We start from the raw sequence: 65,000 nt of genomic DNA on the forward strand, positions 1-65,000 counted from the left end.
GACTGTGTGAGTGGGTGAGTGACTGTGAGTGACTGGGTGAGTGGCTGTGACTGTGTGAGTGGCTGTATGAGTGGGTGAGTGACTGTGAGTGGGTGAGTGACTGTGTGAGTGGGTGAGTGACTGTGTGAGTGGGTGAGTAACTGTGTGAGTGGGTAAGTGACTGTGTGACTGGGTGAGTAGGTGAGTGGGTGAGTGACTGTGTGAGTGACTGGGTGAGTGACTGTGACTGGGTGAGTGGCTGTGACTGTGTGAGTGGCTGTATGAGTGGGTGAGTGACTGTGTGAGTGGGTGTGTGAGTGGGTGAGTGACTGTGTGAGTGGGTGAGTAGCCGTGTGTGTGGGTGAGTGACTGGGTGAGTGGGTGAGTGACTGTGTGAGTGGGTGAGTGACTGTGTGAGTGGGTGAGTGAGTGGGTGAGTGACTGTGTGAGTGACCGTGTGAGTGGGTGAGTAACTGTGTGAGTGGATGAGTGACTGGGTGAGTGGGTGAGTGACTGTGTGAGTGGGTGAGTGACTGTGTGAGTGGGTGAGTGGCTGTGTGAGTGGGTGAGTGGCTGTGTGAGTGGGTGAGTGACTGAGTGGCTGTGTGAGTGGGTGAGTGACTGTGTGAGTGGGTGAGTGACTGAGTGAGTGGGTGAGTGACTGTGTGAGTGGGTGAGTGACTGTGAGTGGGTGAGTGGGTGAGTGGGTGAGTGACTGTGAGTGGGTGAGTGACTGAGTAGGTAGGTGAGTGAGTGAGTGGGTGAGTGACTGTGTGACTGGGTGAGTGACTGTGAGTGGGTGAGTGACTGTGTGAGTGGGTGAGTGACTGTGTGAGTGGGTGAGTATCTGTGTGTGTGGGTGAGTGACTGTGTGAGTGGGTGAGTGACTGTGAGTGGGTGAGTAGCTGTGTGAGTGGGTGAGTGACTGTGAGTGGGTGAGTAGCTGTGTGAGTGGGTGAGTGACTGTGTGAGTGGGTGAGTTGGTGAGTGACTGTGTGAGTGGGTGAGTGAGTGAGTGACTGTGAGTGGGTGAGTGACTGAGTGGGTGGGTGAGTGGCTGGGTGAGTGGGTGAGTGACTGTGTGAGTGATTGCGTGAGTGGGTGAGTGACTATGTGAGTGGGTGAGTGACTGTGTGTGTGGGTGAGTGACTGACTGTGTGAGTGGGTGAGTGACTGACTGTGTGAGTGGGTGAGTGACTGACTGTGTGAGTGGGTGAGTGACTGACTGTGTGAGTGGGTGAGTGACTGACTGTGTGAGTGGGTGAGTGACTTGACTGTGTGAGTGGGTGAGTGACTGACTGTGTGAGTGGGTGAGTGACTGACTGTGTGAGTGGGTGAGTGACTGACTGTGTGAGTGGGTGAGTGACTGACTGTGTGAGTGGGTGAGTGACTGACTGTGTGAGTGGGTGAGTGACTGACTGTGTGAGTGGGTGAGTGACTGACTGTGTGAGTGGGTGAGTGACTGACTGACTGTGAGTGGGTGAGTGACTGACTGTGTGAGTGGGTGAGTGACTGACTGTGTGAGTGGGTGAGTGACTGACTGTGTGAGTGGGTGAGTGACCGGCAAGGATTATTCAACATCGCCTTGCCAGGCACGCTGAGGAGAGGCTTGCGGAGCCCCAATGCGGTTTCAGGAAAGGACGGTCCTGCACAGATGCCATATTTTCTGTCCGTCTGCTACAGCAGACCAATTCCCAATCGGTGATGGGGCAGTAGTGGAGAGAGTGGAGAGTTTCCCATACCTGGGCAGTGTGCTCAGGGGCCGTCCATAAATGACGTCACGCACCTAGGGGGGGAGGGGGGGGGTCAACGGCAGTGTGGTGCATTCCACAAATATGGCCGGCTGTGAGGGCGGGGCACAAGCCGGCGTGAGTAGGTGAAACGTTGAGTTTTATAAGGGCACCACGGGGTGACCAGCCCCTCCCCACCCAGCCCCACCCAGCCCCTCCCTCCCACCCCCCCACCCAGCCCCTCCCTAACCTCCCAGTCCCTCCCTCCCCACCCAGCCCCTCCCCACCCTGCCCCTCCCCACCCCCCCACCCAGCCCCCCCCACCCAGCCCCTCCCTCCCTCCACCCAGCCCCACCCTCACTACCCAGCCCCTCCCTCCCACCCCCCCACCCAGCCCCTCCCTACCCTCCCAGTCCCTCCCTCCCCACCCCTCCCACCCCCTCCCCACCCAGCCCCCTCCCCACCCAGCCCCTCCCACCCCCCACCCAGCCCCACCCTCCCCACCCAGCCCCTCCCTCCCACCCCCCCACCCAGCCCCACCCTCCCCACCCAGCCCCCTCCCCACCCCAGCCCCACCCTCCCCACACCCAGCCCCTCCCCATCCAACCCCTCCCCACCCTCCCCTCTCCACCCAGCCCTACCCATCACATTTTTGGATGCACGACGGACGGACGGACACAATAATCCGCTGTGGGCTGGTGTAACCAGGAGGTGGCTACCAGCAATCTCCATTCCACAGGATGAAGAGATCCATGGCTCTCCCTATTTATTTTAATGATTTTTATTAAACATTTTGATTCTAATGATTCTACCAGGGCTTTTCATTCTGTGGAATGAATATGTGATTGCAGTAGAACGAAGCAAAATGGAGAGTACAATTATAACAAAGTTTCAAGTATTTTTTTTATAGTTATAATTTTAATATTTGATCATTATAAGACAATTTCAATATAATATTCTGAACATCTGCAGTTTTAGTTAGACGATGAAAATTTTCAAGTAAATTTTATGCGAAATTTCAGCTTTCCAACGCCTCCTTTTTAAATTAATGTTTTCTCCTCCAACATCAGAGTGCAGCGCCACATTAAATACGCACTACAATCACAACAATAGTTTAAAGCGATTTGAAGCATTTTTTATTTTCAAAATAGAAATATGGTTTTGGGGGGGGGGGGGGGGCAGAGCTTTGTGACGTCATATTTGAGGGGGGTCTGACGGGGGGGGTCAAAAATCCTCCAAAATCGCGTGACGTCATGGACGGCCCCTTATGACCGGCTCCGGTTTGACAGCGGAGGTCTCACTCCGAATCAGTCGAGCGGCAATATCCTTTTCATCGGTTGCGTAACGCTGCTGTGTGGAAGCTACCTGGTCTGTCGCTCCGCACGAAGCTTCAGGTCTTCTCGGCCACGGTCATTCCCTCCCTTCTCTACGCTTGCGAGGCGTGGACCCCCCTAGTGGAGCATCTTCGCCGGTTGGAAACATTTAGGCTGGCCTGCCTACGATCCATCCTGGGTTTAACCTGCAGGCTGGATTGTGTGAGGAGCTCACAAGTCCTTGAAAGATCTGGGCAAAGTCCCATCGGTGAGCTCCTCCGGCAGGCAAGGCTGCGTTGGCTGGGTCATGTAGCCCGCATGCCCAGCCACCGCATGCCTAAACAGCTTTTGTTCGGCCGGATCGAGGGGGCTAAACGGGCGCGGCACGGGCTAGAGAAGAGATGGAGTGATGTGGTACAGGAGGACGTGGAGCTGAGTGGACTTGCCTATGACTGGTACCAGCGGTGTCAAGATCGGCCTCAGTGGAGGAGGCTCGTGAAGGACGCTACTGGGCAGTCGGAGGCAGTCGCCCTCCAACAACAACGGAGGGCGGAGGAGCGACGCTCACAACAACGAGCGGAGCGCCGGGTGGCTAAAGCACAGCAAGTTGGCACAGTAGGGGGCACAGGTGGTGCATCAGCCAGTCATCTCGGTCATCTCGGTCAGTCGACCCGTGGCACCTGCTGGGTCTGCCCCGTGACCTCCTGCCAGCGGGCGTTCGACACTTCACGTGGCCTCAAGGTGCACTTGGCCTGGCACAAGCGTCGTGGTGACGTCACCGCCACTTAGTGGCGAATGGCGGTTGTTGTGAGTGGGTGACTGAGTGTGTGAGTGGGTGACTATGTGAGTGAGTGTGTGTGACGTGAGTGGGTGACTACGTGAGTGGGTGAGTGTGTGAGAGTGTGAGTGGGTGACTGAGTGGGTGTGTGAGTGGGTGACTACGTGAGTGGGTGACTACGTGAGTGGGTGACGACGTGAGTGGGTGACTACGTGAGTGTGTGACTACGTGAATGTTTGAGTGGGTGACTGAGTGGGTGACTGAGTGGGTGACTGAGTGGGTGACTATGTGAGTGGGTGTGTGTGGGCGAGTGTGTGACTACATGAGTGGGTGTGTGAGTGGGTGACGTGAGTGAGTGGGTGACTGTGTGAGTGGGTGACTACGTGAGTGGGTGAGTGTGTGAGTGGGTGTGTGTGAGTGGGTGACTACGTGAGTGGATGACTACGTGTGTGAGTGGGTGACTAAGTAAGTGGGTGTGTGATGACGTGAGTGGGTGTGAGTGGGTGACTATGTAAGTGGGTGTGTGAGTGGGTGACTACGTGAGTGGGTGTGAGTGGGTGACTACGTGAGTGGGTGACTACGTGAGTGGGTGAGTGGGTGACTACGTGAGTGGGTGACTACGTGAGTGGGTGAGTGCGCACGTTGAACTTCTTTCGCGCCGTACGTAGCCAACCGGAGCTAATCGACGACAAAAACCGCGACCACTGCTTCTGCATTTTACATTTAATTTATTCAGAAACGACAGAGAGAAGTTGCCCCCCCCCACCACCACCCCCCCACCACCCCCCCACCACTCCCCAAGCCCCCCCCCCACTCCCCAAGCCCCCCCCCACCACCCCCCCAAGCCCCCACCAAGATCCCCACCCGATTGCGCAATCGGCGTGGCTGCGAGAGACGGGAGACCTCGGGGGAGCTGCTCCCATGACGGAAGTGGACACTGCAGAGCCACCGCAGAGCCCACGCGTCATCAGGCAAAGCCCACGCGTCATCAGGCAAAGCCCACGCGTCATCAGGCAAAGCCCACGCGTCATCAGGCAAAGCCCACGCGTCATCAGGCAGAGCCCACGCGTCATCAGGCAGAGCCCACGCGTCATCAGGCAGAGCCCACGCGTCATCAGGCAGAGACCACGCGTCATCAGGCCGTGCCCTGGGCCCACCTCGCACTGCCGGGAGGGGGGGGCACTTTCCATGCTGTGCGAGCCTGTGGGTCTGTGTGGGTCTCTGTTGGTCTCTGCGTGAGTCTGTGGGTGTCTGTGTGAGTCTTTGGGTCTCTGTGTGAGTCTGTGAGTCTCTGTGTGAGTCTGTGTGAGTCTGTGGGTGAGCCTGTGGGTCTCTGTGGGTCTATGTGGGTGTCTGTGTGAGTCTGTGGGTGAGCCTGTGGGTCTCTGTGGGTCTCTGTGGGTCTCTGTGTGAGTCTGTGGGTGAGCCTGTGGGTCTCTGTGGGTCTCTGTGGGTCTCTGTGTGAGCCTGTGGGTCTATGTGGGTCTCTGTGGTTCTATGTGTGTCTCTGTTGGTCTCTGTGGGTGCCTGTGTGAGTCTGTGGGTCTCTGTGTGAGTCTGTGGGTCTCTGTGGGTCTATGTGTGAGCCTGTGGGTCTATGTGGGTGTCTGTGGGTCTATGTGGGTCTCTGTGGGTGTCTGTGGGTCTCTGTGTGAGCCTGTGGGTCTATGTGGGTCTCTGTGGGTCTATGTGTGTCTCTGTTGGTCTCTGTGGGTGCCTGTGTGAGTCTGTGGGTCTCTGTGTGAGTCTGTGGGTCTCTGTGGGTCTATGTGTGAGCCTGTGGGTCTCTGTGGGTTTCTGTGGGTCTCTGTGTGAGCCTGTGGGTCTATGTGGGTGTCTGTGGGTCTCTGTGGGTCTCTGTGGGTCTCTGTGTGAGCCTGTGGGTGTCTGTGGGTCTCTGTGAGTCTCTGTGGGTGTCTGTGGGTGTCTGTGGGTGTCTGTGGGTCTCTGTGGGTCTCTGTGACCCTCTGGGTCTCTGTGAGTCTCTGTGGGTGTCTGTGGGTCTCTGTGACCCTCTGGGTCTCTCTGAGTCTCTGTGGGTCTCTGTGAGTCTCTGTGAGTCTCTGTGGGTATCAGTGGGTATCAGTGGGTCTCTGTGAGTCTGTGTGGGTCTCTCTGAGTCTCTGTGAGTCTATGTGGGTCTCTGCGAGTCTCTCTGAGTCTCTGTGGGTCTCTCTGAGTCTCTGTGGGTCTCTCTGAGTCTCTGTGGGTCTCTCTGAGTCTCTGCGGGTCTCTATGAGTCTCGGTGGGTCTCTCTGAGTCTCTGCGGGTCTCTATGAGTCTCTGTGGGTCTCTCTGAGTCTCTGTGGGTCTCTCTGAGTCTCTGTGGGTCTCTCTGAGTCTCTGTGGGTCTCTCTGAGTCTCTGTGGGTCTCTCTGAGTCTCTGCGGGTCTCTATGAGTCTCTGTGGGTCTCTCTGAGTCTCTGCGGGTCTCTATGAGTCTCTGTGGGTCTCTCTGAGTCTCTGTGGGTCTCTCTGAGTCTCTGCGGGTCTCTATGAGTCTCTGTGGGTCTCTATGAGTCTGTGGGTCTCTATGAGTCTGTGGGTCTCTACGAGTCTGTGGGTCTCTATGGGTCTGTGGGTCTCTATGAGTCTTTGGGTCTCTATGAGTCTGTGGGTCTCTATGGGTCTGTGGGTCTCTATGAGTCTGTGGGTCTCTATGGGTCTGTGGGTCTCTATGAGTCTTTGGGTCTCTATGAGTCTGTGGGTCTCTATGGGTCTGTGGGTCTCTGTGAGTCTGTGGGTCTCTATGAGTCTGTGGGTCTCTCGGAGTCTGTGGGTCTCTGTGGGTCTCTGTGGGTCTCTATGAGTCTGTGGGTCTCTGTGGTTCTGTGGGTCTCTATGAGTCTGTGGGTCTCTCTGAGTCTGTGGGTCTCTGTGGGTCTGTGGGTCTCTATGGGTCTGTGGGTCTCTATGAGTCTGTGGGTCTCTATGAGTCTGTGGGTCTCTATGGGTCTGTGGGTCTCTATGGGTCTGTGGGTCTCTATGAGTCTGTGGGTCTCTGTGGGTCTGTGGGTCTCTATGGGTCTTTGGGTCTCTATGAGTCTGTGGGTCTCTATGAGTCTGTGGGTCTCTATGGGTCTGTGGGTCTCTATGAGTCTTTGGGTCTCTATGAGTCTGTGGGTCTCTATGGGTCTGTGGGTCTCTATGAGTCTGTGGGTCTCTATGGGTCTGTGGGTCTCTATGAGTCTTTGGGTCTCTATGAGTCTGTGGGTCTCTATGGGTCTCTGTGAGTCTGTGGGTCTCTATGAGTCTGTGGGTCTCTCTGAGTCTGTGGGTCTCTGTGGGTCTCTGTGGGTCTCTATGAGTCTGTGGGTCTCTGTGGGTCTGTGGGTCTCTATGAGTCTGTGGGTCTCTCTGAGTCTGTGGGTCTCTGTGGGTCTCTGTGGGTCTCTATGAGTCTGTGGGTCTCTATGAGTCTGTGGGTCTCTATGAGTCTGTGGGTCTCTATGAGTCTGTGGGTCTCTATGGGTCTGTGGGTCTCTATGGGTCTGTGGGTCTCTATGGGTCTGTGGGTCTCTATGGGTCTGTGGGTCTGTGGGTCTCTATGGGTCTGTGGGTCTCTATGGGTCTGTGGGTCTCTATGAGTCTGTGGGTCTCTGTGGGTCTGTGGGTCTGTGGGTCTCTATGGGTCTGTGGGTCTGTGGGTCTGTGGGTCTGTGGGTCTCTATGGGTCTGTGGGTCTCTATGGGTCTGTGGGTCTCTATGAGTCTGTGGGTCTCTGTGGGTCTGTGGGTCTGTGGGTCTCTATGGGTCTGTGGGTCTGTGGGTCTGTGGGTCTCTATGGGTCTGTGGGTCTCTATGGGTCTGTGGGTCTCTATGAGTCTGTGGGTCTCTATGAGTCTGTGGGTCTCTGTGAGTCTCTGTGGGTCTCCGTGAGGTCGAGGGTCGGTCACTTCTTGCCGCTAACGTCCAACAAGTCTTTGGCTTCGTTGATTTTCGCAGCGAGGAACGGGGAGCCACCTGCGGGGAGCCACAGAGACAAAGGTCCCCCGTGTAGCCTCTATCAGACTGCAGGGGCAAGTGCTGTCAGCAGCGAGTGGCAGCAGCGCCTATGAAGGTAGACACAGACAAAGGTCCCCCGTGTAGCCTCTATCAGACTGCAGGGGCAAGTGCTGTCAGCAGCGAGTGGCAGCAGCGCCTATGAAGGTAGACACAGACAAAGGTCCCCCGTGTAGCCTCTCACAGACTGCAGGGGCAAGTGCTGTTAGCGAGCGCCTACGAAGGCTACCGGCACTGTGGCACACGAGGGGGGTGGGTGGCCAGCACCACGCCCGGCCGCCTTTGTCTCCCCAGTGGCGATGATTACTACACACACCGCACCTGGTACTCAGTTGAGGCTGAGTCGACCTAGGGGAGGCCCGGGACAGGTTCAGATAATCGTCACCGGCGGTGTTGGCCGTGAGCGGGAATCAAACCCGGGTCGCCGGGTTCGTAGCGCAGCGCGCTAACCGCTGCACCACCGCTCCCCACACACACCCCACCACACACACACCCCACCACACACACCCCACCACACACACCCCACCACACACACACACCCCACACACACCACCCCCACACCACCCCACACACACCCCACCACACACACACACACACCACACACCCCACACACACCCCACACACACACCCCACACACACCACCCCACACACACCACCCCACACACACACCCCCCACACACACCCCACACACACACCCCACACACACCCCACACACACACCCCACACACACCACCCCACACACACCACCCCACACACACACACACACCACACACCCCACACACACCCCCCACACACACCCCACACACACACCCCACACACACCACCCCACACACACCACCCCACACACACACCACCCCACACACACCCCACCACACACACACACACACCACACACCCCACACACACCCCACACACACACCCCACACACACCACCCCACACACACCACCCCACACACACCACACCCCACACACACCACCCCCACACCACCCCACACACACCCCACCACACACACACCACCCCACACACCCCACACACACCCCACACACACCCCACACACACACCCCACACACACCACCCCACACACACCACACACCACACACACCCACCCCACACACCACACACCCCACCTACACACACCACACACACACCCCACCTACACACCCCACACACACCACACCCCACACCCCACACACACCCCACACACACACACCACACACACCACCCCACACACACCACACACCACACACACCCCACACACACCCCACACACACACCCCACACACACCACCCCACACACACCACACACCACACACACCCACCCCACACACCACACACCCCACCTACACACACCACACACACACCCCACCTACACACCCCACACACACCACACCCCACACCCCACACACACCCCACACACACACACCACACACACCACCCCACACACACACACACCCCACACACACACACCACACACACACACCACACACACCACACCCCACACACCACACCCACACACACACACCACACACACCACCCCACACACACACCCCACACACACACACCACACACACACACCACACACACCACACCCCACACACCACACCCCACCACACACCCCACACACACACACCCCCCACACACACACCACCCCCACACCACCCCACACACACCCCACCACACACACACACACACCACCCCACACACCCCACACACACCCCACACACACCCCACCACACACCCCACACACACACCCCACACCCCAACCCCCCTGCCCACCTCTGTCGGGGTGGTTCAGCATCATGATCCGTCTGTGAGCCTCAGCAACCTTCACCTTGTTAGCAGTGGGGCTGGGGGGAGAGTGCCACGCACACACAGACTCACACACTCAGACTCGCACACACTCAGACTCACACACGCACAGAACCACAGACTCACACACACAGAGACCCACAGACTCACACAGAGACTCACAGACTCGCACAGAGACCCATAGACTCACACAGAGACACACAGAGATCCACAGAGACCCACAGACTCACACAGAGACCCACAGACTCACACAGAGACTCACACAGAGACCCACAGACTCACACAGAGACCCACAGACTCACACAGAGACTCACACAGAGACCCACAGACTCACACAGAGACCCACAGATTCGCACAGAGACTCACACAGAGACCCACAGACTCACACAGAGACCCACAGACTCACACAGAGACTCACACAGAGACCCACAGACTCACACAGAGACCCACAGACTCACACAGAGACTCACACAGAGACCCACAGACTCACACAGAGACCCACAGATTCGCACAGAGACTCACACAGAGACCCACAGACTCACACAGAGACCCACAGACTCACACAGAGACTCACACAGAGACCCACAGACTCACACAGAGACCCACAGACTCACACAGAGACTCACACAGAGACCCACAGACTCACACAGAGACCCACAGATTCGCACAGAGACTCACACAGAGACCCACAGACTCACACAGAGACCCACAGACTCACACAGAGACCCACAGACTCACACAGAGACCCACAGACTCACACAGAGACCCACAGATTCGCACAAAAATCTATACAGAGGATCTCTGTATAGATTGTTTTGTGTTGTAAGAGTGGTGTTTGGTAGGAGTGGTGGTAGTGGTGTTTGGTAGGAGTGGTGGTAGTGGTGTTTGGTAGGAGTGGTGGTAGTGGTGTTTGGTAGGAGTGGTGGTAGTGGTGTTTGGTAGGAGTGGTGGTAGTGGTGTTTGGTAGGAGTGGTGGCAGTGGTGTTTGGTAGGAGTGGTGGTAGTGGTGTTTGGTAGGAGTGGTGGTAGTGGTGTTTGGTAGGAGTGGTGGTAGTGGTGTTTGGTAGGAGTGGTGGTAGTGGTGTTTGGTAGGAGTGGTGGTAGTGGTGTTTGGTAGGAGTGGTGGTAGTGGTGTTTGGTAGGAGTGGTGGCAGTGGTGTTTGGTAGGAGTGGTGGTAGTGGTGTTTGGTAGGAGTGGTGGTAGTGGTGTTTGGTAGGAGTGGTGGCAGTGGTGTTTGGTAGGAGTGGTGGTAGTGGTGTTTGGTAGGAGTGGTGGTAGTGGTGTTTGGTAGGAGTGGTGGTAGTGGTGTTTGGTAGGAGTGGTGGTAGTGGTGTTTGGTAGGAGTGGTGGTAGTGGTGTTTGGTAGGAGTGGTGGCAGTGGTGTTTGGTAGGAGTGGTGGCAGTGGTGTTTGGTAGGAGTGGTGGTAGTGGTGTTTGGTAGGAGTGGTGGCAGTGGTGTTTGGTAGGAGTGGTGGTAGTGGTGTTTGGTAGGAGTGGTGGTAGTGGTGTTTGGTAGGAGTGGTGGTAGTGGTGTTTGGTAGGAGTGGTGGTAGTGGTGTTTGGTAGGAGTGGTGGTAGTGGTGTTTGGTAGGAGTGGTGGCAGTGGTGTTTGGTAGGAGTGGTGGTAGTGGTGTTTGGTAGGAGTGGTGGTAGTGGTGTTTGGTAGGAGTGGTGGTAGTGGTGTTTGGTAGGAGTGGTGGTAGTGGTGTTTGGTAGGAGTGGTGGTAGTGGTGTTTGGTAGGAGTGGTGGCAGTGGTGTTTGGTAGGAGTGGTGGTAGTGGTGTTTGGTAGGAGTGGTGGTAGTGGTGTTTGGTAGGAGTGGTGGTAGTGGGTGTGTTGGTGGTCCGGCAAAACAACCCCCTACCTCCTTGTGGTGCCGGACGGGCGTGGTGGTGGTGAGCGTGGTGGTGGTGGTGGTGGTGAGCGTGGTGGTGGTGAGTGTGATGGTGAGCGTGGTGGTGGTGGTGGTGAGCGTGGTGGTGGTGGTGAGCGTGATGGTGAGCGTGGTGGTGGTGAGCGTGGTGGTGAGCGTGGTGGTGGTGAGCGTGGTGGTGAGCGTGGTGGTGGTGAGCGTGGTGGTGAGTGTGGTGGTGGTGAGCGTGGTGGTGAGGGTGGTGTTGGTGAGCGTGGTGGTGGTGAGCGTGATGGTGAGTGTGGTGGTGGTGAGCGTGGTGGTGAGGGTGGTGGTGGTGAGCGTGGTGGTGAGGGTGGTGGTGGTGAGCGTGGTGGTGAGGGTGGTGGTGGTGAGCGTGGTGGTGGTGGTGAGGGTGGTGGTGGTGAGCGTGGTGGTGGTGAGCGTGATGGTGAGCGTGGTGGTGGTGGTGGTGAGCGTGGTGGTGAGGGTGGTGGTGGTGAGCGTGGTGGTGGTGGTGAGCGTGGTGGTGGTGAGCGTGATGGTGAGCGTGGTGGTGGTGGTGGTGAGCGTGGTGGTGAGGGTGGTGGTGGTGAGCGTGGTGGTGGTGGTGAGCGTGGTGGTGAGCGTGGTGGTGTTGGTGAGCGTGGTGAGCAGCGTCCCTCACCTCACTCCCAGGATGAGTGACGCCTCTCGCTTGGTCATCTTGGGCTCAAACCCTCCCCGATAATAACCACCAAACGCCTGTCCCACACACAGACACACACACAGACACACACACACACAGACACACACACATAGACACACACACACAGACACACACACACACAGACACACACACACACAGACACACACACACACAGACACACACACACACAGACACACACAGACACACACACACACACAGACACACACACACACAGACACACAGACACACACACACACACACACAGACACACACACAGACACACACACAGACACACACAGACACACACACACAGTGACACACACACACACACAGACACACACACACAGTGACACACACACACACACAGACACACACACACAGACACATACACACAGACACACACACACACAGACACACACACAGACACACACACACACAGACACACACACATAGACACACACACACACACACACACAGACACACACACACACAGACACACACACACACAGACACACACACACACAGACACACACACACACACAGACACACACACACACAGACACACAGACACACACACACACACACAGACACAGACACACACACAGACACACACAGACACACACACACAGTGACACACACACACACACAGACACACACACACAGTGACACACACACACACACAGACACACACACACAGACACATACACACAGACACACACACACAGTGACACACACACACACACAGACACACACACACAGACACACACACACACACACAGACACACACACAGACACACACACAGACACACACACACACAGACACACACACACACAGACACACACACACAGACACAGACACAAACACACACAGATACACATAGACACACACACACATAGACAAAGATCAAATATCCCCCGTGTAGCCTCTAACAGACTGTAGGGGCAAGTGCTGTTAGCGGGCACCTATGAAGGCTACCGGCACGGCACACGAGGGGGGTGGGTGGCCAGCACCACGCCCGGCCGCCTTTGTCTCCCCGGTGGCGATGTTTACACACCGCTACACCAGGTACTCATTTAGGCTGAGTCGACCTAGGGGAGGCCCAGGACCGGTTTAGACAACACCATCAGTGACGGTTACCTAAACCGGTCCTGGGCCTCCCCTAGGTCGACTCAGCCTCAAATGAGTACCGGTTGCGGTGTGTAAACATCGCCACTGGGGAGACAAAGGCGGTCGGGAGTGGTGCTGGCCACTCACCCCCAGTCAACCCACGGCACCTGCAGGGTCTGCCCCGTGACCTCCTCCTCATGCACCTAGCCTGGCACAGCAGTCAACCAATGGCACCTGCTGGGTCTGTCACGTGACCTCCTCCTGCACCTAGCCTGGCACAGCAGTCAACCAATGGCACCTGCTGGGTCTGTCACGTGACCTCCCCCTCATGCACCTAGCCTGGCACAGCAGTCAACCCATGGCACCTGCTGGGTCTGCCCCGTGACCTCCTGCACCTAGCCTGGCACAGCAGTCAACCCAGGGCACCTGCTGGGTCTGTCACGTGACCTCCCCTTCATGCACCTAGCCTGGCACAGCAGTCAACCCAGGGCACCTGCTGGGTCTGTCACGTGACCTCCTGCACCTAGCCTGGCACAGCAGTCAACCCAGGGCACCTGCTGGGTCTGTCACGTGACCTCCTGCACCTAGCCTGGCACAGCAGTCAACCCATGGCACCTGCTGGGTCTGTCCCGTGACCTCCCCCTCATGCACCTAGCCTGGCACGGGCGCCGTGGCGACGCTGGGCTCACCGAAGTGGGTAGGGTCTGCATCGTCTTCTTGATGGCCGGCTCCGCTTGCTTGAAGGCCGTGATGGCGTAACGCCCTGCAGAGACAAAGGTCCCCCGTGTAGCCTCAACACACCGCAGGGGCAAGTGCTGTTAGCAGCGAGTAGCAGCAGCGCCTATGAAGGTCGACACAGACAAAGGGCCCCCGTGTAGCCTCTAACAGGCTGCAGGGGCAAGTGCTGTTAGCGAGCACCTATGAAGGCTACCGGCACTGTGGCACACGAGGGGCTGGGTGGCCAGCACCACGCCCGGCCGCCTTTGTCTCCCCAGTGGCGATGTTTACACACCGCTACACCAGGTACTCACACAGTTACACACACTCACAGTCACTCACACACAGACACACACTCACTCACACACAGACACACACACACAGACACACACACTCACACACACACACACAGACACACACTCACTCACACACAGACACACACAGACACACACAGACACACACAGACACACACACTCACACACTGACACACAGACACACACTCACTCACACACAGACACACACACACAGACACACACACACACAGACACACACTGACACACAGACACACACACTGACACACACACACACTGACACACACACACACAGCCACTCACTCACAGTCACTCACCGACAAATGCAGCGGCAGCAAGGGACAATCCAGCCGCTATCAAAGAACTCGCCTGCGCACACAGAGACACACACAGAGACACACACAGAGACACACACAGAGACACACACAGAGACACACACAGAGACACGGAGACACACACAGAGACACACACAGAGACACACACAGAGACACACACAGAGACACACACAGAGACACGGAGACACACACAGAGACACACACAGAGACACACACAGAGACACACACAGAGACACGGAGACACACACAGAGACACACACAGAGACACACACAGAGACACGGAGACACACGGAGACACACAGAGACACAGAGACACACAGAGACACACAGAGACACGGAGACACACAGAGACACACACAGAGACACACAGAGACACACGGAGACACACAGAGACACACACAGAGACACGGAGACACACGGAGACACACAGAGACACACAGAGACACGGAGACACACAGAGACACGGAGACACACAGAGACACACAGAGACACAGAGACACACAGAGACACACAGACACGGAGACACACAGAGACACGGAGACACACAGAGACACGGAGACACACAGAGACACGGAGACACACACAGAGACACACACAGAGACACACACAGAGACACGGAGACACACAGAGACACAGAGACACAGAGACACGGAGACACACAGAGACACACACAGAGACACGGAGACACACAGAGACACGGAGACACACAGAGACACACGGAGACACACACAGAGACACACAGAGACACACACAGAGACACGGAGACACACACAGAGACACACGGAGACACACACAGAGACACACAGAGACACACAGAGACACACAGAGACACACACAGAGACACACACAGAGACACACGGAGACACACGGAGACACACACAGAGACACACACAGAGACACACACAGAGACACACAGAGACACACACAGAGACACGGAGACACACACAGAGACACACACAGAGACACACGGAGACACACACAGAGACACGGAGACACACACAGAGACACACACAGAGACACACACAGAGACACGGAGACACACACAGAGACACACACAGAGACACACACAGAGACACGGAGACACACGGAGACACACAGAGACACAGAGACACACAGAGACACACAGAGACACGGAGACACACAGAGACACACACAGAGACACACAGAGACACACGGAGACACACAGAGACACACACAGAGACACGGAGACACACGGAGACACACAGAGACACACAGAGACACGGAGACACACAGAGACACGGAGACACACAGAGACACACAGAGACACAGAGACACACAGAGACACACAGACACAGAGACACACAGAGACACACAGAGACACGGAGACACACAGAGACACGGAGACACACAGAGACACGGAGACACACACAGAGACACACACAGAGACACACACAGAGACACGGAGACACACAGAGACACAGAGACACGGAGACACACAGAGACACACACAGAGACACGGAGACACACAGAGACACGGAGACACACAGAGACACACGGAGACACACACAGAGACACACAGAGACACACACAGAGACACGGAGACACACAGAGACACGGAGACACACACAGAGACACACGGAGACACACACAGAGACACACAGAGACACACACAGAGACACACACAGAGACACACACAGAGACACACGGAGACACACACAGAGACACACACAGAGACACACACAGAGACACACACAGAGACACACAGAGACACACACAGAGACACGGAGACACACACAGAGACACACACAGAGACACACGGAGACACACACAGAGACACACAGAGACACACACAGAGACACGGAGACACACGGAGACACGGAGACACACAGAGACACACGGAGACACACACAGAGACACACACAGAGACACACAGAGACACGGAGACACACACAGAGACACACAGAGACACACGGAGACACACACAGAGACACACACAGAGACACACAGAGACACGGAGACACACACAGAGACACACAGAGACACACACAGAGACACACACAGAGACACGGAGACACACGCAGACACGGAGACACACAGAGACACACGGAGACACACACAGAGACACACAGAGACACACACAGAGACACACACAGAGACACACACAGAGACACACAGAGACACACACAGAGACACACACAGAGACACACAGAGACACACACAGAGACACGGAGACACACGGAGACACGGAGACACACAGAGACACACGGAGACACACACAGAGACACACACAGAGACACACAGAGACACGGAGACACACACAGAGACACGGAGACACACACAGAGACACACAGAGACACACGGAGACACACACAGAGACACACACAGAGACACACACAGAGACACACAGAGACACGGAGACACACACAGAGACACACAGAGACACACACAGAGACACACACAGAGACACGGAGACACACGCAGACACGGAGACACACGGAGACACACGGAGACACACACAGAGACACACAGAGACACACACAGAGACACACACAGAGACACACAGAGACACACACAGAGACACACACAGAGACACACAGAGACACACACAGAGACACGGAGACACACACAGAGACACACACAGAGACACACAGAGACACACACAGAGACACGGAGACACACAGAGACACACACAGAGACACACACAGAGACACACACAGAGACACGGAGACACACACAGAGACACGGAGACACACAGAGACACACACAGAGACACACAGAGACACGGAGACACAGAGACACACACAGAGACACACACATAGAGACACACACAGAGACACACAGACACACACAGAGACACGGAGACACAGAGACACGGAGACACAGAGACACACACAGAGACACACACAGAGACACACACAGAGACACGGAGACACACACAGAGACACGGAGACACACACAGAGACACGGAGACACACACAGAGACACACACAGAGACACACACAGAGACACACACAGAGACACACAGAGACACACACAGAGACACGGAGACACACAGAGACACACACAGAGACACACAGAGACACACACAGAGACACACAGAGACACACACAGAGACACAGAGACACAGAGAGACACACACAGAGACACGGAGACACACACAGAGACACACACAGAGACACGGAGACACAGAGACACGGAGACACGGAGACACACACAGACACGGAGACACACACAGAGACACACACAGAGACACGGAGACACACACAGAGACACACACAGAGACACGGAGACACACACAGAGACACGGAGACACACACAGAGACACACACAGAGACACACACAGAGACACACACAGAGACACACACAGAGACACGGAGACACACACAGAGACACACACAGAGACACGGAGACACACACAGAGACACGGAGACACACACAGAGACACACACAGAGACACACACAGAGACACACAGAGAGACACGGAGACACACAGAGACACACACAGAGACACACAGAGACACACACAGAGACACAGAGACACAGAGAGACACACACAGAGACACACACAGAGACACGGAGACACACACAGAGACACACACAGAGACACGGAGACACACACAGAGACACACACAGAGACACGGAGACACACACAGAGACACGGAGACACACACAGAGACACACACAGAGACACACACAGAGACACACACAGAGACACGGAGACACACACAGAGACACACACAGAGACACACACAGAGACACGGAGACACACACAGAGACACACACAGAGACACACACAGAGACACACACAGAGACACACAGAGACACACACAGAGACACGGAGACACACAGAGACACACACAGAGACACACACAGAGACACACACGGAGACACACACAGAGACACAGAGACACAGAGAGACACACACAGAGACACACACAGAGACACGGAGACACACACAGAGACACACACAGAGACACACACAGAGACACGGAGACACACACAGAGACACGGAGACACACACAGAGACACGGAGACACACACAGAGACACGGAGACACACACAGAGACACGGAGACACACACAGAGACACACACAGAGACACACAGAGACACATACAGAGACACACAGAGACACGGAGACACACACAGAGACACACAGAGACACACAGAGACACGGAGACACACACAGAGACACACGGAGACACACACAGAGACACGGAGACACACACAGAGACACGGAGACACACACAGAGACACGGAGACACACACAGAGACACACACAGAGACACACACAGAGACACGGAGACACACACAGAGACACACAGAGACACACACAGAGACACACACAGAGACACACAGAGTTACACAAGGACAAAGAACCCCCGTGTAGCCTCTAATAGACTGCAGGGGCAAGTGCTGTTAGTAGCGAGTAGCTGCAGCGCCTGTGAAGGCGACCGGCACTGTGGCTGTTTTACTACACACACCACACAGGTACAATTTTGAGGCTGAGTCGACCTAGGGGAGGCTCAGGTTCAGATAATCGTCACCGGTGCTGTTGGTGGTGGCCGCGAGCGGGAATCGAACTCGGGTCGCCGGGTTCGTAGCGCAGCGTGGCGCTAACCGCTGCACCACCGCTCCAACAACTACCACCACCATCACCACCACCACCATCAACAACAACACAACAACAACCGCCATTCGCCACTAAGTGGCGGTGACGTCACCACGACGCTTGTGCCAGGCCATGTGCACCTTGAGGCCACGTGAAGTGTCGAACGCCCGCTGGCAGGAGGTCACGGGGCAGACCCAGCAGGTGCCACGGGTCGACTGACCGAGATGACCGAGATGACTGGCTGATGCACCACCTGTGCCCCCTACTGTGCCAACTTGCTGCGCTTTAGCCACCGCTCCGCACACAGCACCACACACACACACACAGCACCACACACACACACACAGCACCACACACACACACACAGCACCACACACACACACACAGCACCACACACACACACACACAGCACCACACACACACACACACAGCACCACACACACACACAGCACCACACACACACTGCACCACACACACACAGCACCACACACACACAGCACCACACACACACAACACCACACACACAGGACCACACACTGCACCACACACACACACAGCACCACACACACACAGCACCACACACACACACACAGCACCACACACACTGCACCACCCACACACACACAGCACCACACACACACATTGCACCACACACACACACAGCACCACACACACTGCACCACACACACACACACAGCACCACACACACACACAGCACCACACACACACAACACCACACACACAGGACCACACACTGCACCACACACACACACAGCACCACACACACAGCACCACACACACACACACAGCACCACACACACTGCACCACCCACACACACACAGCACCACACACACACATTGCACCACACACACACACAGCACCACACACACTGCACCACACACACACACACAGCACCACACACACACACAGCACCACACACACACAGCACTACACACACACAGCACTACACACACACACAGCACTACACACACACACAGCACCACACACACACTCAGCACCACACACACACACACAGCACCACACACACACACACACAGCACCACACACACACTCAGCACCACACACACAGCACCACACACACACATTGCACCACACACACACACAGCACCACACACACACACAGCACCACACACACTGCACCACACACACACACACAGCACCACACACACACACACACAGCACCACACACACACAGCACTACACACACACACAGCACTACACACACACACACAGCACCACACACACACTCAGCACCACACACACACACACAGCACCACACACACACACAGCACCACACACACACACAGCACCACACACACACACAGCACCACACACACAGCACCACACACACACACAGCACCACACACACACAGCACACACACACACACACAGCACGACACACACAGCACCACACACACACAGCACCACACACACACACAGCACCACACACACAGCACCACACACACAGCACCACACACACACAGCACCACACACACACACAGCACACACACACCCACAGCACACAGCACCACACACACAGCACCACACACACAGCACCACACACACTCAGCACCACACACACACAGCACCACACACACATTGCACCACACACACGCACAGCACCACACACACACACAGCACCACACACACTGCACCACACACACTGCACCACACACAGCACCACACACACACACAGCACCACACACACACACACAGCACCACACACACACACAGCACCACACACACACTCAGCACCACACACACACACAGCACCACACACACACACAGCACTACACACACACACACACAGCACCACACACACACTCAGCACCACACACACACACACACAGCACCACACACACACACAGCACCACACACACACACACAGCACCACACACACACACAGCACCACACACACACACACACTGCACCACACACACACACACACAGCACCACACACACACACACAGCACCACACACACACACACAGCACCACACACAGCACCACACTCACACACAGCACCACACACACACACACAGCACCACACACACACACATCACCACACACACACTCAGCACCACACACACACTCAGCACCACACACACACACACAGCACCACACACACACAGCACCACACACACACACAGCACCACACACACACTCAGCACCACACACACTCAGCACCACACACACACACACAGCACCACACACACACACACACAGCACCACACACACACAGAACCACACACACTGCACCACACACACACACAGCACCACACACACAGCACCACACACACACACAGCACCACACACACACACACTGCACCACACACACAGCACCACACACAGTACCACACACACACAGCACCACACACACACACAGCACCACACACAGCACCACACACACACACACAGCACACACACACACAGCACCACACACACACAGCACCACACACACACAGCACACACAGCACCACACACACACACAGCACACACACACAGCACCACACACACACAGCACACACACACACAGCACCACACACACACACAGCACTACACACACACACTCAGCACCACACACACAGCACCACACACACACACAGCACCACACACACACACAGCACTACACACACACAGCACCACACACACACACAGCACCACACACACACACAGCACCACACACACACACAGCACCACACACACTCAGCACCACACACACACACAGCACCACACACACACACAGCACCACACACAGCACCCCACACACACACACATCACCACACACACACACAGCACAGCGCGTTGCCACTCAATCGTTCCAGCGACTTGTTTAGGCCGAGCGGACCTAGGCGCGCCTAGTGAAGTGTCCGCAGTGGTGCGGCCACCACCCCCGTCTCTTCCATCTGCCTGTGTCTCAAAATCTCTGTCCCTCGCTCCCTCTCACCATCGCGTCCTTCGCTGTCGCGCTCTCACGCTGACGCCGCTTTGCTCGCGAGGAGGATGGAGGAGAAGCAGGAGAGCTGATGGCACCATCGGGGTTACACCATCACCACCATCACCACCATCACCATCATCACCTCCATCACCACCTCCATCACCACCGCGCAACACGTGGAGGTCACGAGACGAAACAGCCGTAAAGCGTACACGGGGGAAGGGGTGTGGGGGAGTCGTAAAGGTTCACGCAGCATTGTCGTGAGGTGTCGTGAAACGCGGGGTCGGGGGAAGGGCGTCGTAAAGTGTCGTAAAACTTGCCGGGAGTGTCGTAAATGCTTTATTTGGGGGTCGTGAAGTATCGTAAAGCGTTTCTGGGGTGTCGTAAATGTGTCAGGGGGTCATATTCTTGGTTCTTTCGGGCAAGTAACGTAGAGGGGAGAAAATAAAATAATTAAACAATTTGATTGTTTCATATTCTTTCGTGACTGCAGGTACAATACAAATATAAAACGATCAAATTGTTTTAATTATTTTTTTGTTTCACTTCTCCGCGACTTTCCCGAAAGAACCAAGAATAAGAATCCCTGCAGTCACGAAAGCTTTAAATCAAAATTGTTAGGGGGTCGTAAAGTGTCGTGAAACATGTTGGGGGGGGGGGGGTCGTAAAATGTGTATGGATGGGGATGTCGTAAAAGCTGCCGTAAAATTCCAGGGGTCGTAATAGTTGCTAGGTGACGTAAAGTGTTGATCGCACGTAACACAGCGGTACGTAAAGTAATGGAAGTCGTAAAGTGTCGTGAAGCACTCTCCCGGCCCCGCGTGGTGCCCACGTGTCTCCCACGTGCGGCCTACGTGATGCCCACGTGACCCCCCACCCCCTCTCTCATCACGGTGGCTAGGAGATGTTGACTACCTCGCCTGGTACGCAGGAGGTCTGTGTCTCTCTCATCATCATCATCACGGTGGCTAGGAGATGTTGACTACCTCGCCTGGTCTACAGGAGGTCTGTCTCTCATCATCATCATCACGGTGGCTAGGAGATGTTGACTACCTCGCCTGGTCTACAGGAGGTCTGTGTCTCTCTCATCATCATCATCACGGTGGCTAGGAGATGTTGACTACCTCGCCTGGTCTACAGGAGGTCTGTGTCTCTCTCATCATCATCATCACGGTGGCTAGGAGATGTTGACTACCTCGCCTGGTCTACAGGAGGTCTGTGTCTCTCATCATCATCACGGTGGCTAGGAGATGTTGACTACCTCGCCTGGTCTACAGGAGGTCTGTGTCTCTCTCATCATCATCACGGTGGCTAGGAGATGTTGACTACCTCGCCTGGTCTACAGGAGGTCTGTGTCTCTCATCATCATCACGGTGGCTAGGAGATGTTGACTACCTCGCCTGATCTACAGGAGGTCTGTCTCTCTCATCATCATCATCACGGTGGCTAGAAGATGTTGACTACCTCGCCTGGTCTACAGGAGGTCTGTGTCTCTCTCATCATCATCATCACGGTGGCTAGGAGATGTTGACTACCTCGCCTGGTCTACAGGAGGTCTGTGTCTCTCTCATCATCATCATCACGGTGGCTAGGAGATGTTGACTACCTCGCCTGGTCTACAGGAGGTCTGTGTCTCTCATCATCATCATCACGGTGGCTAGGAGATGTTGACTACCTCGCCTGGTCTACAGGAGGTCTGTGTCTCTCTCATCATCATCACGGTGGCTAGGAGATGTTAACTACCTCGCCTGGTATACAGGAGGTCTGTCTCTCTCATCATCATCACGGTGGCTATGAGATGTTGACTACCTCGCCTGGTCTACATCTGCAGAACATGAATAACCAATGGCATCTACATCTACAGAACGTGACGAACCAGTGGCATCTACATCTGCAGAACGTGAAGAACCAGTGGCATCTACATCTGCAGAACGCGAAGAACCAGTGGCATCTACATCTGCAGAACGTGAAGATCTAGTGGCATCTACATCTACAGAACATGAAGAACCAGTGGCATCTGCATCTGCAGAACGTGAAGAACCAGTGGCATCTACATCTGCAGAACGTGAAGAACCAGTGGCATCTACATCTGCAGAACGCGAAGAACCAGTGGCATCTACATCTGCAGAACGTGAAGAACCAGTGGCATCTACATCTACAGAACATGAAGAACCAGTGGCATCTGCATCTGCAGAACGTGAAGAACCAGTGGCATCTACATCTACAGAACATGAAGAACCAGTGGCACTTGATGCAGTAATTTTAGCCGTGACGGTCCCACCTGATGACGGAGACTTGTGTTGCCTCCGAAACGTCGTGATTTATTATTTTATTTCCATTATTACTTTAATTAACTTAAAATTTTATTTTTTACCTTCTTGGTTCTTTCGGTAAAGTCACGTAGAAGGGAAATAATAAAATAATAAAACATAATACAATAATTCTCACGACGTTTCGGCTGCTTGCGTTGTGGCCGAAACGCCGTGAGAATTATTTAATTGTTTTATTTTTCTTATTTTATTATTTCCCTCCTACGTGACTTTACCGAAAGAACCAAGAAGATGAATCCCTGCAGTCACGAAAGCTTTAAATCGAAATTTATTTTTTACCTACGTGACTTTACCGAAAGAACCAAGAAGATGAATCCCTGCAGTCACGAAAGCTTTAAATCGAAATTTATTTTTTACCTACGTGACTTTACCGAAAGAACCAAGAAGATGAATCCCTGCAGTCACGAAAGCTTTAAATCGAAATTTATTTTTTACCTACGTGACTTTAACGAAAGAACCAAGAAGATGAATCCCTGCGGTCACGAAAGCTTTAAATCGAAATTTATTTTTTACCTACGTGACTTTACCGAAAGAACCAAGAAGATGAATCCTTGCAGTCACGAAAGCTTTAAATCGAAATTTATTTTTCACCTACGTGACTTTAACGAAAGAACCAAGAAGATGAATCCCTGCGGTCACGAAAGCTTTAAATCGAAATTTATTTTTTACCTACGTGACTTTACCGAAAGAACCAAGAAGATGAATCCCTGCAGTCACGAAAGCTTTAAATCGAAATTTATTTTTTACCTACGTGACTTTACCGAAAGAACCAAGAAGATGAATCCTTGCCGTCACGAAAGCTTTAAATCGAAATTTATTTTTCACCTACGTGACTTTACCGAAAAAACATAAGAGTATGAATCCTTGCCGTCACGAAAGCTTCAAAAATAGAATTCAAGAGTCTCATCGACGACCTTCGAAGGGGATCCCATTCCCGGGGTACGTTCCGCTTCGCCGCACTGCGAGACGCCTCGCAAGGGGTGGGGTGAGGTCCGTGTGCTCCTGAGCTGTTTGGGCGCCGCTAAGGCACTCGTGGGCGAGACGCACGGAGATTGTCCCGAACTATTGGAGGTCGGAGAGAGAGAGACACGGAGAGAGAGACAGAAGGGGGGAGGGAGACACGGAGAGAAAGAGACAGAGAGAGACAGAGAGAGAGAGACAGAGAGACAGGGAGAGACAGAGGGAGGGAGCGAGATGCAGAGAGACACGGAGAGAAAGAGACAGAGAGAGGGACAGAGAGAGGGAGGGAGATGGAGAGAAAGACAGAGAGAGAGAGACAGAGAGAGAGAGACAGAGAGAGAGAGACAGAGAGAGACAGAGAGCGAGACAGACACAGAGAGACAGAGAGAGTGACAGAGAGAGAGAGAGACAGAGAGAAAGACAGAGAGAGACAGACAGAGAGACAGAGAGAGAGACCGAGAGACAGAGAGAGAGAGAGAGAGACAGAGCGCGAGACAGACACAGAGAGACAGAGAGAGAGACAGAGAGAGACAGACAGAGAGAGAGACAGAAAGAGAGAGACAGAGAGAGACACAGAGGGAGGGAGCGAGATGCAGAGAGACACGGAGAGAGCGAGAGACACATGAAGACAGAGACACGTGGCTCTGCGTGATGGAGGAGGTAGTCTTGGCTCTGTGTGATGGAGGAGGTGGTCTTGGCTCTGGGTGATGGAGGAGGTGGTCTTGGCTCTGTGTGATGGAGGAGGTGGTCTTGGCTCTGCGTGATGGAGGAGGTGGTCTTGGCTCTGTGTGATGGAGGAGGTGGTCTTGGCTCTGGGTGATGGAGGAGGTGGTCTTGGCTCTGTGTGATGGAGGAGGTGGCCTTGTCTCTGTGTGATGGAGGAGGTGGTCTTGGCTCTGTGTGATGGAGGAGGTGGTCTTGGCTCTGTGTGATGGAGGCGGTGGTCTTGGCTCTGCGTGATGGAGGAGGTGGTCTTGGCTCTGTGTGATGGAGGAGGTGGTCTTGGCTCTGTGTGATGGAGGAGGTGGTCTTGGCTCTGTGTGATGGAGGAGGTGGTCTTGGCTCTGCGTGATGGAGGAGGTGGTCTTGTCTCTGCGTGATGGAGGAGGTGGTCTTGGCTCTGTGTGATGGAGGAGGTGGTCTTGGCTCTGCGTGATGGAGGAGGTGGTCTTGGCTCTGGGTGATGGAGGAGGTGGTCTTGGCTCTGCGTGATGGAGGAGGTGGTCTTGGCTCTGTGTGATGGAGGAGGTGGTCTTGGCTCTGCGTGATGGAGGAGGTGGTCTTGGCTCTGGGTGATGGAGGAGGTGGTCTTGTCTCTGCGTGATGGAGGCGGTGGTCTTGGCTCTGTGTGATGGAGGCGGTGGTCTTGGCTCTGCGTGATGGAGGAGGTGGTCTTGGCTCTGTGTGATGGAGGAGGTGGCCTTGGCTCTGTGTGATGGAGGAGGTGGCCTTGGCTCTGTGTGATGGAGGCGGTGGTCTTGGCTCTGGGTGATGGAGGAGGTGGTCTTGGCTCTGCATGATGGAGGAGGTGGTCTTGGCTCTGCGTGATGGAGGAGGTGGTCTTGGCTCTGCGTGATGGAGGTGGTCTTGGCTCTGCGTGATGGAGGAGGTGGTCTTGGCTCTGTGTGATGGAGGAGGTGGTCTTGGCTCTGGGTGATGGAGGAGGTGGTCTTGGCTCTGGGTGATGGAGGAGGTGGTCTTGGCTCTGTGTGATGGAGGAGGTGGTCTTGGCTCTGCATGATGGAGGAGGTAGTCTTGGCTCTGTGTGATGGAGGAGGTGGTCTTGGCTCTGTGTGATGGAGGAGGTGGTCTTGGCTCTGCGTGATGGAGGAGGTGGTCTTGGTTCTCCGTGATGGAGGAGGTGGTCTTGGCTCTGCGTGATGGAGGAGGTGGTCTTGGCTCTGTGTGATGGAGGAGGTGGTCTTGGCTCTGTGTGATGGAGGAGGTGGTCTTGGCTCTGCGTGATGGAGGAGGTGGTCTTGGCTCTGGGTGATGGAGGAGGTGGTCTTGGCTCTGCGTGATGGAGGAGGTGGTCTTGGCTCTGTGTGATGGAGGAGGTGGTCTTGGCTCTGCGTGATGGAGGAGGTGGTCTTGGCTCTGGGTGATGGAGGAGGTGGTCTTGTCTCTGCGTGATGGAGGCGGTGGTCTTGGCTCTGTGTGATGGAGGCGGTGGTCTTGGCTCTGCGTGATGGAGGAGGTGGTCTTGGCTCTGTGTGATGGAGGAGGTGGCCTTGGCTCTGTGTGATGGAGGAGGTGGCCTTGGCTCTGTGTGATGGAGGCGGTGGTCTTGGCTCTGTGTGATGGAGGAGGTGGCCTTGGCTCTGGGTGATGGAGGAGGTGGTCTTGGCTCTGCGTGATGGAGGAGGTGGTCTTGGCTCTGTGTGATGGAGGCGGTGGTCTTGGCTCTGGGTGATGGAGGAGGTGGTCTTGGCTCTGCATGATGGAGGAGGTGGTCTTGGCTCTGCGTGATGGAGGAGGTGGTCTTGGCTCTGCGTGATGGAGGTGGTCTTGGCTCTGCGTGATGGAGGAGGTGGTCTTGGCTCTGTGTGATGGAGGAGGTGGTCTTGGCTCTGGGTGATGGAGGAGGTGGTCTTGGCTCTGGGTGATGGAGGAGGTGGTCTTGGCTCTGTGTGATGGAGGAGGTGGTCTTGGCTCTGCATGATGGAGGAGGTAGTCTTGGCTCTGTGTGATGGAGGAGGTGGTCTTGGCTCTGTGTGATGGAGGAGGTGGTCTTGGCTCTGCGTGATGGAGGAGGTGGTCTTGGTTCTCCGTGATGGAGGAGGTGGTCTTGGCTCTGCGTGATGGAGGAGGTGGTCTTGGCTCTGTGTGATGGAGGAGGTGGTCTTGGCTCTGTGTGATGGAGGAGGTGGTCTTGGCTCTGCGTGATGGAGGAGGTGGTCTTGGCTCTGTGTGATGGAGGAGGTGGTCTTGGCTCTGCGTGATGGAGGAGGTGGTCTTGGCTCTGTGTGATGGAGGAGGTGGTCTTGGCTCTGGGTGATGGAGGAGGTGGTCTTGGCTCTGGGTGATGGAGGAGGTGGTCTTGGCTCTGTGTGATGGAGGAGGTGGTCTTGGCTCTGCATGATGGAGGAGGTAGTCTTGGCTCTGTGTGATGGAGGAGGTGGTCTTGGCTCTGTGTGATGGAGGAGGTGGTCTTGGCTCTGCGTGATGGAGGAGGTGGTCTTGGTTCTCCGTGATGGAGGAGGTGGTCTTGGCTCTGCGTGATGGAGGAGGTGGTCTTGGCTCTGTGTGATGGAGGAGGTGGTCTTGGCTCTGTGTGATGGAGGAGGTGGTCTTGGCTCTGCGTGATGGAGGAGGTGGTCTTGGCTCTGTGTGATGGAGGAGGTGGTCTTGGCTCTGCGTGATGGAGGAGGTGGTCTTGGCTCTGTGTGATGGAGAAGGTGGTCTTGGCTCTGTGTGATGGAGGAGGTGGTCTTGGCTCTGTGTGATGGAGGAGGTGGTCTTGGCTCTGCGTGATGGAGGAGGTAGTCTTGGCTCTGTGTGATGGAGAAGGTGGTCTTGGCTCTGGGTGATGGAGGAGGTGGTCTTGGCTCTGCGTGATGGAGGAGGTGGTCTTGGCTCTGCGTGATGGAGGAGGTGGTCTTGGCTCTGGGTGATGGAGGAGGTGGTCTTGTCTCTGGGTGATGGAGGAGGTGGTCTTGTCTCTGCGTGATGGAGGAGGTGGCCTTGGCTCTGGGTGATGGAGGAAGTGGTCTTGGCTCTGGGTGATGGAGGAGGTGGTCTTGGCTCTGTGTGATGGAGGAGGTGGTCTTGGCTCTGCGTGATGGAGGAGGTGGTCTTGTCTCTGGGTGATGGAGGAGGTGGTCTTGTCTCTGCGTGATGGAGGAGGTGGCCTTGGCTCTGTGTGATGGAGGAGGTGGTCTTGGCTCTGTGTGATGGAGGAGGTGGTCTTGTCTCTGGGTGATGGAGGAGGTGGTCTTGTCTCTGCGTGATGGAGGAGGTGGCCTTGGCTCTGGGTGATGGAGGAGGTGGTCTTGGCTCTGTGTGATGGAGGAGGTGGCCTTGTCTCTGGGTGATGGAGGAGGTGGTCTTGTCTCTGCGTGATGGAGGAGGTGGCCTTGGCTCTGGGTGATGGAGGAGGTGGTCTTGGCTCTGTGTGATGGAGGAGGTGGTCTTGGCTCTGCGTGATGGAGGAGGTGGTCTTGGCTCTGCGTGATGGAGGAGGTGGTTCTTGTCTCTGCGTGATGGAGGAGGTGGTCTTGGCTCTGTGTGATGGAGGAGGTGGTCTTGGCTCTGCGTGATGGAGGAGGTGGTCTTGGCTCTGCGTGATGGAGGAGGTGGTTCTTGTCTCTGTGTGATGGAGGAGGTGGTCTTGGCTCTGCGTGATGGAGGAGGTGGTCTTGGCTCTGTGTGATGGAGGAGGTGGTCTTGGCTCTGCGTGATGGAGGAGGTGGTCTTGTCTCTGTGTGATGGAGGAGGTGGTCTTGTCTCTGTGTGATGGAGGAGGTGGTCTTGGCTCTGTGTGATGGAGGAGGTGGTCTTGGCTCTGTGTGATGGAGGAGGTGGTCTTGGCTTTAGGTGATGGAGGAGGTGGTCTTGGCTCTGCGTGATGGAGGAGGTGGTCTTGGCTCTGTGTGATGGAGGAGGTGGCCGTGTCTCTGGGTGATGGAGGAGGTGGTCTTGGCTCTGTGTGATGGAGGAGGTGGTCTTGTCTCTGGGTGATGGAGGAGGTGGTCTTGGCTCTGTGTGATGGAGGAGGTGGTCTTGGCTCTGTGTGATGGAGGAGGTTGTCGTGTCTCTGGGTGATGGAAGAGGTGGCCTTGGCTCTGGGTGATGGAGGAGGTGGTCTTGTCTCTGGGTGATGGAGGAGGTGGTCTTGGCTCTGCGTGATGGAGGAGGTGGTCTTGGCTCTGTGTGATGGAGGAGGTGGTCTTGGCTCTGTGTGATGGAGGAGGTGGTCTTGGCTCTGTGTGATGGAGGAGGTGGTCTTGGCTCTGGGTGATGGAGGAGGTGGTCTTGGCTCTGTGTGATGGAGGAGGTGGTCTTGTCTCTGCGTGATGGAGGAGGTGGTCTTGGCTCTGTGTGATGGAGGAGGTGGTCTTGGCTCTGGGTGATGGAGGAGGTGGTCTTGGCTCTGTGTGATGGAGGAGGTGGTCTTGGCTCTGTGTGATGGAGGAGGTGGTCTTGGCTCTGTGTGATGGAGGAGGTGGTCTTGGCTCTGGGTGATGGAGGAGGTGGTCTTGGCTCTGTGTGATGGAGGAGGTGGTCTTGTCTCTGCGTGATGGAGGAGGTGGTCTTGGCTCTGGGTGATGGAGGAGGTGGTCTTGGCTCTGGGTGATGGAGGAGGTGGTCTTGGCTCTGTGTGATGGAGGAGGTGGTCTTGGCTCTGTGTGATGGAGGAGGTGGTCTTGGCTCTGTGTGATGGAGGAGGTGGTCTTGGCTCTGGGTGATGGAGGAGGTGGTCTTGGCTCTGTGTGATGGAGGAGGTGGTCTTGTCTCTGCGTGATGGAGGAGGTGGTCTTGGCTCTGTGTGATGGAGGAGGTGGTCTTGGCTCTGGGTGATGGAGGAGGTGGTCTTGGCTCTGTGTGATGGAGGAGGTGGTCTTGTCTCTGCGTGATGGAGGAGGTGGTCTTGGCTCTGTGTGATGGAGGAGGTGGTCTTGGCTCTGGGTGATGGAGGAGGTGGTCTTGGCTCTGCGTGATGGAGGAGGTGGTCTTGGCTCTGTGTGATGGAGGAGGTGGTCTTGGCTCTGCGTGATGGAGGAGGTGGTCTTGGCTCTGTGTGATGGAGGAGGTGGTCTTGGCTCTGCGTGATGGAGGAGGTGGTCTTGGCTCTGTGTGATGGAGGAGGTGGTCTTGGCTCTGCGTGATGGAGGAGGTGGTCTTGGCTCTGTGTGATGGAGGAGGTGGTCTTGGCTCTGCGTGATGGAGGAGGTGGTCTTGGCTCTGTGTGATGGAGGAGGTGGTCTTGGCTCTGTGTGATGGAGGAGGTGGTCTTGGCTCTGTGTGATGGAGGAGGTGGTCTTGGCTCTGCGTGATGGAGGAGGTGGTCTTGGCTCTGTGTGATGGAGGAGGTGGTCTTGGCTCTGCGTGATGGAGGAGGTGGTCTTGGCTCTGCGTGATGGAGGAGGTGGTCTTGGCTCTGTGTGATGGAGGAGGTGGTCTTGGCTCTGTGTGATGGAGGAGGTGGTCTTGGCTCTGCGTGATGGAGGAGGTGGTCTTGGCTCTGCGTGATGGAGGAGGTGGCCTTGGCTCTGTGTGATGGAGGAGGTGGTCTTGGCTCTGTGTGATGGAGGAGGTGGTCTTGGCTCTGTGTGATGGAGGAGGTGGTCTTGGCTCTGCGTGATGGAGGAGGTGGTCTTGGCTCTGTGTGATGGAGGAGGTGGTCTTGGCTCTGTGTGATGGAGGAGGTGGTCTTGGCTCTGCGTGATGGAGGAGGTGGCCTTGGCTCTGCGTGATGGAGGAGGTGGCCTTGGCTCTGCGTGATGGAGGAGGTGGTCTTGGCTCTGTGTGATGGAGGAGGTGGTCTTGGCTCTGGGTGATGGAGGAGGTGGTCTTGGCTCTGGGTGATGGAGGAGGTGGTCTTGTCTCTGTGTGATGGAGGAGGTGGTCTTGGCTCTGTGTGATGGAGGAGGTGGTCTTGGCTCTGCGTCACCGCGAGGCTTCGACGGGGACCCGGTGTGCGCCGCCGCCGCCGTGTGGGTACGCGAGCGCCGTGCGTAGCCCCTCCAGCGCCACCCGGGCCCTCTCCTTGAGGCCTTCGAGGGCCTCAATCGCCGCTCGCTCCTCTGCGCTGACGCCACCGCCACCACCACCACCACCACCACCGCCACCACCGCCACCACGGCCGGTCTCCTGTCCACACAACACGCAAGGGGCTCAGCAAGCCTCTCCTCAGTGCGCTGCCTGACAAGTGGGCGATGTTGAATAATCGATTTAAAGCTTTCGTGACTGCAGGCATTCATCTTCTTGGTTCTTTCGGTAAAGTCACGTAGAAGGGAAATAATAAAATAATAAAAATAAAACATTAAATACAATTCTCACGACGTTTCGGCCACAACGCAAGCAGCAGACGCTGTCTTTCCGACAGCCCTGTTCCTCACCTGAGGACGCTTGCTTGCGTTGTGGCCGAAACGTCGTAAAAATTGTATTTTATTATGTTTTATGTTTATTATTTTATTATTTCCCTTCTACGTGACTTTACCGAAAGAACCAAGAAGATGTTGAATAATCGGGGACCCTTCCCGGCACAATGAGGAGGAGGGGGGAGATGCCCCTGTAGTTGTTAAGAGTCTGTGGCAGAGGTCGCAATCGGGTACCCGATACCCGGCTACCCGTACCCGGCCGGGTACGGGTACCCATTTGCGACCCTGGTGCAGCCGGGTACGGGTACGGGTAGGCCGTGAGTTACTGGTGAGTCACCGTTTGTCACTCATTTCGGGTAGGGTACGGGTAGGGAACGGGTACCTGTACCCGGCTGGGTACAGGTACAGGTACCCATTTGCGACCCTGGTGCGGCCTCTGGTCTACGGGTAAGGAATCAAAACCCGTTTGCGACCTCTGGTCTGTGGTGGACCTCCCCCCCCCCCACTCTCACGAGGGGGCATCCTTCCAATCCTGCGGTCCAGACAGCTGTGATGATGTCACGGAGGGCAGTCTGCAGCAGAGGTCGCAAACGGGTTTTGATTCCGTACCCCCCGTACCCGTACCCGGCCGCACCAGGGTCGCAAACGGGTACCCGTACCCGGCCGGGTATCGGGTAGGGTACGGGTACCCGATTGCGACCTCTGGGATGAAGCCATGTTGCAGGCGCGGGTGGGTTGATTCTAGGAACTTGAATTGTGAGAAGAGACAAGACGTTGGGAAATGAGTGACAAACGGTGACTCACCAGTGACTCACGGCCTACCCGTACCCGTACCCGGCCGCACCAGGGTCGCAAACGGGTACCCGTACCCGACCGGGTACGAGTAGCCAGGTATCGGGTAGGGTACGGGTATCGGGTACCCGGTTGCGACCTCTGGTCTGCACACAGACGCCACCCTCCCTCAGCACTTCGCTTGGGAGATCGTCTCTGCCCGGCGCTTTTTCCTGGACTCAAGACTCCGGATCGCCCCTCGCAACTTCCTCCACAGACGGCACCTCGACCAGCCGCTCACAGGGGGTGGCTACTTCTGCCAATATTTGAGGCACCGCAGCCTCAGCTGAGTCGTCCCCACCTCGCCCCCAACGATGTCGTCTGGGCTGAGGGATTTCCCCTCCTCCAAGACCTCAGGAATGCTCTGCAAACCTGCAGACCAGTTCCCGGGGGTCGGAGGTCGGAGATGGGATCACCATTCTTTACCTTAAGCACGGTGATAGCTGTGGCGCTGCAGGTTACTTTTTCGATGGAATTAAATAGAGATTTGTGATCGTGGGCTATTGAGGCAGACTCCATCTCCTCCGCGACCACCACCCATCCTCGCAGCGCCTCACGGCACTCCGAACCTCTGAGCGAAGGCTGCGGTAAGCCTCCTCATTCTCTGACGTGGGATGCTGTAGACAATGAGAGTGGGCCTGTCACTTTTCTCAGCCAACCTGAACACCTCCTCTGTCAGCCAGAGTTTCTGGGGAGGTCTGGACCGCCTATCCAAAGCAGCCATTGCAGCTGCATGAGCCACAGTCCTAAACCTCGCCCATTTACCCTCGACATCACGAGGAGTGGGGGATGATGCCAACCCCAGCCGCAAGCGATGATGAAATTCTCACATCCAATTTCCATCAGCTAGCTGAGGCCAGGCCACTGTGGGTTTGAATGGGATCCTGGGTGTACACCCACCACCGGTCGATGGTCAGAGGACAGATCAGCTCCCCGGTAGGTCCTGGTGTCAAGGACATGGGCTCGCACCCACTGGTCCGTCACTATGTAGTCTAGCAGATGTTCTTGCTTGGACCCGGCATGCATCCATGATGTTGTGTGGATGCGCCGATGCCAGAAGAGCGTGTTGGTAATTACAAGCCCATGGGCTGCACAAAAATCTAGCAGCCTCCTACCGTTGTTATTGAGCTGATCTGGCCCATGCCTTCCAATCACTCCTGACCAGGTGCCAGCATCATGACCAACTCGGGCATTGAAGTCACCCAACAAGATGACTCTGTCCCGAGTGGCCACTTTAGCCAGCACCTGTGACAGGAGGTCATAGAAGGCATCTGACTCATCGGCTTTGCCTGCATCCCTCCATCCCTCCACGGATGTTCGTCTTCGGTGGGGGCATAAGTAACCACGACCACCACTCCTCGCCTCCGGTTGATGGGAAGGTGAGCCCAAAGTATCCTGGGGCTTACAGCTTCCCACACCTCACCGCCACGCTCCCACGCCCCCTTCATTCTGTTGTTCAGAAGAAGAGCCACACCCTGTTGTTTGGCAGTCTCCTGCCCCGAGTAGAGGACTGTCCACCCCTCATGGTGGCAGGAGCCAGAACCGGTCCACCGGACCTCCTGAATGCCACAGAGATCCAGGCGGTACCGGTCCAGCTCCCGACAGAGGAGTGGCAGCCTCTCCTCCGCAGTGAGCGCTCGAACATTCCACGTGGCCACACGTAGTGGCTTTTCGTTGTTTTTGGAGGAGCCCCGAGGGTGAAGATTCAATCTGCTGGCTCCGCCAATTGGGGTTTGGCCAGGAGACGTCATAGACGCCTGTCCCCCCGGGGCCTCCGGCACAAGCTGTTTAGTTACATGTTTATGTTTAAGTCGTGGTTTAGTGGTAATGAATTGAAGGTGGAGGGGTTACCAGCCCCTCGCACCCGTCCAGAGCCCCCGTTTAGCCACTGTGGTGGTCACAGACGCCATGAGGGGAGAGGCCAATGGGCATTGACCCTGCCCCCACAGCAATGTCCACGACAGTACACACACACACACACGTACACACACACGTACACACACACACACGTACACACACACAGACACACACACACGTACACACACACACACACACGTACACACCCACGTACACACACACGTACACACACACACACACCCACGTACACACACACGTACACACACACACACCCACGTACACACACACACACGTGCACACGCACACACACGTACACACGTACACACACACACGTACACACACACACACGTACACGTACACACACACGTACACACACACACACGTACACACACCCACGTACACACACACACACACGTACACACACACACGTACACACACACGTACACACACACACACCCACGTACACACACACGTACACACACACACACCCACGTACACACACACACACGTGCACACGCACACACACGTACACACACACACACGTACACACACACACACGTACACGTACACACACACGTACACACACACACACACCCACGTACACACACACACACACGTACACACACCCACGTACACACACACGTACACACACACACACCCACGTACACACACACGTACACACACACACACCCACGTACACACAGCTCCTCCGTACCTCCGGCTCGTGGCCCACGTTGAAGCGCGCCACGCGGCCGCCGGCGCCGAAGCAAAGCAGCACGCGGTGCGCCGCCACCACCCGCACCCCCACGCCGGGGCACAGCGACGCACACAGCGGGCGCCCCACCGCAACGCCGCCGGGAACTCCCCCAGCGCCACCAGCACCAGCAGCACCAACAGCACCACCAGCGCCACCAGCACCAACAGCACCACCACCAGCACCAGCACCACCAGCACCACCACCACCAGCACCAGCACCAACAGCACCACCGGCAACGCCACCAGCACCGCCACCAGCACCACCACCGCCACCACCAGCACCAGCACCACCACCACCACCAGCACCACCACCACCACCACCAGCACCACCAGCACCACCACCAGCACCACCGCCACCACCACCTGCACCACCACCAGCACCGCCACCACCACCAGCACCACCACCGCCACCACCACCAGCACCACCACCACCTGCACCACCACCAGCACCACCACCACCACCAGCACCACCACCAGCACCACCACCCTCACCACCAGCACCACCACCAGCACCACCACCACCGCCGCCAGCACCACCGCCACCACCACCACCGCCGCCACCACCACCGCCACCACCACCACCACCGCCGCGCGGCGTGTTGCACCATAGCCATCGCCGCGTGCGCTCTCCGTCCTCGCTGTGGCACGAGCCGCCCTGCACCGTCAGCACCAGCCTGGCGGAGGTGGGGGGGGGGGGGGTGGACTAATCTCCATCTGTTCCATCTCACTCCCTTCTACCCCGTGTGTGGACTAATCTCCATCCGTTCCATCTCACTCCCTTCTACCCCGTGTGTGGGCTAATCTCCATCTGTTCCATCTCACTCCCTTCCACCCCGTGTGTGGGCTAATCTCCATCTGTTCCATCTCACTCCCTTCTACCCCGTGTGTGGACTAATCTCCATCCGTTCCATCTCACGATGATGATAAACGATGACGACGACGACGACGATGATGACGACGACGATGATGACGATGATGACGATAATGACGATGATGACGATGATGATGACGATGATGACGATGATGATGACGATGATGATGACGATGATGACGATGATGATGACGATGATGACGTTGATGATGACGATGATGACGTTGATGATGACGATGATGACGATGATGATGACGATGATGACGTTGATGATGACGATGATGACGAAGATGATGACGATGATGACGTTGATGATGACGATGATGACGTTGACGATGACGATGACGACGAAGATGATGACGATGACGTTGATGATGACGATGATGACGATGATGATGACGATGATGACGTTGATGATGACGATAATGACGATGATGACGAAGATGATGACGATGATGACGAAGATGATGACGATGATGACGTTGATGATGACGATGATGACGTTGATAATGACGATGATGATGATGATGACGATGATGACGAAGATGATGACGATGATGACGTTGATGATGACGATGATGACGTTGATGATGACGATGATGACGATGATGATGACGATGATGACGAAGATGATGACGATGATGACGTTGATGATGACGATGATGACGAAGATGATGACGATGATGACGAAGATGATGACGATGACGTTGATGATGACGATGATGACGAAGATGATGACGATAATGACGTTGATGATGACGATGATGACGTTGATGATGACGATGATGACGTTGATAATGACGATGATGACGAAGATGATGACGATGATGACGTTGATGATGACGATGATGACGATGATGATGACGATGATGACGTTGATGATGACGAAGATGATGACGATGATGACGTTGATGATGACGATGATGACGTTGACGATGACGATGACGACGAAGATGATGACGATGACGTTGATGATGACGATGATGACGATGATGATGACGATGATGACGTTGATGATGACGATAATGACGATGATGACGAAGATGATGACGATGATGACGAAGATGATGACGATGATGACGTTGATGATGACGATGATGACGTTGATAATGACGATGATGATGATGATGACGATGATGACGAAGATGATGACGATGATGACGTTGATGATGACGATGATGACGTTGATGATGACGATGATGACGATGATGATGACGATGATGACGAAGATGATGACGATGATGACGTTGATGATGACGATGATGACGAAGATGATGACGATGATGACGAAGATGATGACGATGACGTTGATGATGACGATGATGACGAAGATGATGACGATAATGACGTTGATGATGACGATGATGACGTTGATGATGACGATGATGACGTTGATAATGACGATGATGACGAAGATGATGACGATGATGACGTTGATGATGACGATGATGACGTTGATAATGACGATGATGACGTTGATAATGACGATGATGATGATGATGACGATGATGACGAAGATGATGACGATGATGACGTTGATGATGACGATGATGACGTTGATGATGACGATGATGACGTTGATGATGACGATGATGACGATGATGATGACGATGATGACGATGATGATGACGATGATGATGATGATGATGACGATGATGACGAAGATGATGACGATGATGACGTTGATGATGACGATGATGACGTTGATGATGACGATGATGACGATGATGATGACGATGATGATGATGATGATGACGATGATGACGAAGATGATGACGATGATGACGTTGATGATGACGATGATGACGTTGATGATGACGATGATGACGATGATAATGACGATGATGACGATGACGACGACGATGATGACGATGACGATGATGACGTTGATGATGACGATGATGACGTTGATAATGACGATGATGACGAAGATGATGACGATGATGACGATGATGACGACGATGATGACGATGACGATGATGACGTTGATGATGACGATGATGACGTTGATAATGACGACGATGACGATGATGACGACGATGATGACAAGCAGCCTCAGACGCGGGGCCTTACACCTGGCGAGACGAAAACAACCTGTTGACTCTAGAAGTTGTGAGGCTGCCGTGTCTGACGTCTGCTACCGGCACCAGCGGTGCGGGTGGCAGATGTGAAACCGTGAGACATTTGGAGCTTTTGGGGGTTGGCTAGCGGGGGCTTCGTGGGATCATGGTTAGACTGACGGGCGAGTGGGCGAGTGAGTGGGTGAGTGAGTGGGTGGGTGGGTGGGTGAGTGGGTGAGTGGGTGGGTGGGTGGGTGGGTGAGTGGGTGAGTGGGTGAGTGGGTGGGTGGGTGGGTGGGTGAGTGGGTGAGTGGGTGGGTGGGTGGGTGGGTGAGTGGGTGAGTGGGTGGTTGGGTGGGTGGGTGGGTGGACGATTGAGTGGGTGAGTGGGTGGGTGGTTGGGTGGGTGGGTGGTTGTGTGGGTGGGTGAGTGGACGAGTGAGTGGACGAGTGAGTGGGTGGGTGGTTGGGTGGGTGGGTGGTTTGGTGAGTGGGTGAGTGGGTGGTTGGGTGAGTGGGTGGGTGAGTGGGTGGGTGAGTGGACGAGTGAGTGGGTGAGTGGGTGAGTGGGTGGGTGGGTGAGTGGGTGAGTGGGTGGGTGAGTGGGTGGGTGGTTGTGTGGGTGGGTGAGTGGGTGAGTGAGTGGGTGGGTAGTGGGGTGGGTGGGTGAGTGGGTGGGTGGTTGTGTGGGTGGGTGAGTGGATGAGTGAGTGGGTGGGTGGGTGGGTGGGTGGGTGAGTGGGTGGGTGAGTGGGTGGGTGGTTGTGTGGGTGGGTGAGTGGGTGAGTGAGTGGGTGGGTAGTGGGGTGGGTGGGTGAGTGGGTGGGTGGTTGTGTGGGTGGGTGAGTGGGTGAGTGAGTGGGTGGGTAGTGGGGTGGGTGGGTGAGTGGGTGGGTGGTTGTGTGGGTGGGTGAGTGGATGAGTGAGTAGGTGGGTGGGTGGGTGAGTGGGTGGATGGGTGAGTGGGTGAGTGGGTGCGTGGGTGGGTGGGTGGAGTGGGTGAGTGGGTGAGTGGGTGAGTGGGTGGGTGGGTGGGTGGGTGGGTGGGTGGGTGGTGGTGGGTGGGTGGTGGGTGTGGTGGGTGAGTGGGTGGGTGGGTGGGTGGGTGGGGTGAGTGGGTGTGTGGGTGGTGGGTGGGTGGGTGGTGTGGGTGAGTGGGAGTGGGTGAGTGGGTGGTGGGTGGGTGGGTGGGTGGGTGGGTGGGTGGGTGGGTGGGTGGGTGGGTGGAGTGGAGGTGAGTGGTGAGTGGGTGGGTGGTGGGTGGGTGGTGTGGGTGGGTGGGTGAGTGGGTGGTGGGTGGGTGGGTGGGTGAGTGGTGAGTGGGTGGGTGAGTGGGTGGGTGGGGTGAGTGGTGAGGTGAGTGGGTGAGTGGGTGGAGTGGGTGGGTGGGTGGGTGGGTGGGTGAGTGGGTGGGTGGTGGTGGGTGAGTGGTGTGGGTGGGTGAGTGAGTGAGTGGGTGGTGAGTGGAGTGGTGGTGGGTGAGTGAGTGGGTGGTTGGGTGAGTGAGTGGGTGGTTGGGTGAGTGGGGTGGGTGGGTGGGTGGGTGGGTGGGTGGTGGTGGGTGAGTGGGTGAGTGGTGAGTGAGTGGGTGCGTGAGTGTGTGAGTGGGTGAGTGGGTGGTTGGGTGGGTGGGTGGGTGGTGGGTGGTGTGGGTGGGTGAGTGGAGTGTGTGGTGAGTGGGTGGTTGGGTGGGTGAGTCGGTGAGTGAACGAGTGAGTGTGTGGGCGAGCGAGCGAGTGGACGAGCGAGTTGTCGAGCGTGCGAGGGAAGTGAGCGGGCGACCCGAGCGATCACCTGGGTGCGCCGCCCGGGTAGAGGCAGACGCTGGTGCCGCCGGGGTTGAAGACGGCGCCCACGCCGGCTCTCTCGGCGTCCCCCAGCACCACGCAGCAGCCCCAGCGGCGCCGCCGGCTGCTACTGCTGCCACCGCTGGGGCCGCTGGGGCCACTGGGGCCACTGGGGCCACTGGGGCCACGGCGGTGACGTCCGGCAAACAGCACGGCCAGACGACCCGATGGGTGACTGTGGGTGGGTCAAGGGTCAACGCGCTGAGCACGGTGTGACGCTCGCTACACACGATGTGACAACAACAACAACCGCCATTCGCCACTAAGTGGCGGTGACGTCACCACGACGCTTGTGCCAGGCCATGTGCACCTTGAGGCCCACGTGAAGTGTTGAACGCCCGCTGGCAGGAGGTCACGGGGCAGACCCAGCAGGTGCCACGGGTCGACTGACCGAGATGACCGAGATGACTGGTTGATGCACCACCTGTGCCCCCTACTGTGCCAACTTGCTGTGCTTTAGCCACCCGGCGCTCCGCTCGTTGTTGTGAGCGTCGCTCCTCCGCCCTCCGTTGTTGTTGGAGGGCGACTGCCTCCAACTGCCCAGTAGCGTCCTTCACGAGCCTCCTCCACAGAGGCCGATCTTGACACCACTGGTACCAGTCATCGGCAAGTCCACTCAGCTCCACGTCCTCCTGTACCACATCACTCCATCTCTTCTCTAGCCCGTGCCGCGCCCGTTTAGCCCCCTCGATCCGGCCGAACAAAAGCTGTTTAGGCATGCGGTGGCTGGGCATGCGGGCTACATGACCTAGCCAACGCAGCATTGCCTGCCGGTGGAGCTCACCGAAGGGAATTTGCCCAGATCTGTCAAGGATTTGTGAGCTCCTCACACAATCCAGCCTGGTTAAACCCATGATGGATCGTAGGCAGGCCAGCCTAAATGTTTCTAACCGGCGAAGATGTTTCATTAGGGGGGTCCACGTTTTGCAAGCGTAGAGAAGGGAGGGAATGACTGTGGCCGAGAAGACCTGAAGCTTCGTGCGGAGTGACAGACCAGGTAGCTTCCACACAGCCTGACGCAACTGATGAAATGATAATGCCGTTCGACTGATTCGGAGTGAGACCTCTGCTGTTAAACCGGAGCTGGTCATGAGCACGCTGCCTAGGTATGGGAAACTCTCCATTCTCTCCACAACCGCCCCATCACCAATTGGGAGTTGTGGGGGTGGAGTGTCCGATGGTACAAAATACCCAGGCAGGTGCTTAGTTTTGGTGGGGCTGATGGTAAGGCCCAACCTCTTAGTGGCACGCTCCAGTCTCAGCAGCAGCGTCTCCAACTCCTCCTCTGAATGAGCAGCTATTACCAAATCATCGGCATACGTAACATGGTTGACCAATAGGGAGCCATCCCTTGACCGCACCCGGGCATCGATCAGCCTCCCATTATATCTGTACCAAATGGTAATTCCTCCGGTACAGCTATTGAAGGCTTCACGAACTACGTGGTCAAAATAGATGTTAAAAAATGTGGGAGCCAGAGGACATCCCTGTCGCACCCCAAGGTGTACAGGGAATGGCTCTGACTCCCAGCCACGTAGTTTAACCCGGGCCCGCTCACCATCATGAAGGTCTTTAATGATCGTGAGCAGAGGGTCAGGGACTCCGAAAGCACAAAAAACAACCCCAAGCCCAGGCCTACTGATGGTATCATAGGCTTTGACCAGGTCAATAAAGCAGAGATGTAGGTCTTTTTGGAATTCCCTACACCTCTGCTGTAGCAGACGGACAGAAAATATGGCATCTGTGCAGGACCGCCCTTTCCTGAAACCGCATTGGGGCTCCGCAAGCCTCTCCTCAGCGTGCCTAGCAAGGCGATGTTGAATAATCCTTGCCAAGACCTTTCCTGGCACACTGAGGAGTGAGATGCCCCTGTAGTTGTTACAGTCGGTACGGTCCCCCTTCTTAAAGAGGGGGACCACCAGGGCATCCTTCCAGTCCTGTGGAACCCGTCCAGTGGTCCAGACCGTTGTTATGATGTCATGTAGGGCAGTCTGTGCACAAACGCCACCCTCCCTCAGCATTTCGCTTGGGAGATCATCTCTGCCCGGTGCCTTTCCTGGTCTCAGACTCTGGATCGCCCTCAGTACTTCCTCAAAAGATGGCACTTCAGCCAGCCACTCACAGGGGGTGACTTCAGCCAATATTTGAGGCACCGCAGCCTCAGCAGGGTCATCCCCACTTTGTGCCACGATGTTTTCCATGCCGAGAGATTTCCCCTCCCCCAGGACCTCACAGAAATGCTCAGCAAATCTGCAAACCTGTTCCTGGGGGATGGAGATTGGATCGCCATTTTTTCCCCTAATGATGGTAATAGGTGTGGCGCTGCAGGTTACTTTTTTGATGGAGTTAAATAGTGATTTGTGATCGTGGGCCACTGAGGCAGACTCCATCTCCTCAGCAACCCGCGACCACCACCCATCATCCTTGCAGCGCCTTACAGCTCTCCGAACCTCCGAGCGAAGGCTGCGGTAAGCCTCCTCATTCTCCGACGTGGGACGCTGTAGCCGATGAGAGTGGGCTTGTCGCTTTTTCTCAACTAACCTGAACACCTCCTCTGTCAGCCAGAGTCTCTGGGGAGGTCTGGACCGCGTACCCAAAGCAGCCATTGCAGCTGCATGAGCCACAGTCCTAAACCTCGCCCATTTACCCTCGACATCAGGAGGAGTGGGGGACGATGCCAACCCCAGCCGCAAGCGATGATGAAATTCTCGCTTGCAACTTGCATTAGCTGAGATCAGGCCACCTTGGGTTGGAATGGGGTCCTGGGTGTACACCCACCACCGGATTAGAAGAATGGCAGGCGCATCTTACAGATGACTAGTCGATGGTCAGAGGACAGATCAGCTCCCCGGTAGGTCCTGGTGTCAAGAACATGGGCTCGCATTCACTGGTCCATCACTATGTAGTCCAGCAGATGTTCTTGCTTGGACCCGGCATGCATCCATGATGTTGTGTGGATGTGCCGATGCCGGAACAGCGTGTTGGTAATTACAAGCCCATGGGCTGCACAAAAATCTGGCAGCCTCCTACCGTTGTTATTGAGCTGATCTGGCCCATGCCTTCCAATCACTCCAGACCAGGTGCCAGCATCATGACCAATTCGGGCATTGAAGTCACCCAACAAGATGACTCTGTCCCGAGTGGCCACTTTAACCAGCACCTGTGACAGGAGGTCATAGAAGGCATCTGACTCATCGGCCTTGCCTGCATCCCTCCACGGATGTTCGTCTTCGGTGGGGGCATAAGTAACCACGACCACCACTCCTCGCCTCCGGTTGATGGGAAGGCGAGCCCAAAGTATCCTGGGGCTTACAGCTTCCCACACCTCACCGCCACACTCCCATGCCCCCTTCATTCCTTGGATCAGAAGAAGAGCCACACCCTGTTTTTTGGCAGTCTCCTGCCCCGAGTGGAGGACTGTCCACCCCTCATGGTGGCAGGAGCCAGAGCCGGTCCACCGGACCTCCTGAATGCCACAGAGATCCAGGCGGTACCGGTCCAGCTCCCGACAGAGGAGTGGCAGCCTCTCCTCCGCAGTGAGCGTTCGAACATTCCACGTGGCCACACAAAATGGCTTTTCGTTGTTTCTGGAGGAGCCCCGAGGGTGAAGATTCAATCTCCTGGCTCCGCCAGATGGGGTTTGACCAGGAGACGTCACAGACGCCTGTCCCCCCGGGGCCTCTGGCACAAGCTTATTAGTTTAGTGGTATTTAATCGAAGGTGGAGGGGTTACCAGCCCCTCGCACCCGTCTAGGGCCCCCGTTAGGCCGCTGTGGTGTGACACGACTCACTACACACGGTTCAACGCTACACACGGTGTGACGCTAGACTTGCCACACAGAGTGTGACGCTACGCGCGGTGTGACGCTAGACTTGCTACACACAGTGTGACGCTACACGCGGTGTGACACGACTCACTACACACGGTTCAACGCTACACATGGTGTGACGCTAGACTTGCCACACAGAGTGTGACGCTACGCGCGGTGTGACGCTAGACTTGCTACACACAGTGTGACGCTACACGCGGTGTGACGCTAGACTTGCCACACAGAGTGTGACGCTACACACGGTGTGACGCTAGACTTGCCACACAGAGTGTGACGCTACACGCGGTGTGACACTAGACTTGCTACACACAGTGTGACGCTACACGCGGTGTGACGCTAGACTTGCTACACACAGTGTGACGCTACACGCGGTGTGACGCTAGACTTGCCACACAGAGTGTGACGCTACACACGGTGTGACACTAGACTTGCTATACACAGTGTGACGCTACACGCGGTGTGACGCTAGACTTGCTACACACAGAGTGTGACGCTACACGCGGTGTGACGCTAGACTTGCTACACAGAGTGTGACGCTACGCGCGGTGTGACGCTAGACTTGCCACACAGAGTGTGACGCTACACACGGTGTGACACTAGACTTGCTACACGCGGTGTGACGCTACACGCGGTGTGACACTAGACTTGCCACACAGAGTGTGACGCTACACGCGGTGTGACGCTAGACTTGCTACACAGAGTGTGGCGCTACACGCGGTGTGACGCTAGACTTGCCACACAGAGTGTGACGCTACGCGCGGTGTGACACTAGACTTGCCACACAGAGTGTGACGCTACACACGGTGTGACGCTAGACTTGCTACACAGAGTGTGACGCTACGCGCGGTGTGACGCTAGACTTGCCACACAGAGTGTGACGCTACGCGCGGTGTGACGCTAGACTTGCTACACAGAGTGTGACGCTACGCGCGGTGTGACGCTAGACTTGCCACACAGAGTGTGACGCTACGCGCGGTGTGACGCTAGACTTGCCACACAGAGTGTGACGCTACGCGCGGTGTGACGCTAGACTTGCCACACAGAGTGTGACGCTACGCGCGGTGTGACGCTAGACTTGCCACACAGAGTGTGACGCTACACGCGGTGTGACGCTAGACTTGCCACACAGAGTGTGACGCTACACGCGGTGTGACGCTAGACTTGCCACACAGAGTGTGACGCTACGCGCGGTGTGACGCTAGACTTGCTACACAGAGTGTGACGCTACGCGCGGTGTGACGCTAGACTTGCCACACAGAGTGTGACGCTACGCGCGGTGTGACGCTAGACTTGCCACACAGAGTGTGACGCTACGCGCGGTGTGACGCTAGACTTGCTACACACAGTGTGGCGCTACACATGGTGTGACGCTAGACTTGCTACACAGAGTGTGGTGCTACACATGGTGTGACGCTAGACTTGCCACACAGAGTGTGACGCTACACATGGTGTGACGCTAGACTTGCCACACAGAGTGTGACGCTACACACGGTGTGACGCTAGACTTGCTACACAGAGTGTGACGCTACACACGGTGTGACGCTAGACTTGCTACACACAGTGTGACGCTACACACGGTGTGACACGACTCACTACACACGGTTCAACGCTACACACGGTGTGACGCTAGACTTGCTACACACAGTGTGACGCTACACACGGTGTGACACGACTCACTACACACGGTTCAACGCTACACACGGTGTGACGCTAGACTTGCTACACAGAGTGTGGCGCTACACGCGGTGTGACGCTAGACTTGCTACACACAGTGTGGCGGTGTGACGCGGCGTGACGCGGCGTGGGGTGAAAGGTCACCGCAGGTGCCCCGTGCCGTCGGGCAGCAGAGTGAGGAAGGGGCGTCCGTCCGGGAAGCAACGAAGCAGCAACGAGACCCCAGCCTGTAGCACACGGAGCACTCACCACTCACTCACCACTCACTCACCACTCACTCACCACTCACTCACCACTCACTCACTCACTCACCACTCACTCACCACTCACTCACTCACCACTCACTCACTCACCACTCACTCACCACTCACTCACCACTCACTCACTCACTCACCACTCACTCACTCACCACTCACTCACCACTCACTCACCACTCACTCACCACTCACTCACTCACCACTCACTCACCACTCACACTCACCACTCACTCACTCACCACTCACTCACTCACCACTCACTCACTCACCACTCACTCACCACTCACTCACTACTCACCACTCACTCACCACTCACTCACCACTCACTCACCACTCACTCACCACTCACTCACTCACCACTCACTCACTCACTCACCACTCACTCACTCACTCACCACTCACTCACTCACCACTCACTCACTCACTCACCACTCACTCACCACTCACTCACCACTCACTCACTCACCACTCACTCACTCACCACTCACTCACCACTCACTCACTCACCACTCACTCACTCACCACTCACTCACTCACCACTCACTCACCACTCACTCACTCACCACTCACTCACTCACTCACCACTCACTCACTCACTCACCACTCACTCACTCACTCACCACTCACTCACTCACTCACCACTCACTCACCACTCACTCACCACTCACTCACTCACCACTCACTCACTCACCACTCACTCACCACTCACTCACTCACCACTCACTCACTCACTCACCACTCACTCACCACTCACTCACTCACCACTCACTCACCACTCACTCACTCACCACTCACTCACCACTCACTCACTCACCACTCACTCACCACTCACTCACTCACCACTCACTCACCACTCACTCACCACTCACTCACTCACTCACCACTCACTCACCACTCACTCACCACTCACCACTCACTCACTCACCACTCACTCACCACTCACTCACCACTCACTCACTCACCACTCACTCACCACTCACTCACCACTCACTCACTCACCACTCACTCACTCACCACTCACTCACCACTCACTCACTCACTCACCACTCACTCACCACTCACTCACTCACTCACCACTCACCACTCACTCACCACTCACTCACTCACTCACCACTCACTCACCACTCACTCACCACTCACCACTCACCACTCACTCACCACTCACTCACCACTCACTCACTCACCACTCACTCACCACTCACTCACTCACCACTCACTCACCACTCACTCACTCACCACTCACCACTCACCACTCACTCACCACTCACTCACCACTCACTCACTCACCACTCACTCACCACTCACTCACTCACCACTCACTCACCACTCACTCACTCACTCACCACTCACCACTCACTCACCACCACTCACTCACCACTCACTCACCACTCACTCACTCACCACTCACTCACTCACTCACCACTCACTCACCACTCACTCACTCACTCACCACTCACCACTCACTCACCACTCACACTCACTCACTCACCACTCACTCACTCACCACTCACTCACCACTCACTCACCACTCACTCACTCACTCACCACTCACTCACTCACTCACTCACTCACCACTCACTCACCACTCACTCACTCACTCACTCACTCACTCACTCACTCACTCACTCACTCACCACTCACCACTCACTCACCACTCACTCACTCACTCACTCACTCACCACTCACTCACCACTCACTCACCACTCACTCACTCACTCACTCACCACTCACTCACTCACTCACCACTCACTCACCACTCACTCACTCACCACTCACTCACCACTCACTCACTACTCACTCACCACTCACCACTCACTAACCACTCACTCACTCACCACTCACTCACTCACCTACCACTCACTCACTCACCTACCACTCACTCACCACTCACTCACTCACCACTCACTCACCACTCACTCACCACTCACTCACTCACTCACCACTCACTCACTCACCACTCACTCACTCACCACTCACTCACCACTCACTCACCACTCACTCACTCACTCACCACTCACTCACTCACTCACCACTCACTCACCACTCACTCACTCACTCACCACTCACCACTCACCACTCACTCACCACTCACTCACTCACCACTCACTCACCACTCACTCACCACTCACCACTCACTCACCACTCACTCACTCACCACTCACTCACTCACTCACCACTCACCACTCACTCACCACTCACTCACCACTCACTCACCACTCACTCACTCACCACTCACTCACTCACCACTCACTCACTCACTCACCACTCACTCACTCACCACTCACTCACTCACTCACCACTCACCACTCACTCACTCACCACTCACCACTCACTCACTCACCACTCACTCACTCACGACTCACTCACTCACCACTCACTCACTCACTCACTCACCACTCACTCACTCACCACTCACTCACTCACCACTCACCACTCACTCACTCACGACTCACTCACCACTCACTCACCACTCACTCACCACTCACTCACCACTCACTCACTCACTCACGACTCACTCACTCACCACTCACTCACTCACCACTCACTCACTCACTCACCACTCACTCACTCACTCACCACTCACTCACCACTCACTCACTCACTCACCACTCACTCACCACTCACTCACCACTCACTCACCACTCACTCACGACTCACTCACCACTCACTCACTCACTCACCACTCACTCACTCACTCACCACTCACTCACTCACCACTCACTCACCACTCACTCACTCACGACTCACTCACCACTCACTCACTCACCACTCACTCACTCACCAATCACTCACCACTCACTCACTCACTCACCACTCACTCACCACTCACTCACTCACGACTCACTCACCACTCACTCACTCACCACTCACTCACCACTCACTCACTCACTCACTCACTCACTCACCACTCACTCACTCACCACTCACTCACTCACCACTCACTCACTCACCACTCACCACTCACTCACCACTCACTCACCACTCACTCACTCACCACTCACTCACCACTCACTCACGACTCACTCACCACTCACGACTCACTCACCACTCACTCACTCACCACTCACTCACTCACCACTCACTCACTCACGACTCACTCACCACTCACTCACTCACCACTCACTCACTCACCACTCACTCACTCACTCACCACTCACTCACCACTCACTCACGACTCACTCACCACTCACTCACTCACCACTCACTCACTCACGACTCACTCACCACTCACTCACTCACCACTCACTCACTCACCACTCACTCACTCACCACTCACTCACCACTCACTCACTCACTCACCACTCACTCACTCACCACTCACTCACCACTCACTCACTCACTCACCACTCACTCACTCACTCACCACTCACTCACGACTCACTCACCACTCACTCACTCACCACTCACTCACTCACTCACAACTCACTCACTCACTCACCACTCACTCACCACTCACTCACTCACTCACGACTCACTCACCACTCACTCACCACTCACTCACTCACCACTCACTCACCACTCACTCACTCACTCACCACTCACTCACTCACCACTCACTCACCACTCACTCACTCACCACTCACTCACCACTCACTCACCACTCACTCACTCACCACTCACTCACCACTCACTCACTCACCACTCACTCACTCACCACTAACTCACTCACCACTCACTCACTCACCACTCACTCACCACTCACTCACTCACTCACCACTCACCACTCACTCACCACTCACTCACTCACCACTCACTCACCACTCACTCACTCACCACTCACTCACCACTCACTCACCACTCACCACTCACTCACCACTCACTCACCACTCACTCACTCACCACTCACTCACTCACCACTCACTCACTCACCACTCACTCACTCACCACTCACCACTCACCACTCACTCACCACTCACTCACCACTCACTCACCACTCACTCACTCACTCACCACTCACTCACCACTCACTCACCACTCACTCACTCACTCACCACTCACTCACCACTCACTCACTCACGACTCACTCACCACTCACTCACCACTCACTCACTCACCACTCACTCACCACTCACTCACTCACGACTCACTCACCACTCACTCACTCACCACTCACTCACTCACCACTCACTCACTCACTCACCACTCACTCACCACTCACTCACGACTCACTCACCACTCACTCACCACTCACTCACTCACCACTCACTCACTCACTCACTCACCACTCACTCACCACTCACTCACTCACTCACCACTCACCACTCACTCACCACTCACTCACTCACCACTCACTCACTCACCACTCACTCACTCACCACTCACTCACTCACCACTCACTCATCACTCACTCACCACTCACTCACTCACCACTCACTCACCACTCACTCACTAACCACTCACTCACCACTCACTCACTCACTCACCACTCACTCACCACTCACTCACTCACTCACCACTCACTCACCACTCACTCACCACTCACTCACCACTCACTCACTCACCACTCACTCACCACTCACTCACTCACGACTCACTCACCACTCACTCACCACTCACTCACTCACTCACCACTCACTCACTCACTCACCACTCACTCACCACTCACTCACCACTCACTCACTCACCACTCACTCACCACTCACTCACTCACCACTCACTCACTCACGACTCACTCACCACTAACTCACTCACCACTCACTCACCACTCACTCACCACTCACTCACTCACTCACTCACCACTCACCACTCACTCACCACTCACTCACCACTCACTCACTCACCACTCACTCACTCACCACTCACTCACCACTCACTCACCACTCACTCACCGACCGTGACTCTCACCGCGTGCTCACTGCGTCCTCACCGCGTCCTCACCAAGTCCTCACTGCGTACTCACCAAGTCCTCACCAAGTCCTCACCGCGTACTCACCAAGTCCTCACCAAGTCCTCACCGCGTACTCACCAAGTCCTCACCAAGTCCTCACCAAGTCCTCACCAAGTCCTCACCAAGTCCTCACCGCGTACTCACCAAGTCCTCACCGCGTACTCACCAAGTCCTCACCAAGTCCTCACCAAGTCCTCACTGCGTCCTCACCAAGTCCTCACTGCGTCCTCACCAAGTCCTCACCGCGTGCTCACCAAGTCCTCACCAAGTCCTCACCAAGTCCTCACCAAGTCCTCACTGCGTCCTCACCAAGTCCTCACCGCGTACTCACTAAGTCCTCACCAAGTCCTCACCGCGTCCTCACCAAGTCCTCACCAAGTCCTCACTGCGTACTCACCAAGTCCTCACTGCGTCCTCACTAAGTCCTCACTGCGTCCTCACCGCGTCCTCACCAAGTCCTCACTGCGTACTCACCAAGTCCTCACCGCGTCCTCACCAAGTCCTCACCGCGTACTCACCAAGTCCTCACCAAGTCCTCACCAAGTCCTCACTGCGTCCTCACCAAGTCCTCACCAAGTCCTCACCAAGTCCTCACTGCGTACTCACCAAGTCCTCACCGCGTCCTCACCAAGTCCTCACCAAGTCCTCACCAAGTCCTCACTGCGTCCTCACCAAGTCCTCACCAAGTCCTCACTGCGTACTCACCAAGTCCTCACCAAGTCCTCACCAAGTCCTCACTGCGTCCTCACCAAGTCCTCACCAAGTCCTCACCAAGTCCTCACTGCGTACTCACCAAGTCCTCACCGCGTCCTCACCAAGTCCTCACCGCGTACTCACCAAGTCCTCACCAAGTCCTCACCAAGTCCTCACTGCGTACTCACCAAGTCCTCACCGCGTCCTCACCAAGTCCTCACCGCGTACTCACCAAGTCCTCACCAAGTCCTCACCAAGTCCTCACCGCGTACTCACCAAGTCCTCACTGCGTCCTCACTAAGTCCTCACTGCGTCCTCACCAAGTCCTCACCAAGTCCTCACTGCGTACTCACTAAGTCCTCACCGCGTCCTCACCAAGTCCTCACTGCGTCCTCACCGCGTCCTCACCAAGTCCTCACTGCGTACTCACCAAGTCCTCACCGCGTCCTCACCAAGTCCTCACCGCGTACTCACCAAGTCCTCACCAAGTCCTCACCAAGTCCTCACTGCGTCCTCACCAAGTCCTCACCAAGTCCTCACCAAGTCCTCACTGCGTACTCACCAAGTCCTCACCGCGTCCTCACCAAGTCCTCACCAAGTCCTCACCAAGTCCTCACTGCGTCCTCACCAAGTCCTCACCAAGTCCTCACTGCGTACTCACCAAGTCCTCACCAAGTCCTCACCAAGTCCTCACTGCGTCCTCACCAAGTCCTCACCAAGTCCTCACCAAGTCCTCACTGCGTACTCACCAAGTCCTCACCGCGTCCTCACCAAGTCCTCACCGCGTACTCACCAAGTCCTCACCAAGTCCTCACCAAGTCCTCACTGCGTACTCACCAAGTCCTCACCGCGTCCTCACCAAGTCCTCACCGCGTACTCACCAAGTCCTCACCAAGTCCTCACCAAGTCCTCACCGCGTACTCACCAAGTCCTCACTGCGTCCTCACTAAGTCCTCACTGCGTCCTCACCAAGTCCTCACTGCGTACTCACTAAGTCCTCACCGCGTCCTCACCAAGTCCTCACCGCGTCCTCACCAAGTCCTCACCAAGTCCTCACCAAGTCCTCACTGCGTACTCACCAAGTCCTCACCGCGTCCTCACCAAGTCCTCACCAAGTCCTCACCAAGTCCTCACTGCGTACTCACCAAGTCCTCACCGCGTCCTCACCAAGTCCTCACCAAGTCCTCACCAAGTCCTCACCAAGTCCTCACCGCGTCCTCACTGCGTACTCACCGCGTACTCACCAAGTCCTCACCAAGTCCTCACCGCGTCCTCACCAAGTCCTCACTGCGTACTCACCAAGTCCTCACCGCGTCCTCACCAAGTCCTCACTGCGTACTCACTAAGTCCTCACCGCGTACTCACCAAGTCCTCACCGCGTCCTCACCAAGTCCTCACTGCGTACTCACTAAGTCCTCACCGCGTACTCACTAAGTCCTCACTGCGTACTCACCAAGTCCTCACCGCGTCCTCACCAAGTCCTCACCGCGTCCTCACCAAGTCCTCACCGCGTACTCACTAAGTCCTCACTGTGTACTCACTAAGTCCTCACCAAGTCCTCACCAAGTCCTCACCGCGTACTCACCAAGTCCTCACTGCGTACTCACTAAGTCCTCACCAAGTCCTCACCAAGTCCTCACCGCGTACTCACCAAGTCCTCACTGCGTACTCACTAAGTCCTCACCAAGTCCTCACCAAGTCCTCACTGCGTACTCACTAAGTCCTCACCGCGTCCTCACCAAGTCCTCACTGCGTACTCACTAAGTCCTCACCAAGTCCTCACTGCGTACTCACCAAGTCCTCACCAAGTCCTCACCAAGTCCTCACCGCGTACTCACCAAGTCCTCACCAAGTCCTCACCAAGTCCTCACCAAGTCCTCACCGCGTACTCACCAAGTCCTCACCGCGTCCTCACCAAGTCCTCACCAAGTCCTCACCGCGTCCTCACCAAGTCCTCACCAAGTCCTCACCAAGTCCTCACCGCGTCCTCACCAAGTCCTCACCAAGTCCTCACCAAGTCCTCACCGCGTCCTCACCAAGTCCTCACTGCGTACTCACCAAGTCCTCACCGCGTCCTCACCAAGTCCTCACTGCGTACTCACTAAGTCCTCACCGCGTACTCACCAAGTCCTCACCGCGTCCTCACCAAGTCCTCACTGCGTACTCACTAAGTCCTCACCGCGTACTCACTAAGTCCTCACTGCGTACTCACCAAGTCCTCACCGCGTCCTCACCAAGTCCTCACCGCGTCCTCACCAAGTCCTCACCGCGTACTCACTAAGTCCTCACTGTGTACTCACTAAGTCCTCACCAAGTCCTCACCAAGTCCTCACCGCGTACTCACCAAGTCCTCACTGCGTACTCACTAAGTCCTCACCAAGTCCTCACCAAGTCCTCACCGCGTACTCACCAAGTCCTCACTGCGTACTCACTAAGTCCTCACCAAGTCCTCACCAAGTCCTCACTGCGTACTCACTAAGTCCTCACCGCGTCCTCACCAAGTCCTCACTGCGTACTCACTAAGTCCTCACCAAGTCCTCACTGCGTACTCACCAAGTCCTCACCAAGTCCTCACCAAGTCCTCACCGCGTACTCACCAAGTCCTCACCAAGTCCTCACCAAGTCCTCACCAAGTCCTCACCGCGTACTCACCAAGTCCTCACCGCGTCCTCACCAAGTCCTCACCAAGTCCTCACCGCGTCCTCACCAAGTCCTCACCAAGTCCTCACCAAGTCCTCACCGCGTCCTCACCAAGTCCTCACCAAGTCCTCACCAAGTCCTCACCGCGTCCTCACCAAGTCCTCACCAAGTCCTCACCGCGTCCTCACCAAGTCCTCACCGCGTCCTCACCAAGTCCTCACCAAGTCCTCACTGCGTACTCAACAAGTCCTCACTGCGTCCTCACCGCGTCCTCACCAAGTCCTCACCAAGTCCTCACTGCGTCCTCACCAAGTCCTCACCGCGTCCTCACCAAGTCCTCACCGCGTCCTCACCAAGTCCTCACCAAGTCCTCACTGTGAGCCCTCACACGGCACAGTGAGCTCCACCCACCTGCATCCACTGGCGGTCCGTGCTGGGGGTCCCCTCCTCCCCCTCCTCCTCCTCCTCCCCGTCTCCGTCTTGAATCTCCGCCGTCTCCTCCGCGTCTCTGCCACCTGGCTGACCTGGGTGACCTGGGTGACCTGGGTGACCTGGGTGACCTGGGTGACCTGCGTGACCTGCGTGACCTGGGTGACCTGGGTGAGGCTGCGGGGCAAAAGATTCACGGGCTCAGAGCGGTTTTGACGAGTGCGTAGATGGCTGAAACAGGCCAAACCCAGCCCGGCATTCTCTGTGGCCCACTGGACAGGTCAGGGAGGATCAGAGGTCGAAACCGGGTTCCCGATACCCGTACCCTACCCGATACCCGGCTACCTGTACCCGGCCGGGTGTACGGGTACCCGTTTGCGACCCTGGTGCGGCCGGGTACGGGTAAGGAATCAAAACCCGTATGCGACCTCTGGTTGGTTGGTGGGTGAGTGGGTGGGTGGGTGAGTGGGTGAGTGAGTGAGTAGCTGAATTAGTGGGTGGGTGAGTGAGTGAGTGGGTGAGTGAGTGAGTAGCTGAATTAGTGGGTGGATGGGTGAGTGGGTGGGTGAGTGAGTAGCTGAATTAGTGGGTGGGTGGGTGGGTGAGTGGGTGGGTGAGTGAGTGAGTAGCTGAATTAGTGGGTGGGTGGGTGGGTGAGTGGGTGGGTGAGTGAGTGAGTAGCTGAATTAGTGGGTGGGTGGGTGAGTGGGTGGGTGAGTGAGTGAGTAGCTGAATTAGTGGGTGGGTGGGTGGGTGAGTGGGTGGGTGAGTGAGTGAGTAGCTGAATTAGTGGGTGGGTGGGTGAGTGGGTGGGTGAGTGAGTGAGTAGCTGAATTAGTGGGTGGGTGGGTGAGTGGGTGGGTGAGTGAGTGAGTAGCTGAATTAGTGGGTGGGTGAGTGGGTGGGTGAGTGAGTGAGTAGCTGAATTAGTGGGTGGGTGGGTGAGTGGGTGGGTGAGTGAGTGAGTAGCTGAATTAGTGGGTGGGTGGGTGAGTGGGTGGGTGAGTGAGTGAGTAGCTGAATTAGTGGGTGAGTGGGTGGGTGAGTGAGTGAGTGGGTGAGTGAGTGAGTAGCTGAATTAGTGGGTGGGTGGGTGAGTGGGTGGGTGAGTGAGTAGCTGAATTAGTGGGTGGGTGGGTGAGTGGGTGGGTGAGTGAGTAGCTGAATTAGTGGGTGGGTGGGTGAGTGGGTGGGTGAGTGAGTGAGTAGCTGAATTAGTGGGTGGGTGGGTGAGTGGGTGGGTGAGTGAGTGAGTAGCTGAATTAGTGGGTGGGTGGGTGGGTGAGTGGGTGGGTGAGTGAGTGAGTAGCTGAATTAGTGGGTGGGTGGGTGGGTGAGTGGGTGGGTGAGTGAGTGAGTAGCTGAATTAGTGGGTGGGTGGGTGGGTGAGTGGGTGGGTGAGTGAGTGAGTAGCTGAATTAGTGGGTGGGTGAGTGGGTGGGTGAGTGAGTGAGTAGCTGAATTAGTGGGTGGGTGGGTGAGTGGGTGGGTGAGTGAGTGAGTAGCTGAATTAGTGGGTGGGTGGGTGAGTGGGTGGGTGAGTGAGTGAGTAGCTGAATTAGTGGGTGGGTGGGTGAGTGGGTGGGTGAGTGAGTGAGTAGCTGAATTAGTGGGTGAGTGGGTGAGTGGGTGGGTGAGTGAGTGAGTAGCTGAATTAGTGGGTGGGTGGGTGAGTGGGTGGGTGAGTGAGTGAGTAGCTGAATTAGTGGGTGGGTGGGTGAGTGGGTGGGTGAGTGAGTGAGTAGCTGAATTAGTGGGTGGGTGGGTGGGTGAGTGGGTGGGTGAGTGAGTGAGTAGCTGAATTAGTGGGTGGGTGGGTGGGTGAGTGGGTGGGTGAGTGAGTGAGTAGCTGAATTAGTGGGTGGGTGGGTGGGTGAGTGGGTGGGTGAGTGAGTGAGTGAGTAGCTGAATTAGTGGGTGGGTGAGTGGGTGGGTGAGTGAGTGAGTAGCTGAATTAGTGGGTGGGTGGGTGAGTGGGTGGGTGAGTGAGTGAGTAGCTGAATTAGTGGGTGGGTGGGTGGGTGAGTGAGTGAGTAGCTGAATTAGTGGGTGGGTGGGTGAGTGGGTGGGTGAGTGAGTGAGTAGCTGAATTAGTGGGTGGGTGGGTGGGTGAGTGAGTGAGTAGCTGAATTAGTGGGTGGGTGGGTGAGTGGGTGGGTGAGTGAGTGAGTAGCTGAATTAGTGGGTGGGTGGGTGAGTGGGTGGGTGAGTGAGTGAGTAGCTGAATTAGTGGGTGGGTGGGTGGGTGAGTGGGTGGGTGAGTGAGTGAGTAGCTGAATTAGTGGGTGGGTGAGTGAGTGAGTAGCTGAATTAGTGGGTGGGTGGGTGAGTGAGTGGGTGAGTGAGTGAGTAGCTGAATTAGTGGGTGGGTGAGTGAGTGAGTAGCTGAATTAGTGGGTGGGTGGGTGAGTGAGTGGGTGAGTGAGTGAGTAGCTGAATTAGTGGGTGGGTGGGTGAGTGGGTGGGTGAGTGAGTGAGTAGCTGAATTAGTGGGTGGGTGGGTGGGTGAGTGGGTGGGTGAGTGGGTGGGTGAGTGAGTGAGTGAGTAGCTGAATTAGTGGGTGGGTGGGTGAGTGGGTGGGTGAGTGAGTGAGTAGCTGAATTAGTGGGTGGGTGGGTGAGTGGGTGGGTGAGTGAGTGAGTAGCTGAATTAGTGGGTGGGTGGGTGAGTGGGTGGGTGAGTGAGTGAGTAGCTGAATTAGTGGGTGGGTGGGTGAGTGGGTGGGTGAGTGAGTGAGTAGCTGAATTAGTGGGTGGGTGGGTGGGTGAGTGGGTGGGTGAGTGGGTGGGTGAGTGAGTGAGTAGTTGAATTAGTGGGTGGGTGGGTGAGTGGGTGGGTGAGTGAGTGAGTGAGTAGCTGAATTAGTGGGTGGGTGGGTGAGTGGGTGGGTGAGTGAGTGAGTAGCTGAATTAGTGGGTGGGTGGGTGAGTGGGTGGGTGAGTGAGTGAGTAGCTGAATTAGTGGGTGGGTGGGTGAGTGGGTGGGTGAGTGAGTAGCTGAATTAGTGGGTGGGTGGGTGAGTGGGTGGGTGAGTGAGTGAGTAGCTGAATTAGTGGGTGGGTGGGTGAGTGGGTGGGTGAGTGAGTGAGTAGCTGAATTAGTGGGTGGGTGGGTGGTGGGTGGGTGAGTGAGTGAGTAGCTGAATTAGTGGGTGGGTGGGTGAGTGGGTGGGTGAGTGAGTGAGTAGCTGAATTAGTGGGTGGGTGGGTGAGTGGGTGGGTGAGTGAGTGAGTAGCTGAATTAGTGGGTGGGTGGGTGGGTGAGTGGGTGGGTGAGTGGGTGGGTGAGTGAGTGAGTGAGTAGCTGAATTAGTGGGTGGGTGGGTGAGTGGGTGGGTGAGTGAGTGAGTAGCTGAATTAGTGGGTGGGTGGGTGAGTGGGTGGGTGAGTGAGTGAGTAGCTGAATTAGTGGGTGGGTGGGTGAGTGGGTGGGTGAGTGAGTGAGTAGCTGAATTAGTGGGTGGGTGGGTGAGTGGGTGGGTGAGTGAGTGAGTAGCTGAATTAGTGGGTGGGTGGGTGAGTGGGTGGGTGAGTGAGTGAGTAGCTGAATTAGTGGGTGGGTGGGTGAGTGGGTGGGTGAGTGAGTGAGTAGCTGAATTAGTGGGTGGGTGGGTGAGTGGGTGGGTGAGTGAGTGAGTAGCTGAATTAGTGGGTGGGTGGGTGGGTGAGTGGGTGGGTGAGTGAGTAGCTGAATTAGTGGGTGGGTGGGTGGGTGAGTGGGTGAGTGAGTGAGTAGCTGAATTAGTGGGTGAGTGGGTGGGTGGGTGAGTGAGTGAGTGAGTAGCTGAATTAGTGGGTGAGTGGGTGGGTGGGTGAGTGAGTGAGTGAGTAGCTGAATTAGTGGGTGGGTGGGTGAGTGGGTGGGTGAGTGAGTGAGTAGCTGAATTAGTGGGTGGGTGGGTGGGTGAGTGGGTGGGTGAGTGAGTGAGTAGCTGAATTAGTGGGTGGGTGGGTGAGTGGGTGGGTGAGTGAGTGAGTAGCTGAATTAGTGGGTGGGTGGGTGGGTGAGTGAGTGGGTGAGTGAGTGAGTAGCTGAATTAGTGGGTGGGTGGGTGAGTGGGTGGGTGAGTGAGTGAGTAGCTGAATTAGTGGGTGGGTGGGTGGGTGAGTGGGTGGGTGAGTGAGTGAGTAGCTGAATTAGTGGGTGGGTGAGTGAGTGAGTGGGTGAGTGAGTGAGTAGCTGAATTAGTGGGTGGGTGGGTGAGTGGGTGGGTGAGTGAGTGAGTAGCTGAATTAGTGGGTGGGTGGGTGAGTGGGTGGGTGGGTGAGTGAGTGAGTAGCTGAATTAGTGGGTGGGTGGGTGGGTGAGTGAGTGAGTAGCTGAATTAGTGGGTGGGTGGGTGAGTGGGTGGGTGGGTGAGTGAGTGAGTAGCTGAATTAGTGGGTGGGTGGGTGAGTGGGTGGGTGAGTGAGTGAGTAGCTGAATTAGTGGGTGGGTGGGTGAGTGGGTGGGTGGGTGAGTGAGTGAGTAGCTGAATTAGTGGGTGGGTGGGTGGGTGAGTGAGTGAGTAGCTGAATTAGTGGGTGGGTGGGTGAGTGGGTGGGTGGGTGAGTGAGTGAGTAGCTGAATTAGTGGGTGGGTGGGTGGGTGAGTGGGAGAGTTTGCCACCCTGGTGCGGCCGGGTACGGGTAGGCCGTGAGTCACTGGTGAGTCACCGTGATTGTCACTTATTTCCCAACGTCTTGTCTCTTCTCACAATTCAGGTTCCTAGAATCAACCCACCCGCGCCTGCAACGTGGCTTCATCCCAGAGGTCGCAATCGGGTACCCGATACCCGTACCCTACCCGTACCCGGCCGGGTAGGGTACGGGTACGGCCGGGTACGGGTACCCGTTTGCGACCCTGGTGCGGCCGGGTACGGGTACGGGTAAGGAATCAAAACCCGTTTGCGAACTCTGGGGAGGATGTGGAGCTCTGAGATGCAGCCACAAGTCCCTTCCTTGGTAGATGTGCGCTGCTGTCTCTTCAAGGTAACACAGGAGTTTCGATTTAAAGCTTCTCTCGTGACTGCAGCAGGGATTCATCTTCTTGGTTCTTTCGGTAAAGTCATCATGTAGAAGGGAAATTATAAAATGATGAAATTAAAACATTATAAAATACAATTCTCACGACGTTTCGGCCACAACGCAAGCAGCCGTCCTCAGGTGGAGAACAGGTCTGTCGGAAAGACAGCGTCTGAATTGTATTTTATTATGTTTTATTTTTATCATTTTATTATTTCCCTTCTACGTGACTTTACCGAAGGAACCAAGAAGATGAATCCCTGCTGCAGTCACGAAAGCTTTAAATCGAAAAATAATAATGCAATTCATCTTCTTGGTTCTTTCGGTAAAAGTCACGTAGAAGGGAAATAATAAAATAATAAAATAAAACATAATAAAATACAATTCTCACGACGTTTCGGCCACAACGCAAACAGCCGTCCTCAGGTGGAGAACAGGTCTGTCGAGAAGACAGAGTCTGAATGACTGAATGACTGAATGACTGAATGACTGAATGACTGCCTTCTCGACAGACCTGTTCTCCACCTGAAGAAGGTTGCTTGCGTTGTGGCCGAAACGTCGTGAGAATTGTATTTTATTATGTTTTAATTTCATCATTTTATTATTTCCCTTCTACGTGACGACTTTACCGAAAGAACCAAGAAGAACGTCCTTCCTTTTCGCTCCGGCACGGGAGCTCCCCACGGCAACGCGAAGTCGCTCACGGTGGAGTTTCAATGGCAACGCGGAGTCGCTCACGGTGGAGTTTCAATGGCAACGCGGAGTCGCTCACGGTGGAGTTTCAATGGCAACGCGAAGTCGCTCACGGTGGAGTTTCAATGGCAACGCGGAGTCGCTCACGGTGGAGTTTCAATGGCAACGCGAAGTCGCTCACGGTGGAGTTTCAATGGCAACGCGAAGTCGCTCACGGTGGAGTTTCAATGGCAACGCGAAGTCGCTCACGGTGGAGTTTCAATGGCAACGCGGAGTCGCTCACGGTGGAGTTTCAATGGCAATGCGGAGTGGCTCACGGTGGAGTTTCAATGGCAACGCGAAGTCGCTCACGGTGGAGTTTCAATGGCAACGCGAAGTCGCTCACGGTGGAGTTTCAATGGCAACGCGAAGTCGCTCACGGTGGAGTTTCAACGGCAACGCGAAGTCGCTCACGGTGGAGTTTCAATGGCAACGCGAAGTCGCTCACGGTGGAGTTTCAATGGCAACGCGAAGTCGCTCACGGTGGAGTTTCAATGGCAACGCGGAGTCGCTCACGGTGGAGTTTCAATGGCAACACGAAGTCGCTCACGGTGGAGTTTCAATGGCAACGCGAAGTCGCTCACGGTGGAGTTTCAATGGCAACGCGAAGTCGCTCACGGTGGAGTTTCAATGGCAACGCGGAGTCGCTCACGGTGGAGTTTCAATGGCAACGCGAAGTCGCTCACGGTGGAGTTTCAATGGCAACGCGAAGTCGCTCACGGTGGAGTTTCAATGGCAACGCGGAGTCGCTCACGGTGGAGTTTCAATGGCAACGCGGAGTCGCTCACGGTGGAGTTTCAACGGCAACGCGAAGTCGCTCACGGTGGAGTTTAATGGCAACGCGAAGTCGCTCACGGTGGAGTTTCAATGGCAACGCGAAGTCGCTCACGGTGGAGTTTCAATGGCAACGCGAAGTCGCTCACGGTGGAGTTTCAATGGCAACGCGAAGTCGCTCACGGTGGAGTTTCAATGGCAACGCGGAGTCGCTCACGGTGGAGTTTCAATGGCAACGCGAAGTCGCTCACGGTGGAGTTTCAATGGCAACGCGAAGTCGCTCACGGTGGAGTTTCAATGGCAACGCGGAGTCGCTCACGGTGGAGTTTCAATGGCAACGCGAAGTCGCTCACGGTGGAGTTTCAATGGCAACGCGAAGTCGCTCACGGTGGAGTTTCAATGGCAACGCGAAGTCGCTCACGGTGGAGTTTCAATGGCAACGCGAAGTCGCTCACGGTGGAGTTTCAATGGCAACGCGAAGTCGCTCACGGTGGAGTTTCAATGGCAACGCGAAGTCGCTCACGGTGGAGTTTCAATGGCAACGCGAAGTCGCTCACGGTGGAGTTTCAATGGCAACGCGAAGTCGCTCACGGTGGAGTTTCAACGGCAACGCGAAGTCGCTCACGGTGGAGTTTCAACGGCAACGCGAAGTCGCTCACGGTGGAGTTTCAATGGCAACGCGAAGTCGCTCACGGTGGAGTTTCAATGGCAACGCGAAGTCGCTCACGGTGGAGTTTCAACGGCAACGCGAAGTCGCTCACGGTGGAGTTTCAACGGCAACGCGAAGTCGCTCACGGTGGAGTTTCAACGGCAACGCAGAGTCGCTCACGGTGGAGTTTCAATGGCAACGCGAAGTCGCTCACGGTGGAGTTTCAATGGCAACGCAGAGTCGCTCACGGTGGAGTTTCAATGGCAACGCGAAGTCGCTCACGGTGGAGTTTCAATGGCAACGCGGAGTCGCTCACGGTGGAGTTTAATGGCAACGCGAAGTCGCTCACGGTGGAGTTTCAACGGCAACGCGAAGTCGCTCACGGTGGAGTTTAATGGCAACGCGAAGTCGCTCACGGTGGAGTTTCAACGGCAACGCGGAGTCGCTCACGGTGGAGTTTCAATGGCAACGCGAAGTCGCTCACGGTGGAGTTTAATGGCAACGCGAAGTCGCTCACGGTGGAGTTTCAATGGCAACGCGAAGTCGCTCACGGTGGAGTTTCAACGGCAACGCGAAGTCGCTCACGGTGGAGTTTCAATGGCAACGCGGAGTCGCTCACGGTGGAGTTTCAATGGCAACGCGGAGTCGCTCACGGTGGAGTTTCAACGGCAACGCAGAGTCGCTCACGGTGGAGTTTCAATGGCAACGCGGAGTCGCTCACGGTGGAGTTTCAACGGCAACGCAGAGTCGCTCACGGTGGAGTTTCAACGGCAACGCAGAGTCGCTCACGGTGGAGTTTCAACGGCAACGCGGAGTCGCTCACGGTGGAGTTTCAATGGCAACGCGGAGTCGCTCACGGTGGAGTTTCAATGGCAACGCGGAGTCGCTCACGGTGGAGTTTCAACGGCAACGCGGAGTCGCTCACGGTGGAGTTTCAACGGCAACGCGGAGTCGCTCACGGTGGAGTTTCAACGGCAACGCGAAGTCGCTCACGGTGGAGTTTCAATGGCAACGCGAAGTCGCTCACGGTGGAGTTTCAATGGCAACGCGAAGTCGCTCACGGTGGAGTTTCAACGCCCCGAGGAGTCGCTCACGGTGGAGTTTCAACGCCCCGAGGAGTCACTCACCGTCGTCCGCACGTCCGTCTCCACCACTGCGTTGTCCGGCAGCGTCCACCCCATCGCCACGAACCGCTGGGCCGAGAGTTGGTACGAGATGGTGTTGCAGGGGCTGGCAACTGCACAGAGAGTGGGTGTTAGTGCTGGGTGTTAGTACTGGGTGTTAGTACTGGGTGTTAGTACTGGGTGTTAGTACTGGGTGTTAGTACTGGGTGTTAGTGGTGTTAGTGCTGAGAGTTGGTACGAGATGGTGTTGCAGGGGCTGGCAACTGCACAGAGAGTGGGTGTTAGTACTGGGTGTTAGTGCTGGGTGTTAGTGGTGTTAGTGCTGAGTGTTGGTGCTGGGTGTTAGTACTGGGTGTTAGTACTGGGTGTTGGTGCTGGGTGTTAGTACTGGGTGTTAGTACTGGGTGTTGGTGCTGGGTGTTAGTACTGGGTGTTAGTACTGGGTGTTAGTGGTGTTAGTACTGGGTGTTAGTACTGGGTGTTAGTGGTGTTAGTGCTGAGTGTTGGTGCTGGGTGTTAGTACTGGGTGTTAGTACTGGGTGTTGGTGCTGGGTGTTAGTACTGGGTGTTAGTACTGGGTGTTAGTGGTGTTAGTACTGGGTGTTAGTACTGGGTGTTAGTGGTGTTAGTGCTGAGTGTTGGTGCTGGGTGTTAGTACTGGGTGTTAGTACTGGGTGTTGGTGCTGGGTGTTAGTACTGGGTGTTAGTACTGGGTGTTAGTGGTGTTAGTACTGGGTGTTAGTGGTGTTAGTGCTGAGTGTTAGTACTGGGTGTTAGTGGTGTTAGTACTGGGTGTTAGTACTGGGTGTTAGTGGTGTTAGTACTGAGTGTTAGTGGTGTTAGTACTGGGTGTTAGTACTGGGTGTTAGTGGTGTTAGTACTGAGTGTTAGTACTGGGTGTTAGTGGTGTTAGTACTGAGTGTTAGTGGTGTTAGTACTGGGTGTTAGTACTGGGTGTTAGTGGTGTTAGTACTGAGTGTTAGTACTGGGTGTTAGTGGTGTTAGTACTGAGTGTTAGTGGTGTTAGTACTGAGTGTTAGTGCTGGGTGTTAGTGGTGTTAGTACTGGGTGTTAGTGCTGGGTGTTAGTGGTGTTAGTACTGAGTGTTAGTGGTGTTAGTACTGAGTGTTAGTACTGGGTGTTAGTGGTGTTAGTACTGAGTGTTAGTGGTGTTAGTACTGGGTGTTAGTACTGGGTGTTAGTGGTGTTAGTACTGAGTGTTAGTACTGGGTGTTAGTACTGGGTGTTAGTGGTGTTAGTACTGGGTGTTAGTGGTGTTAGTACTGGGTGTTAGTGGTGTTAGTACTGAGTGTTAGTACTGGGTGTTAGTGGTGTTAGTACTGGGTGTTAGTACTGGGTGTTAGTGGTGTTAGTACTGGGTGTTAGTACTGGGCGTTAGTGGTGTTAGTACTGGGTGTTAGTACTGGGTGTTAGTGGTGTTAGTACTGAGTGTTAGTACTGGGTGTTAGTGGTGTTAGTACTGGGTGTTAGTACTGGGTGTTAGTACTGGGTGTTAGTGGTGTTAGTACTGAGTGTTAGTACTGGGTGTTAGTACTGGGTGTTAGTGGTGTTAGTGCTGGGTGTTAGTGGTGTTAGTACT

General features: G+C 55.6%; 1 protein-coding gene across 2 annotated transcripts; it reads right to left on the bottom strand.

Moving 5' to 3' along the window:
• Nucleotides 1-4,665: 4,665 nt before the first annotated feature.
• Nucleotides 4,666-22,361, bottom strand: DNAJC19 (DnaJ heat shock protein family (Hsp40) member C19). 2 transcript variants are annotated; one of them, XM_078882849.1, is made up of 6 exons: nucleotides 22,161-22,358; nucleotides 14,605-14,656; nucleotides 13,949-14,022; nucleotides 12,131-12,207; nucleotides 9,578-9,648; nucleotides 4,666-7,763 (listed from the first exon to the last, which is right to left on the bottom strand). In XM_078882849.1, exons 1-6 carry the CDS (start codon nucleotides 22,161-22,163, stop codon nucleotides 7,693-7,695), a joined length of 348 nt encoding a protein of 115 aa, XP_078738975.1. In that variant the 5' UTR covers nucleotides 22,164-22,358; the 3' UTR covers nucleotides 4,666-7,692. The 2 variants fall into 2 exon arrangements, with proteins under 2 accessions (XP_078738975.1, XP_078738976.1); XM_078882850.1 differs by lacking the exon at nucleotides 4,666-7,763 and adding an exon at nucleotides 7,798-7,941 and having other exon boundaries at nucleotides 22,161-22,361.
• Nucleotides 22,362-65,000: the final 42,639 nt, after the last annotated feature.

The sequence above is a fragment of the Lampetra fluviatilis genome, chromosome 67, assembly GCF_964198595.1.
Source record: "Lampetra fluviatilis chromosome 67, kcLamFluv1.1, whole genome shotgun sequence".
Taxonomy (NCBI): domain Eukaryota; kingdom Metazoa; phylum Chordata; class Hyperoartia; order Petromyzontiformes; family Petromyzontidae; genus Lampetra; species Lampetra fluviatilis.

Bases quoted from the DNA above. Each gene is read 5' to 3' on its own strand.
- DNAJC19 (XM_078882849.1), bottom strand. The intron at 14,023-14,604 runs GTGAGTGACTGT...TTGTCTCTGCAG, and splicing joins TGCTGCCGCTGCATTTGTCG to GGCGTTACGCCATCACGGCC. The intron at 7,764-9,577 runs GTGGGCAGGGGG...GGCTCCCCGCAG, and splicing joins GCTGAACCACCCCGACAGAG to GTGGCTCCCCGTTCCTCGCT.